Source organism: Parasteatoda tepidariorum, chromosome 5 (assembly GCF_043381705.1).
Source record: "Parasteatoda tepidariorum isolate YZ-2023 chromosome 5, CAS_Ptep_4.0, whole genome shotgun sequence".
Lineage (NCBI taxonomy): Eukaryota > Metazoa > Arthropoda > Arachnida > Araneae > Theridiidae > Parasteatoda > Parasteatoda tepidariorum.
Genome location: NC_092208.1, coordinates 12,322,745 through 12,383,692, shown reverse-complemented (window position 1 = coordinate 12,383,692; position 60,948 = coordinate 12,322,745). Strand labels below are relative to the sequence as shown.

General features: G+C 28.3%; 3 protein-coding genes across 3 annotated transcripts; all 3 read left to right on the top strand.

Annotated features, from left to right (window-relative positions):
• The first annotated feature begins 6,058 nt into the window (after positions 1–6,058).
• LOC122270076 (protein FAM200C-like) lies at positions 6,059–6,454 on the top strand. Its single transcript, XM_043046091.1, has one exon. It carries the CDS (start codon positions 6,059–6,061, stop codon positions 6,452–6,454), a length of 396 nt encoding a protein of 131 aa, XP_042902025.1.
• A 93-nt stretch (positions 6,455–6,547) lies between these two features.
• On the top strand, positions 6,548–6,931 carry LOC122270075 (protein FAM200C-like). The gene has a single exon (XM_043046090.1). The coding sequence runs from the start codon at positions 6,548–6,550 to the stop codon at positions 6,929–6,931; it is 384 nt and encodes a 127-aa protein (XP_042902024.1).
• A 6,879-nt stretch (positions 6,932–13,810) lies between these two features.
• LOC107436687 (CWF19-like protein 2) lies at positions 13,811–51,490 on the top strand. Its single transcript, XM_043046086.2, has 16 exons — positions 13,811–14,061; positions 22,670–22,726; positions 23,714–23,803; positions 26,018–26,140; positions 27,685–27,897; positions 30,600–31,278; positions 33,267–33,607; positions 35,595–35,651; positions 36,046–36,111; positions 38,918–39,026; positions 43,325–43,419; positions 45,276–45,392; positions 47,110–47,265; positions 47,752–47,832; positions 48,893–49,000; positions 51,244–51,490. The coding sequence occupies exons 1-16, from the start codon at positions 14,002–14,004 to the stop codon at positions 51,376–51,378; spliced, it is 2,487 nt and encodes an 828-aa protein (XP_042902020.1). The 5' UTR covers positions 13,811–14,001; the 3' UTR covers positions 51,379–51,490.
• The last annotated feature ends 9,458 nt before the right edge of the window (positions 51,491–60,948 follow it).

Below are 60,948 nucleotides of genomic sequence, written 5' to 3'. Positions count from 1 at the left end.
GGCAACACTATTTTTTATATTAGTCAGACCAGGCTCAAACATTTGCAATCGTTGAAGAGCATCTAATTGAACAGACGTCTCCAGGTGACAGAAATTATTTCTTTATTTACACAATTTTTCATCTTAGCCTTCTCAAGTAGCACAGGGATATTGTAACAGCTTTAGTCTACATCGACCGACATAGTCAATATTGGTGAAAATCGACATTGTGTGTACGATATTGTACGGTTCCCGTCGATTTCACATTAAAAGTCTGTTTGTAAAACTTTTCATTTTAAACTTTATTGTGTTCTTTAATCTAAATTAATCATTTAAAAGACAAAAAATGACGTCAAATTGTTATAATTCCAGAAAATAAATTTAAAATATTAATTTAGAGATATCCGAAATGCTGAGAGATATCGAGCGACATTCCCCAACGTTTTTACAATATCGAACAATATTGTTTCGCGATATTGAATATACGTTATAAAAGGGGTCCATTTTTATATAATACAATGTTTCGCTACGATATTGTGCAATGTTCAAAGCTAAGTTTTCACGATATCGTTTTTGTGAATTGTGCTACTTGGGTTCCTTAGACATGATTCAAATCTTTCAAGTGTTTTTAGTAATGTCCCAATTCATTGTGTGGAAATTCAATAATGCGTATTTGCAGTTTTTCTTTTCTGTTTAAGCACTTAAGAGCCTTTAAACAAATAATTTTCAAACAAAATTGAATTTAAAGAAGAAGAAGAAAAAAAACGATGCAGTCAACAAAATCTCGCTCTTTCAAAGTTCTAAATTTTAGATCTTCAATTGACTTTGCAGCAATTAGAGTGTTGAGTTCTGCAGAGCAGTCCGCGTTGTAAATCTTGGTTCAAGTTTAACAATTAATCCTTATCGAATGTTAAAAGTTTTAATTCCATCGTACTTAAAGTTCAATCTTTTGACCATCTTTTCAACTAGGGAAGCAAGCATGATTTGAGAAATCTGACGAAACTGAACCTGAACAAATGACTCGGTTTCTTGAGAGTTCCTTCTTCTTTTAGTTATAGAGGCAAAATTTATTTATTTATTTTTAAATTTTGACAGATGAACATTCTAAACAGAGGTAGAACATCAGTTCAACCTGCAAAATTGTCATATGTCTAAAAAAAAATTTTGCTCAAAAATCCAATCTGTTTAGACCCGACTCTTTTTAGGCGGTGCTAATTATGGATGGTTCCGATGTGTCCCTACGCTTATGTTATTCTTACGAGGCGATGTGTGAAGAGGCTTAATAATCTAAGAAATTTTATTATTGTGCTATGTGTTTAAATTTGCGCACAATTTTACCATTCATAAGAGTTCCCTGTCATGTACAAGTCTTAAATGGTTGTGGACATAAATAAAATGTAAGATAATTAATATCAAAACATAAATAAAGTGTTAAGATTTGCCATGTTATTCCTTATTTGGCTATAGTTGTGCAAAATATCACCATTTGTAATTTTTCTGATTGCATCATAGCATGCTTGCGGAGTTCATGCTCTTCCAAATTCATTTGTTTTGTCTCTTTGAGATTTAAATTGAAAGAAAGCGTTACATTGTAAACACTTCAAGTATAATACATAATATTGGATGCGTGCTTTTCAAGCTTAGGCTTAAACATCAATCGGAAGTAGTAACTTGGAAATCTTACGACGAATTTTAACCCCTAGCGTCCTCTGTGCTTATCTTTACACGGTCAACCACCCATATTTATTACTCTTTTTTTAATAAATGTTAGCCATACAATGTTTAAACCATCCGTATTTGGATTCCGAATTCATTTGTTGTTTGTCTCTTTGAGATTTAAATTGAAAGAAAGCGTTACATTGTAAACACTTCAAGTATAATACATAATATTGGATGCGTGCTTTTCAAGCTTAGGCTTAAACATCAATCGGAAGTAGTAACTTGGAAATCTTACGACGAATTTTAACCCCTAGCGTCCTCTGTGCTTATCTTTAGACGGTCAACCATCCATATTTATTACTCTTTTTTTTAATAAATGTTAGCCATACTATGTTTAAAAAGATTAATATATCCCAAATAAAGTTGAAATGTTCTAATAGTGAAAGATATATGTTTTCATACATGATATATCAGTGTGGATTATATAGTGCTGCGTTGAACTTTATTTGCCTATTTGGTGAAATATAATTGAATTAGCAACTGCAGCTGCAATCACTTGCAGCAAAAATCCGCGCTGGAAAGAAAATACACTATACGCTGATAACTCTGTTACTTTTCTCTTCATTAGAACCTTCACTAATTTCTGGCAGCGGTTGGAAAGAATGCAATCATACTTTGAAGCTGTGAGATCCAGGATCAAAGTTTTTATGTCCTTTATTTCCATGGGTATCTTTGCAGCATATTCAACCATCAAAAATATGAAATATGTCGGCTGAGCAAAATCCATAATGAGGCATACAATTCGTAAATATGGCAAGTTGGTCTCAACTACAACATCGAGTATGATTATAGCCATGGCAAAAAAATTGGTTATCACTAAAAACAAGGACGGGAGGGAAAAAACGTTTTGAAAAAAATCCACACATTTTTCAGAATGCAAAATTCCTTCAGCTAAATATTCCAATGCATTCGAAGAAAATTGCTTATCGAGTTCCAGTGCCGTATCTTTGAAAGATTTTAACGATCGCAAAATCTCCATGCAAATTATGCAGTAAGTGAGGCAAATTAAAGAGTGCAGTAAACCTTGCTGTATCAATTGCCAATTTTCCACTAACACGATCCTCAGTGTAATCCTTTCGGCACAAAATGAACGGATTGTTGCCAATATGGGGATATAAATAATGTACACGACCATGAATACTTTGTTAAAGAAAATTGGCGGTTTTATGGCATCTGCTTTCTGACAGTGTGATTGAAATATTTGTTGCAACAAATTACACAGTGATTCTTGGAGTCGAAACATAATCCACCATAAGACGATAGGAATGGTACTTAATATCGAATCAAAGATTATTACGTAATCGAACTTTTTGAATTGAATTAACCAGAAATGAATGATGATAAATATATGCAAGAGCGAAGCAAAGAAATATTTTCTTATGACATCGAGGAATCTCAATCCTTCTTTCTTCTCCTGTATAAATATTCGAATTCCAATAATATCCAAAAGAAACCAAAGTACTCTGAAATTCTTTTTAAGAATGTTAAAAGATTGAACATTCACCTTTTTTTCTGAATGCTTCATTGTGATAGTAAACATATCGAAGTTTGATTTTGAAATCTCGTATTTTTTGCAACGGCTATGCGATTGGTAGTTTGAGCTCATCAACAACTGAAAAATTATTACGTTTGAAAACAAAACGAGTACTCTATTTGCAGTATATCAGTCGTAATTTATTAATTACCTTAGAATTTCATGAACACTATATAAATTTCCGATTTTTTTAAAAAAAAACTTTGGTGCTTATTTTATGATGCAAATAGTATGTCTTTAATGAATAATAACTACACTAGTAAATTATTAAACAGGGAATAGATATCAGAAATATAGAGACATAAATTATAATTTTAGTTGATCTTCTCTATCACTTTATTGGTCGAAAATTTCTTCCCAATTGAATTCATTTTTGATGCTATCAATGAAATTAACTTGTTGATTATTTAATTGCAATCTTATAAATAAGATAGCAACCGTGTATTATATTTAATTATTATTTTAGTTTTCATCTATCTGAACAAGTCAAAAATGATGTGTACAAAATAATGAAAAGGGTATATTACACTAATTGTTGATTGTCTGTACTATAATTGAAATTTTGACAAATATTTTTTTTAAGAGTTTCGTTAATTTCAAGAATTTTTTTATAATATCAATCAACTTTTCTCTCAATTATTATAACTTTGCTTCTGGCTTTTTTTACGACAATAATTGCATTTCCCATTAACTATTGTAACTTAACACCAGTTGTGTTCATTTAATTGAATAAGTTCTTACGTTTCGAAAAACATGAGAAGCTAAACACTTCTTCAATTGNTCTCTCAATTATTATAACTTTGCTTCTGGCTTTTTTTACGACAATAATTGCATTTCCCATTAACTATTGTAACTTAACACCAGTTGTGTTCATTTAATTGAATAAGTTCTTACGTTTCGAGAAACATGAGGAGCTAAACACTTCTTCTATTGTCACAGATAAAAATTCATGATTAAAATTATAGTAGAAACTGTAGTAAAAAAATTTCACAAGTCTTTTTTTTATTTTTTATTTATTTTTTTTTTTTCCGAAAAAAAAATTTTTTTTTAACGAATTCACGAGGCACTATCGAGCGCTGCAATCTCCGACTTAAAGAGAATGCATGTAAAAGAAAAATAAGGAAACCCTATTCAGAATTTAATAAAATGTTCAGCACTGTTTAATATGTATAAAAAAATTCTATTTCATCGTATCGATTATATAACAAATAAATGTCCTTGTTATAACTACACACTGAAATCGAATTATAATATCGTTTGCATGCAATGGATGCTACCAACCACATAATAAACTTTTAAGTCTTTCAAATTAAGCTTCCATTAAAAAAAATTAGCTAATATTTTTTCTCATTAACGATCATAGATAATGTATAGGTTTTACATTTTCCTTTGTGTAAAAAAAAATCCTTTTATAAAGCATCGATTCTTAATATACACTCTTAAAGTATTGACGTGCAAAATAAGTCAAGTTTGTTTTCTTCCATCGATTGTTGCATTGGTTTAGTAATTTTGAAAATAGATTTCAGTCATTTGTTTGTATCGTTGTTAAATTTCCGAAATATTTTTCCAATAAACATTTTCTCAAATTTTGTATGTGTGCATAGAATAGCTATCATACTATTCAATCATTTAACTATGTAATCATTTCCTATCACTATATAATCATTTCCGAAGCATTTGCCAGTAGAGAAGTTACAAATATTTGAATTTAGCTAAATTATTTTTAAGCGAATTTTTAAAATATTTATTCTTTTCCCTTACAGTTCTTTTTCGGGACTTATTTGTGGTTATTTTTCGATTTTTCTTTTTAATATCCGAGATTATTAAAAAGAAAAATCGAACTTAAGCCTATTTTTTTGACATCTTATAATTTTAAAACTATTTTGCTTCTTTTTTTTTATTGTTTTTTCAAGAGAAAATCTCATTTTCTTCAACTAATTGTTGAACGTTAAAAATTTTCATTATTTTACCCTAAATACAAAATCTTTGAAATTCCCAAATAAGGTTACCTTTTAGATACACTAAATTTCCTTACAATATATGATAAAATTTATGCGATTTTGGAGACACGAATTCTTTCAGTTTGTGATTCCAGTGGTTATTAATTAATTTTGAAATTTTTTTTTAATTTCATTCCTATGTTTTCAAATACAAGAATAAATTAGTTCTCTGATTTACCGCCATTTATCAATTAAATCTACTAATTGTGTAAAACAGAATGCACAATAACCGCCGTCATCACTTGATGTAAAATTCCACGATGTATATAAAAAGCATCAAACTCAGAAAACTGAACAACTTCTCTCTTCAGAAACAACTCAACCAGTTTTTCACAACGACTGCTTATGTTGAAATCATATTTAGAAACTACAAGATCTAAAATGATAGTACATACAAGATCTAAAATAATTAACAGAATCAAACAAGCAGATAGGATCCATTCCATTGTGGTGTAACTACCACTATAAATATTGAATACCAAATCACTAGTATATAAGACATGTTAACTTGATTCCACCAAATGTACCTTTTGATAGATGTTGACATAGTCCAGTGGTTCCCAACCTGGGGGCGATAATCCGTAGGGGTACGACGAGTACTCAAAAGTAAAAAATTGCTAATATTAATAATAAAAGCTATTTGAGATTGAAATTGAAAATATATATGAAACCTATGGTTTTGGTGTAGACAAAGAATTATGATAGTTAAAAATTAAAAAAAATTCAAGTGCAGGATCGTTTTCGTCATACGTTTTGGTATCGCAGGCGGAAATCTGATAACTCTGTTCCTCTGAGCAATAATACTGTTTCCAGGCGTATTGATGAGATGGCCGCCGACGTTGAATCAAAACTCATCAAATTTCTGAAAGAAGGTAAATTTGCGTTGCAGATTGATGAATCAACTGTGATAGAAAACAGAGCTGTTTTAGCTTACGTGAAATTCATAAATGAGAGTAAGGAGATAAACGAGGAAATGCTGTTTACAAGAACTTTGTACACAGATGAAAAAGGTTCGTCGATTTTTAAATTGGTCAAAGATTATTTTGAGATAAAAGAAATTCCCCTCACAAATGAAAGTGCTTGTGCAACAGATGGTGCTCCAACCATGTCTGGTTGTCATACTGAGTTTCTGGATCACCTTAAAAAAGAAGTACCGGAAGTTATCTCATCATTCATCGTCAACTTTTGGCTGCGAAAAATTGGTTATTTCTGGAATCAATAAAATAAAAGCTAATTCTTCTAATAACAGTTTGTTCCAAAAACTTTGCCATGAAAATGATGAAGATATCGAATTCCTGCTCTGCTCCTACATAAGATGGCTTCCAAAAGGAAACTGAGCCGTTTCTTCGAATTGCTGGATTCGGTTACTGAGTTTCTCGACACCACTGATCCTGTTTTAAGTGAGAGTTTGAAGCAACGCAAGTTGGAAACTGCGTACCTCACTCATAGTTTTGAAAAAATGAAGGAAATCAACGTAAAACTTCAAGGAAATAAAATGAACATTATCAAGGCTAAGGGAATCATATCTTCATTCATCGCCAAGTTTGATATCTACAAGTCAAACATTGGTCGCAAAGAGCTAATGCAATTTCCAACTCTTAAAAAGTGTTCAATGGCAGATATCGAGATTCTCGAAAATAAAATCTTAATTTTTACTGATCACCTTGATCAGTTATGGAATCAAGATTTAAAGATTTGATGAAATTAGAAATTCCGGATTGGATTTTCGATCCTTTCTCTTTTGAAGTTGTGGATAAGCTCACTTCCTCTTTGTAGACTGAGATTTTAGATTTGAAGTATGACTGTGAGGCTAAAGTCGTCTTTAAAAAATACGGTTACGAGTTAGCTTGGGTAAAGCTTATGGACACTTATCCACAATTGTGGAAACAAACTGAGCCGCTTCTCATCTCGTTCCCGTCAACATATTTAGTGGAGAGAGGATTTAGTTCTGTCTTCCAGCTGCTCACAAAGCAAAGAGATAGGTTGGACATTTGCTTTAAAGGAGACCCGCGTTTAAATCTGACGAGCATAAAACCTGACATTCAAGCTTTAACTTGAAATACACCAAACACAGGGCAGTCATTGAAGTGGTAAAAATGTACTTTCCCCCTCTTCATTTTTTTCTCAAATTTTAGTTGTTAACGTTTTAACTTTTTCTTGATTACATTAAAATATGAATTTTAAGAAATGCACTTTTGTTTTGATTATTCCGTTTTAAATATCATTTCTTTTTGAAAAAAGAAGATGCAAATTTTTTTTTAATTAATAAAAATGACAGAATAAATGTGCCTCCTTATTTGCATTACAATTTAAATTAAAATCAAATAACATAGCATATTTTCAGTGTTTGGTTGCTCACAAGCAACAATGAATGTTTTTTTGAGCAAAAAGAGAAAGGGGCGATAGGTGTCAGCCAACCCCAAGAGGGGGGCGATGGTCCACAAAAGGTTGGGAACCACTGACATAGTCGATAATTAAACCCCCTTCACCATGACTATTGGCAAAATTTGTAGGAATTTGTCCAGTTGTTAGTAATTAATTTTGAAGAGTTTTTAATTTTATTCCTATGTTTTCAAATACATGAATAAATTAGAGAATTGATACACCATCATTACCAATTAAATCTACTAATTTATTGTATAAAACAGAATGCACAATTGCAGCCGTCATCACTCGAAGTAAAATTCCCCGGTGTATATAAAAGGCATCAAACGCAGAAAACTGAACAACTTCTCTCTTCAGAAACAACTCAACCAGTTTTTCACAACGAGTGCTCATGTTGAAATCATATTTAAAAACTACAAGATCTAAAATCATAGTTTTTAATCGCTTTATTTCTCGTGATATCTTCGTAGTTGGTTCACTAATTAACAGAATCAGACAGGCAGATAGGAGACATTCCTTGACGATTGGCAAAATATCTAGGAATTTGTAATATTGTAAGGAAAAAATATCGAGTGTGAAAAACGAAAATGTGCAAAAATTCGACATCACTGCAAGAAGTGCAGGAAAAGAAAATATGTTATGGATCAAATCTATGCATTTTTCAGTGTCTAGAATTCTTATAATTAATAATTCCAAAGTTTTGGGACAGAAGTTTTTTTCAAGTTCTGATATTGCATATTTGATTGAATGCAAGAGTTGTAAAACTTTTGTACATACTGCACAAATTGTTAGAGAAACTAATGTATGCATTAAACTCTGTTGTACTGTTTGGCAGACTTGTAGAAATAGTAGCAATGGTGACATTACATGAAAGTTATAAGAGCGCATAGTCCCTTCACAAAGAATGTAAATTATGCTTCCAAGCACCACAACATTTAAAATAAGGGAATTTTTCGTTAAATCCCGTTTATGGTGAAATAGATTGCACATTTGATGCATCAATTTTTTCAGCGATGATCTTTGTTGATATATAGTCCACCACAAAATGATAGGAATGACATTTAGTAAAAAACCGAGAAAAACTGAGTAATATTTCATGCGCTCACAAATTACCCATATAGTAAATAGAATAAGGTAAGCATGTAGAAATAATGCAAAAAAATAATTTCTTACGCATTCGAAAACCATACATTTTCTCTTTCTGTGCGCCATTTTAATGCCGGTAATGTTGACTAAAAAGCAAGGCACTCTTAATTTTTTTTTAAGTTCCTCAAATGCCTTATTCTTCAACGGCGTGGAATTTCTCATAATTTCGTTGGAATCACTACAGATTATCTGCAGTCAGGATTATTTTAATAGCTTTATATTTTTTTAGAAGATTTTACCAATATGGTTGTAATTTTTTTTTTATTTTTAATCCTTACTCATCTAAAAAATTGTATAATACAACATTCTAAAAAGTTATAGTATATAGTCGTAGGTGATATCATTAAATACTATTCTAGACTTCTCCTTGTGTTTAAAGTTACAGACAACGTTTAATACTTTTACCGTTGCTTTCTCATACTTATAGAGAATTTAATCTATTTTACTTAAGTAATCTCTTTCAGTAAAAGATTTTGTTACGGACGTTTGTTCATACAAAACAATGAAATTAGATTTCAAACCTTGTTGTGTTTTATCTTCTATTTGGTTATTTGAGTTTGCTATGAGTCACACACATTCTAGAATTAGTAGCCGTGGGAGTATACGAACTAGAAGGTGAAAAAGTTGTTACCTTTTTAAAAAGTTTTAAACTCTGTAGAAGATAGCTTTTTGATACAATTTTTAACAAAAAAAGACAATTCGTAATTTTACTTGGTAAAAATAAATTATATTTTATAACGTGACAAGATTGTTTTTGGTTAAAAATTTTAAAAGTAGATTAATGTACCCTTGTAATACAAATGTTCTTCATTAACTTTATTATTGGATCATATTCTAATTAAATTTGAAACCGAAAAAACGTGATCAGAAGAAGAAGAAAGCAAGGTCATATTAGAAGTTTAATCATAAACTCAATTTTATAGTTACTTGTAATGACACTTTTGCATTTCACTTGATCACGCCATTTAAATGCAATTTATTATTTTCTTTAAAATAGAAAGACATACACTGCAATAAATTTTTTATTAACAATCTCAATAAATCAGAAAATTTGTGTTTATTGAATGCAGACTGAAAGTTAACTTGTAGAGATACGAGAAAAATAAGCAAACAATCGTAGTAAATAGATAATGTACTTTTTGATTATCATGATTTATTAAAAAGTAATTTTATTGAATGATGCCATTTTTCATCTCAAAATATCGTTTTAAACATGCAAAAACTTATTCAGTCACGGAGTTTCTTCAGATACTTTATAAAGTTTGATTGAATGATAAATTTTTCATATCAAATCAACTTTTTAAACATGCAAAAACTAATTTGGTCACGAAGCTTCTTCAGATACTTTATGAAGTTCTATGTACTGCTTTTTAAGATTGTCTTAAATGTACTGTATTATCGTATCTTTAATTTTCATATATATAGATAAAACAAAGAAAAATTATAGACGTATGAAAAAAAAGGGGGGGGGGAAATAATAATTAAAAAAATAACAAACAGTTTAAAAAAAAAAAGGATGAATTTTTACTTAAAAAACCGAAAAAAAAAGATATAATCTTTTTATCAGCCCACACGATTATATCCGCAAAAAAGAGTGCTTTCTGATAACTAGTCTAACTGCTTTCTGATGACTAGTGTAAATTTTTTTTAAATTATCCAGCACCTTGCGCACATCTATTTCGGGCCCATCCTTGGTAACTAACAAATCAATGCACAGAATAACAAATCACTTCAGCAGTGCAGTAAGAACAGCACATTTGAAACCCTCTAGTTACACTCAGTTTGCGCTTTTGTTTTCATATTTTGTAATCTGGCAATCTTGTTGCGAAAACATTTTTAAATCATTCTTGAAAAATTTCCCGTCCATGTAAGTACATTTGGTTTAGCTCCTGGCTTTATAATCTATGTTTTATATTGTTTTTTATTTTATTTTCTGTTTTTACATGTTATTTTTACTTATTGTGTTCTATTTTATTTGCTGTAATTTTTAAAAAAATATTTTTTGAGTGCTTCTCACACTATTGTATTAATATATTTTGCTTGATACAGTATCCGAAAGCACTGTTTTTTGCGGATATAATCGTGTGGGCTGATGAAAAGATTATATCTTTTTTTCCCCGGTTTTTTTTAAATAAAATTTCATCCTTTTTTTTTAGACTGTTGTTTGTTATTTTTTTAAATTATTATTCCCCCCCCCCCTTTTTTTTCCATATGTCTATAATTTTTCGTTATACTGAATAATATTTCTTTATACGGAATATATTTATAAATACTTAAAAAAGAATCTTAAAACAGAGAAAAAATTTCTGCTTAAGTTTTTTTTTTTCTTCCTAAAATTCGTAATTCACCATTTTACTGACAATAAGTAGTTTAAGAATTCAAATGTCAAACAACAATTAAAGAAATAACTAAAAAGTTTTCTTTAGAAAAGCATTTTTTAATACAATTTCTAATTTTTTTTTTTTAAATGTGATTATAGAGATTTTTTAATGTTAATTTAAGAAAAATTTATTACTAAAATAATAAATAATTAAGAAAAATTCGAGTATATTTTGACATTATAGTTATAAGAATAAAAATATCTTTTTCTTTCTGAATATTTAGAAAAGAAAAATTAAGAAAATAAATAAGAAAAAGCATTGAATTATGCATTTAAATTTATCAGAAAATATATAATCATTCAAAAACGATTTTATTGAAAAAGCTTCTGTTCTTCATATTCCGGTCTTTTTATTACAATCTTATATTGAACCGTACTCAAAAGACAAGGGTTCAAGTAACTAGAACATTTGGGTGTTAAAACTTTTAGTTGTACTATTTCATTGCTGTCTCTCTAGGAATAAGTATTATTCGGGATTTTTTTATTACAAATTCGTATTAGTAATTTAACAAAAATTATTTTTAAAATATAAAAAATAATTTTCAATATAAATTGTCGTGTATATTTTGGTATTATAGATATAAAAGTAAAAATATCTTTTTTGTTTTAGAAAATCAAAAGAGGAAATTTTCGCACTTTCAAAAGATGAACAGAAAAATAAATTAAAAAAAAGATTTCTTAATTATGCATCTAAATTTATCAGCAACTTTATCATAATTCAAAAACGATTATATTGAAACAGTGTCAGTTCTTTTCATTACCTTCTTATATTAATCCCATCTCAGTAACCGCACTTTATTTTTTCTTTAAATATTTCATGTTAGAATTGTTAGTTATTCAATTTCACTGCTTTCGGTCTAGCCATAAGGGTTATTAGTAATTTGTTATGCCACAAATTCGTGTTAGTAGTTAAATATTTAGAAAATGTTTTAATTAAAGAAATTTTCAAGTACAAAATACTTTCAATTGTTTTTATTTATTTTTGTGTTTTGTTTTATAATCTTTCATTGTGCATGCAAATGAATTATGCGAAAGTCATTCGAAAGAATTTCCTTCTTTTTTTTTCATGTCGTATAAATTCGTCAAAAACTTTTTGAAGTAGAATTAATCGCATTCATTATGATAATCTGAAATATTATTTGAATAAAGCCAAATAACGATAGTTTAAACATAAGAAATGAATATAAATGAATATCTTTAGAATAACTCAGCTTATATTTAATAAAGAATCTCAAAACAGAGAAAAAAAAACTATGCTTAAGTTTTTTTCTCCCTAAAATTTGTAATTTAGCATTTTATTAATAAAAGGTATTTTTAAAAGGTTTAATGTCAAACAACAGATTAAGAAATAACTAAAAAGTTTTTCTTATTCAAGCATTTTTTGTTAATACAATTTATAATTGTTATATCATTACAATTCATTTTTATTATTATTATTAGAATTATATCATGTAGATTATAATTGTCAATAAATTTAGAATTGTGATTTTGGAAGAAAAAAAAAAGTTATCCAGTTGTTTCGGTTTTATAGATAAAAGTAAATGTATCTTTTTGTCTTGTTATTTCGCATTTGCAATTTTTGCAAATACAAAATTCGTAAGGTTAACAGAAAAATAAAGAAAATAAATGAGAATATGTTTCTTAATTCTGCATCTAAAGTTATTAACAACTTTATAATTATTTAAAAAACGATTACATTGTAAAAACTTCCGTTCTTTTAAAGCTGTTACAGAAAATTGTACAGTGGATGAAAAATACATATAAAAATTAGAGTATAATTCTTATTTATGTATATACGATAGAGTTATTATAGTANATTGGTTTTGTTGTAGTTCATTTACGTCGCACTAGAGCTGCACAATGGGCCATTGGCGACGGTCTGGGAAGCATCCCTAAGGATGATGCGAAGACATGCCATCACAATTTTGATCCTCTGCAGAGGGGATGACACCCCTGCTTCGGTAGCCCGACGACCTGCACGTGAAGTCGAGCACTTTACGGTAGAACAGTTTAACGAGGACCAATACCGCACACCCTCGGTGCCTATGCAGGTTGATCCAAGTGGTCACCCATCCACACACTGACCGCAGCCAGTGATGCTGGGAACCGTGTCTTAACAATCAGTCCACTGCGGGACTCGATTTCATTGTAAAAGCTTCCGTTCTTTCAAAGCTGTTACAGAAAATTGTACAGTGGATGAAAAATACGTATAAAAATTAGAGTATAATTCTTATTTATGTATATACGATAGAGTTATTACAGTAATCTTATTTATTTATCATGTACCAATCTCAGTTGTAATTCACCATTTTTTTAAAGAAAAAATTGCAAATTTGACAAAAAAGCAGGTTTTTTTTAATTTATTATTATTTTTTAAATTACGAAGCATTTTTTTCTCAAAATATTTTGAAAATATTACAAGATAGGTAAAATAAAATTTAATAAAAATATGGAATCACAAAAATTTTTAACAAAAAAAGAAATTGTTCACGTTTTATTTCGAAATAAGAAATATATTTACTAAATATCTAGGTAAATATATTTATAAATATTCAGGTAAAATATCTAGGAAAAAAAATCATAAAATATCTTGGTAAAAATTAACTTTCAAATCAGAAATCTAATTTAATCCCTGCGTCAAACGCACCCAATTCAAACGTTCGAATCGCTTTAACCTGCAAATTGTTAGGTGAGACGTTTTTGATCAGGTATTTTGAGAGTCTTCTAGTGGGCAGAGAACGACAACCGGAAACTGATATAGTTCACAAGCTAAATTGTAAATAAATAAAACAAAAGTACTTTTGGAGTCGTACGAATCTTAAAGTTATATATTTATTAAATTTTCCTTGCCGTTATTGATGGAAGAGCAGAAATTGAAAAAGAGCCACGAGTCTTCAACTTCCAAGCACAAGCATAAAGTTTGTTTTCAGCTCCTTTTTACAAAATCTCACGTTTTCTGATTTCACTATTTTCGTTTGATCACTTGCTCTCCAAACTTGTATACTTAAAATATTTTATGTTGAAAGAATTATTCTTAAAAAAAAATGTAGTTCGATAGAAAAATGTTTTTATTTTCATAATGAGCTCTGAGCGCTTATCACTTGTTTTAAGCTGCGCAAAACTAATACTATTGAATCATCCCATTTTTCTGCACAAATTTTTCAGGAAAAAATATTGTACGATTTGTTCTAGTGAAAAAAGAGGGAAAATTTATAGTTTATAGTGAGTGCAAGGGCAAAGTAAATCATTAAAAGACACAATTCTGTTGAACATGCCTACTATCTCCAAAGTGCCAAACAAAGTGCCTTGGCTATTACAGGGGAAAAATGTAAAAGCAAAACAAAAGCATGTATAAGTTTTCCTAGGGTTGTCTACGAGTTATACCCTGTGAGTTGGTTCTTTTCTGGGGGTTGTTTTCGTATTGTGATCTGTCGCACCAACTGTAATAGCCAAGATGCCAAACTTGCAAATCTTTAAACAAAAAACATGTAACTGTTTGCCCGGGGGTGGCTACGAGTTATACCTTTCAAGTTGGTCTCTTTCTGTGATGTTTTTATTAGTGTCTTGCGGACCACTGCCCGGAAGTTTCCAAGACTTGAGGATAATTCTGCCACTGATTACGATACGGAAATCTCCCCCTTTTTTGTGATATTTTTAGTTTCTCGTTGGTTGCTGCTCAGAAGTTCCAAAACTTGGCCATTACTCTGCCACAGATCACGATATGGAAATCTCCCCCTTTTCCTTTTTTATTTTGTTAAAAAAATAAATACTTGAGTGGAATTTGGTAGATCATATTTTTAACTATTTTTCTTTGTAAATCAAAGTTACTGTATAGAATTATTGTTTAATATTTTGGTACTTCTCTGTTAGCTGGGCGCAAGAAAATTCAACCATTTTTTTAATTTAATTTTAATTTTAATCTCTTTAAAATACAAAATAAAAATAAATAAATAAAATTTGGAGGATGTCTACGGGTCATTCCATGTCAGTTCATCCAGCCATGGCACCCACCGTCTCAGATTTTGATGAAAATTTGTACACTTACAGGGTTTTTTGTGTTGATTTCAAAAATATCAATTATATTTTAATCGGTTAAGGGGTTTAAAAGTTATAAGCATTTATATTTTTGCCAAAATGGCACATTTGCCGCCATTTTGATTCACACATCAAAGGCTATTATTGACTATAACTCACCTTATATATGTCATAGAATAATAATTTTTTTTTTATTTTGTTCAGAATTAAGTAATCTGTCATTTAAAAATTTTTTTTTTGCAAATAATTATCTTACATGTTAAGTAAATGTGTCTGTTTTGCAGTTTTTTGATCAGCGGAGTTGAGTAACTTCAGGAGATGATTTCTGGCAACTCGCCCCCTTCAATTTCAAAAATATTTTAGATAAAGATAGTTGAAAGTGCATACTAACATTTGATATAAAAATTTTGATGGGCCGTTCACACACTTTTTTTTAAAGAATTATTTTTTAATAGCAGATTTCATTCTGAATTGCAACAACATAATGATTATAATTTTTCAAAATAAACATACATTTTGAATGAGCTGGCTTTTAGTTTTAAGTAAATACATTAAAAGTAAAGAAATTCAAAATTTCTGATGAAAAATTTAAAAAAAATCAATATTAAACTTTCAATAAAAATCAGACGCCGTTAGTTCTTTAAATCTATTTTGCTGTTGCAGAAAAATATTTTTTCCATTGTTTACACACTGAAGTGTTTGATTCATCATTGAGCTTGTATGTTCTTCCTGTTGTGGTATTAATGTCAACTGTACAAAGAATATTTGTAAAAGGAACTATGCAACTATCACTTTTTGGCCAATAATATGAAAGGGATGGGCCATGTGGATGCATGAATTTAATTGTAGCATCTCCTTCTTCCACATGAACTTTCAAAACCATTCCAATATACCAATTTGCATCATAAACACATGCCACATAGCTATGTACAGATGGAACATCAAAATTGTTGTTAGTACTGGAATCTAAAGAGGCAGTGATTGAAAATTCTTCATCAGTACTTACCCTTTTCCCTTTGATTTGCATATTACCTTCTGGTTGAAAAAAATGCATACTTCTTGTACCTGAAACTGTTTTTGCATGCTGCAGTCGCTTAAATAATTCTTTACGCAGTTTAATCATTTCAATGTTGCTGATGAAAAAAAAGTGTATACCTTTTATATTACTCTTACAATATTCATGCATCTTATGTACATTAATTATTTGATCATGCAATGGTCTTTGCAAACTTGCTTTTGACACAAGCCTTTTAACTGTTCCACCTATTCCATCACAGGCAGACTTTCCGTGGCTGGTAGCAAAAAAATTCCATTTTGCGCTTATTCCATAAAAATCAAATTCGTGGTAACACAAATTTAAAAGAGTTTTGCAATTTTTGTATTGACCAGCGCAGCCATCAGTGAAATATTCAACATTTATCACATTCAGAAAATTTTCACTCAAATATTGCATCATTAGCTTTTGTGTTTGGTATACTAGTGGCACGTCATGATCCATATCATCTGAGAGGAAACAAAAGCTTTCACTAATTAAATTTTCATTTTGCTTTACATATAATACAACTGTGTGTAAAGTGCAACAACTGTGAGTCCAGTGATAACCTTGTGCTTCATCTTGAAGAACAAAAGAAAAATTTTCACTAAAATCCATAATAATAATTGCCTCATTGCTGTTGAGTTCTTCTTTCCTCTTTTTTAGGTATGAGCTTTGACATTTTGTTACATACATATGTGGAATCAATTTTTCAATCTTGTTAACAAAAAGATCAATAAAATCATTAAGGTTAGAAGTATGTATTGCCAAATCTATTCTATCTGTTGAAACCCACTGCTTGTATGTTATTGGATCTTCCGGGTCAAAATCTGGAAATTTAGACTGAAGATAATCTTTAAGAACAGTAATATTGGGACATCTATGACATAAGCGTAGCATACATTTTCTGTTATCTATACTACATACAAGTTTTTGCACAAGCTCTTGGTAGTGTTTTTCAATTTCAGCAGCTGCAATAAGTAGTTGCACATTTTGATGTGCACACACATACAGAGTGAGTTCCGGAACTACCAGCTAGGACACAATGTTTTGGACGTAGTTCTGCAAACTTCGAAAATCCAATTTTTTCATTGTGAGTTTGACACCAATGTACATATAGCTCTCGTAAATTACATAACATAAGCCTTTTTTGAACATGTATATTCCTTTTTATGCTTATTTTATCTTTTTGTCCTGGCATAAGGCGAGAATGTTCATCATCTTCATAGAAGTCTTGCACTGCCTGTATAGTCCCCTGAGGCAGCTTCTTTCCTGTTCTTATGCTTGGAATCGATAGTAGTCCTTTCTCTTTCAAAAGTTTTCTGGATTGTTGTACTTGATATTCTGTGACGTTAAAAAATTCTGCAACTCTCTTTCTTGGCCATGACAATGGAACAAGAGTCAACATTTGAATTTTTTCTCTATGTGAAACAAGGGAAATTTTCTCTTTTATCAACTCCATCAATCTATCAAATTCTGCAGCCTTCTTTTTAAATATCTCATCTTCATCATCAGAGTTGCTACTGTCGAGGATTTTCTCTTCTACACTTAGAGTATTAGCAACTTTTTTTCTCAGAGCAACTTTAGCTTGACTTAATTTCCGCTTACCAGCTGAAACTTTCCGGTGAACAGAAACTGAGTGTAATTTCAATGGAGAAACTCCTACTGCTGTTAAGCTCTCATTCAAACTTTCACGTTCTTCTTCTTTGTCAACTACGACTGCTGAAAATTCTGTATCTTTTATCGAACAGCTAGGGTGGAGGTTTAATTCGGTTGTTTCTTTTTCAGCATCCAAGAGTAGCTCTGCACCCTTTTTTCTGCAAGAAGAACACAATTTCTGGCCAGGAATTGCTGACATTCCCAATTTAGCTCGATATGTTTTGGCCTGATCTACACTTATGAGACGAAGGGAGACTTTCCTGGTTTCATTGGGATGCGAATTAAATAAGTCACAACATTTTTTTTGATATATTTCATACTTATACAAGAGATACTCCTTATGTTTGAGGCATATAGTTGAACTTTCATTAAAATCTAAGTGGCTTCTAAATGAAATAAGTTCTGTATTCTCAGAAGAAAGTTCTAAAATCTTCTGTGAGTTTAAACTACACTTAAAATCTTTCAAAGTTAATCCAATACTGCACAATACTTGGGTTTCCATAATAAAACTCTTTTTGAATACCAAATTGATAACATTTAAAATTTTAGAAAACTTATACTTAAAAGTTTCTGTTCTATTTTATTTCTATTCTGTTCTAAATGAATGGAAATACAATTCTAATTCTTGAAAGAAAATAAATTTTACATACACTCAATTCTGATTGGAACAAATGGAAATGTTCTGATGTTCTGGCAGAAGATACATTCTGATTAGTCAAATTTCTTTTTTGGGATGTAGGGGTAAAGTGTGACAATAGTTTTCAGTATTTTTTTTTTTCTATTCAGAAGTTGTTGTTTTTTTATAAAAAAAAATTGAATGTATATTATAATAAAAGTCTCACAGAATAAAAAAGGCTTGCAGATGTTAGTGATGAAATAAGAGCATACAAATTATCAGACAGTTGGTGATATANTGAGTAAAAGGGTTTTGGACAAAGGGGTTTTGGACAGGATGGTTTAAACCGTGAATTAATCCATTCTGTTCTAAACCTTGCCAACCCTGGTTGTGACAAATAAAAGGATAAAATTAACTATAAATATTCAGAATTTGGTCTTGAATTACATTTTAGAATCAAACAAAATGTTTGAATTAAAATAAGGGGTACAATGACTTTCTCTCTGATATTATTCAACATCATAAATTCTGATTTTCTCCTTCCATAAAGATCAAATTTAGGTCAATTTAAAAACAATTTAATGCCTCTTTATTATTTGATATTGCCCACTACTCTTTCAGAAAAACTTTTATTTATATTTTTTTTAGACTCTGATCCTTCTCATTTACTACAGCTATATGATTCTGAATAAATTTCTTTGTAAGAAAGGTGAAATTTTCAAATTTTTTCCTATCTTCTTTTTTCTTTTCTTTTTTGAGGGGGGGGAGGGTTCAAAAAAAGGAAAAAAAAATTTATTTAATAAATAATTACTTTATTTTATATATTTTTCTACCATTCACATTCTTTTTATATTATTTTATTGTATTCCATTTACAATTAAGGACTATAAATCATCAAACTACCAGAACTTTTAATGCATAGTAATTCATAAGAAAAATATTTTTTTTAAAAAAGTGTGTGAATGGCCCATCAAAATTTTTATATCAGATGTTAGTATGCACTTTCAACTATCTTTGTCTAAAATATTATTGAAATTGAAGGGGGCGAGTTGCCAGATATAATCTCCTGAAGTTACTCAACTCCGCTGATCAAAAAACTGCAAAACAGACACATTTACTTAACAAGTAAGATAATTATTTGTAATTAAAAATGTTTAAATGACAGATTACTTAATTCTGAACAAAATAAAAAAAAAATTGTTATTCTATGACAAATATAAGGTGAGTTATAGTCAATAATAGCCTTTGATGTGTGAATCAAAATGGCGGCTAATGTGCCATTTTGGCAAGAATATAAATGCTTATAACTTTTAAACCCCTTAACCGATTCAAATATAATTGATATTTTTGAAATCAGCATCAAAAATTCTATAATGGTACAAATTTTCATCAAAATCTGAGACGGTGGGTGCCATTTTTGAAAAATCCTGTATGATTTGACGTGGAATGACCCCTACATTTTTGGCAACTTTTTTTAGCTTGCAACCGTCTTACTGAAAAGTACCAATATTTTATGGGCCCTATCATGGAAAAAAAATCAAATTTAGAATAATAACTATATATTACCAATGTTTCATAAAGCACTGCAAAGTAATAAAATTTCTTTTTGAAGTGACTTATAAAATGTTGGAAACAATATATTAAGGTTTAATTAAAATTCAAAATTAGTTCTATTCTGTTTCTGTGGGCACTATAAAATCTCCAAACTATTATATGCTAGTGATTCTTAATTAATTGCAGAAAGTGTCATTGTGGTAATCCCCGTGGCAGAATCGCAGCGACACGGCGACATTGTCGCAGAATGTTACAGAGTTCATTCAGAAAGAATTTTCCTTCAGAAAGTAAAATTGTGGTTTTCTTTTCTGCAAAAATGTTCGAAATTTTTTTTCTCCAAAATTATATTTAAAAGATGCCTTTTTCGCGCATCGGAGGGGAAAGAAATGTTCAAAATTTTTCGATTCTTATTTGAGAAGAATGAAAAATAAAAAATATTGAATCAAAAAATTTCTTTTCTGCAGAAATGTTTGAAGGATTTTTTTCCTCCACAATTATATTCAATCGATATCTTTTTCACGCATCAGAAGGGAAGAAATACTCGTGATTTTTTTAATTCTTATTTGGAAACAAAAAATTGCTTTTCTTTTCTTTTATGGATTCTACGATTTTTAATTCTTTTTTTTATGTGATGATGGTTAACAAAATGCGAAAAAAGAAATAATTACTGTGTTTTCCTCTTATAAAATATAAGAATATCGCCCATTATATTAGAATAAAAAAATATTACATAATCATTTAAAAAAATACATGCAATTTTATTACATCCAAATAGGCTTTTTTTGTAAATACTGCGTTTCTGTTACTTTAAATTTAAAAATTTGATTAATAGCATGTGCATTAATTATTATTATTAGTTTCTTGCAGAAAAATATTAGTGCTAGAGTGGTTTGTCGCAGAAATCCTAAAAATTTTTTTCCTTAGGGGTGTTAATAGGTACTTTTATATATTGAGTATTAATATAAGTAATAGTACTTAATAATAATAACTAATATCAATGCTAACTGTAATATTTGTTTCATAGTCCCAAGAAGCAGAATAGTGGCTTAAATTTATTTAAAAAAATTTAGTGAATTGATTGGTCTTATAAAGACCACTTGGATTTGACTAATGCCAGTTTGAAATGATAATCAGGTGGATCATTCTGGTGGGCAAGTGACCTATCAAATCTAGAGTGATGTTTTGCTAATTCGGGTTTTCTTTTTATCAGAAGGGATAATTTTTCTTTCCTGTATTTTGCATGCATTTGTGAAGAGAAGCTTTCTATAGAATTGAAGTAAAGTTGAAAGGAAAAAAAAAAAGAGTGGAAAGCTAAGTTTGTGATTTCGTTATTAATCAAACATTATATTATTTCTTAATATACTGTTTCTCTTTCCATTTTCACTAGGGTTTGTTCTTTATTTTTTGAGAAATTTTTGTTGACTCTGTGTTTATTATCTCTACTGAAACTTTATTTTTGTTTATCTCTGATTTATTTTAATTTGAAGTTTCAAATGTACTTGAATGTATTTTTTATTAAATAATAATACAATTTCGATATATTTAAAAGGCTGAGTTTGTTTTTATTTTTTAATTTAGTTTATAAAAATTTAAATATCGTTATATTATGTTAATTTTATTAAATTACTTATAAAGTAATTTTTATAAATCTAGTTGCAAATATGCATAATATATCGAACAACATGTGAACGTTATTCACAGAAAATTTGTCACCATGGCGGAAATTTTTTGTTAATATGTATCATTATTTTAAAAAAAGAACTGTTTTATTCAACCCTGCCCTTTTTAGAAAATTCAGATACAACAACAGAACATTTGCTAATAACTAGTTTCATATCTTCAAAAAATTGCCAAATTTAATGAAATACATACTGGCATGTTTAATAACAATATAGAGTTTTAAAAAAAGTCTATAATACTTTAAAAAACATCCATTATTTTCAAAACTTTTTTGTCTAAATTAGGTGGCAAAAGGGTTGAAACTAGTTACAAGAGTAAATAAATTGCTTGTGCAGAAAATGTTTCAATTGAAATTTTGTGTTCGCAGACAGTTTTTTGAAATGAAATGACAAGGCTTTCCCTCTGTAAACTTTACTGGAAGTCAAAGCTCTAACTATTATCTTAAATATTAATCTAAATATATTCTAATAGTCATTTATTTTTTATGAAACATTTTATTTTCTCTGTGATAATTTTTTCTGTAGGTCCAGTCAATAATGTTCTCATTATGAAAATAACTTTTAATGCTAGTACTGTTAAATGCATTTTTTTATTAAATTCAAGTTGAAATTTAACTATAGACAATAATTTTTATGGATTTTTAAATTTTGATGCAATTTTAAGCCTCAAATTTTACAACAGCAAAATTGTTTTTGAATATATGGGAAAAAAATTCATCGAAATTTACCAGTCATAAATGATTTTTATTTATAGTGAAAATTTTTGAAAATATTTTCTGACTTTACCATATTTTTGTGTTGATTTTTGAATAGAATTTTTAATTTTCACAAAATAGGAACCTCTCAAAAAAACCTCTATACCCCTGATATATTCTGACTTTAAGGTTCGAATGATACATGTTTACGCTTTGTACATTTGTTTTAAAAGTTTTTTTTCTTTATTACTACAGAAAAAGAAACATCATAAGAAGAAAAAGCATGAAAACAGGTCTAATTCTAGTGAATCAGTAAGTTTCCTTTTATGCTTACCCTGTGGAATGTTCCAATTTTCATAAATTATTTTATGTTATTTTTCTTTCTAAGCATTTTAAAATTTATAACTGATTTTATCCCTTTTGGTTTCTTATAAGAATTATAACTAATTCCTCTATATTCTTCTCTCTTAAAGTAATATTAACATTTTTAAATTAGGCTATTTTTTATTTCATTGAAGTCTCTGTTGTCACATGAAATAGCAGTTTTTGGTAATTAATGTCATTTTTACGTATGCCATAAATTCCTGATAGTTATTCATGAGTGTTAAATTAGCTTTTGACTATCTTTAGAAAGCTTTCTTTTAGCTTAATGTGAAAATGTTAATATAAAGAAAATTTATTCTCTTGTAGAAGAAAAAAAGTTTGTGATCACATTTTTAATAAAAATTGGAATTTTTAAAAAAGTTTTTAAATATTTTAAATATTAAATTTGTTTGTTGTTTCTGAAGCTCAGATAATTTTTTACAGCAAGATGGTAATGCAATTAATTTCAAGCTTTTATAGCTTTGCATCAAGTTTGAGGCACTTAAAATGTTTTTTTTTTTTTTTTTACATTCTTTGGTAAAATATCTTTAAAAAACGCCCTAAAACGTAGAATAGAAGTGCATAATTTTTTTTTAAAATTTTGTATTAGTTTGTTTAAAAGTCATCTAATTTAATTTATTCTTTAAGAAAGGTTATAAAAATNGAGAAATTACAAGGCAGACGATGTACTTTAATACTATTAAAGCTGCAAGAACTTCTCAGTTAGGTTAGTGTTAGGGTTGAAATGCGACACATGCTATACACAATCTATCTATTAACACTGAACATACCAACACTTTTCAATACAATACAAAACAACATACAAAAACGGGTCTTTTGATCCGTTATGGTATGGTTAGTGTTAACTAACTCATTAAGGGGAATTTCCTTTGAAATTACTAATACGCTTGATATTTACATTATAAATTATTTTAGGAAAGCGATGAAATGGAATGGGTAGAAGCATCATCTGCTAAAACTGATATTAATTCAAAAGAATCTGAATCTTCAAAAATAGAATGTAAAGTATGTTTTCCCCCTTGAAATATTTAGTATTTGTTATCAAGTTTCTTGAAAATTATTACTTAATTTTATTTTGTTCAAAAATTAGTATACTATGACTTTTATATTTTTCTGACGGTTGTTGCTATTGAAAGTCGCTTTCTTTGTAACTATATGTGTATTAAATTGTTATAATAGAAATTGTATCTTATATCACATTATTTTTATAATATATTTATTAACGTTGCATAATTTTTTAGTTTGACTAAAAAAAAGTTCGAAATTTAAATCAATTTTTTTTAATTCTATTGCTTTTATCATAAAAAATTAAACTTGCAACATTGTATAGCAAAAAGCAAGTGCTTATGTTTCAATTACTTAAAGGTAACTATATATGTAATAATTTTAATTTTCAAAGTTATCCGTTAATTTCTTTGTTTCTGTTTTTAATTGTAAATACAGTTGTTGCTTTATGTAACCTAAATGCATACCAACTTACCAATGTTATAGTGCAGTGTCATTGCGTAAAACTACCATAAAAATATATTCATTACCAGGGTGCATAGCATTTTTGAAAAGTGCTTAAAGGTGTTTATTTTTTTATTTACGCTTTTTAAAAGCCCTAAAAGTTTTTTTTTAAAGGAGTTTGTAAAAAGTGCTTAATTTTTTATCTTTTAAGAAGAAATTTTTTTCTTTGCATTGTTGATTGTAGTTCTAAATTATAAAAAATGCATGATTTTCACAATTTTCTCTGCAATATTTATCAGAAACTGTTTATTTGATCATGATAGTAAAGTTTCTGAAAATGTTTTTAAATTTTATTGATTTTATGTTTATAAATTACGAATTTTAAACGATAGAAATTTTTTTTTTATTACTGCACAGATCCTAATTATGATTTTTTTTTTTGGAAAGTGATTAAAAATATTTTTGAGTGCTTAAAAAGTACTTAAAAGGTACTTATTTTTTGTTGAAAACTCTGGCTGTGCACCCTGATTACTAAAAAATACTAGACTTGAACACCTAAGAAAAAAATCTATTACTAAGAGGTAGAGAAGGACTTCCTTCTTTCAATATGTTTCTCATTTAATATGTAATATGAAAAGACATAGGGATTTAATTAACTTCCTTGAAACTTTTGCTAAATCCTATAGTCTAGGAAAGAATTTTGTTTTGAAAATGCAATAATGTTTGACACTGGTTTTTGAAGTAATTTTCATTAAAAAAAAGAAAGAAATTAAACTTAATTTTGGTTGTTTTATTGGAAAGAAGAGTGCCTTGCAAATGTTCTAATGGGTGCTAAACATTGCATCTGTGGATTAGAAAATGAGACTTAGTGTATAGGTTTCAGGGAAAGTTATCCTTTGAAAGTGACCTCACTGTTATTAGAGGTTGTACTATTGAGTATAGACTGTATGTGGGTAATACTCAAGAATTTTTTCATTGATACTTTTCCATGTATTCAAGATTTTTAGGTGTTGCAGCTTAGTGATTTAGTTTTTTACTTAATAACTTTAGTTTAAAAATAATAAAATTTTTTATTTTATCAGCAGATTTTGTATTTAATATTTTTTTTAAAAACAGTTCTATTTGATAAAGGTAATAATTTTGAATTTTATTGAGGTACAGCGAAATAATAGCTTATAGACACTTCTTCATTGGTGGACACCTCTCGTTATATAAAATTTTCAAAATCCCCAACAGTCTTCTATAAATTAACCATTTTATACAATCTTTTATTAGTGGACTCTCTATTAACTTGACATTAACATTAGTTTATTTTAAAAAGCACTGACACTTCTCCATAGTTTATTACTTTTTGCTTGTAGGTGCATATTGCTGACCACATTGCCTTATTGTGCTGTACATCATAATATTAAGCTGGCCCACAATTGGCTGTTGCTTTTTATTTTTCAACATGATAAATATGTTTTTGAATATCTCAAGTTAGAAGTAACTAAGTTCATGTACCAAGGCCATTGCTACAAATAAAAAGCATTATGATTTTAAAATAATTTATTATTATGTATTTATTTAACCATCACATTAATAACATAGCTTAATTAAAACAGTTTATAGTATTAGATATTTCAAATATTTTGTTCTACCTCTTAAGTAGAGGAGGCTTTAAGTAAATTTCATTAAGGTCTTTTCTTAGCAGAAATCGTTTTTGGTCTGGATGGTATCTGCTGTAGATATAATAAAATTTTAGCTTGCTATTTTCTTTTACTGATTTAGAGAGATGATTGGATGAATGAGGAAATGTTTGTTGCCACTTTGAGCAAAGAAGAAATGAAACACGGAAGGAGCTCTCGCCAAAGGAAACTGGATGCCTTAGCTAAAGAAAGAGAAAAAAATGATGTAATGTTCTTAATATTTTTTAAGTAGTTGAAATCTCTTAACAGATTTTTAAAATTATTAATTTATTATTTTTTTTTAGTTTGCATAACACTGAGTTTTTATGAACCGTCAGTTTTTTTTAAACAAGTTTTTTTTTAATTGCTACAACCTTTTTTAAAATTAAAAATTTAGTTTATTGGTATTTGTTATTTCTTCTTATTGAATATTTAGCTGATGTGCTTCAATGCAGTTTTATTTTATTTTTCTGTCACACTGTTACCTTACTAATTGAAGTTCTAAAAAAGGAAATTAAAAAAAAGAAATTATAGTAATTATAAATTAAAATTGACTTAATAGATTGATTATAAAAATATATGCTATGTACTTTCATCACTGATTCAATGTTAAATATTGATATTAAATATACATTTTTTGATCAATTTGCAAATTATGGGACTTCATAAATTAAGTGTAATTTTTTAAATCTTCGCTTAATTGTTTCAGATATATGCTTTTTCTAAAATGTTAATTTAGAACTGTGTTTATGATAATATATTTTTTAAGATAATGTATTATTTTAACTGCTCAAGCTGTAAATGAAGGCTATAACTAGCTCTTATTTAATTTATTGAATGCACATAGAATAGAGTACCTATAAACACTCACAGAGAAATGCAAACATAACATCTTAAAAGGAATAAAAAGTTATTTTTTAAGAATAAAATAAAACATTTACTATTCTTAGAGACATGACAACCTAACAGTTCAGTGGCTGGAGATAGACTGACATAAATGTCACCGAATGGCATTCTGGATGGCACCAGATGGTTAAGAGTTGTTGCCTTTGCAATCTGTGCTCTAAATAGATCTTTTCATCGTTAGATAATATAGATGCACATGGGCACAACATTGGTGGTGATTCTCCAATTTTGTAGATACTTTTTTTAATATTTACTATAGTATAAAAAAGGTATCCATGCAGGCGAAGAAAAAGAAGTTTGCTGTGGGGGGGGGGAGAAATTACAAGGCAGACGATGTAATCATGGTTTAGGCAAAGTAGAAGAAAGTCAGTGTTTAATTGTATGCACGCTGCTCCCAGAGAGAAAAGATATAAATGCCACTATAGCCCAAAGATTTTCAATCCCACAGTTAGTGGTCGAGCATACAAACGGCTAGTTTTTTACAATTCAACTTGACGCGACTATCGCTTTACAACGATAATAAATTATTGCGGTGACTTACTGTAGGAAATCTTTTAATGGTATTTTGTTTGGAGCTAAATTACTAATATTACTTGATATGATAATAATTTTATATGACTGCAGTTCTCTTATGTTCTTACAATTTATATGCATGTATATATATATGTTTTTTTGTCAAGAATAAATAAAAACTTTAAATAGTTAACTATTTTCGTATATTAACAAAATTATTCTATTATCAAAAAATATTATGAGCTTGCAAATACTTTTGGATTGTGTGCGCAGATACTTTATGTTTTTATCTTACTATAGATCTCTTATATTATTGATTAATTCAAAGTGGCTGATATATTTTTTTTAAAGGCAATACAGAATGAGCGTGAGTTGAACCCTTATTTGAGAAAGAATGGGAGTGGACTGCCAGATGATAGCTCCTCTGTCCAGAACTTGGCTTTACCTTCTACTTCTGTTGGTGATGGTGGTTATAGTTATTTGAAGAAAGCATACTATAGAATTCAAGAGCAATCACAACAAGAAGGTAGATCGATGGAGGAAATTGCTGTTGAACGTTGGGGTGTAAGTAAAATTGGTTTCATTTATTTATGAGCACTAAAATTACAAATTTATTTCATTCACCCTTTGTTATATCATTTGTCAGAATCAAAACTAGATAACCGAATCTGGCTATTAAAGTTCTGGGATTTTGTCTCAGCTTAAAGCCCATTTAATTTCAGATCCATGGGTACTAGTTTTTGTGGGAAGTAGAGGCAATAAGTGTGCAATGCTAACCACATGGTTACCATTATGCCATTGGTCATGAAATTGTGGATTCTTAATCATCACAATCCACTTAAGCACAACAGGTTGCAACATGAATACTAAAACTGGTTTAAGACAAGACTTGGACTGTATTAAACTGTCCAAAAGTGTATTTAGTATTAAAGTGCCCAAAATCAACGCACATAATTCTGAAAATGAGTTACAACTCTTATAACTTCAAGTATAAGCACTGTTCACTTAAATTCATTGCAATTTTTAGATAATATTAATAAACTTAAATTTATTGCATAAGCTCAAATAACATCTGTACAACTATTTATAAATTATGTATATGTATACCAAATAATTATAAATTTGAAGAGTTTTAACAGAAACAACTATTTATTTTTTAAAATACTTTTTAAAGACCAGATCCCCAATTAAAAATTACGGTTCAATTGATATATGCTTTATGTATATTTTTCCTGTTATACTTTTTTGCCATTTTCGTAACTGTTTAATATTGTTATTTGTTATATTAAACATTGTTTTGGACAGTTAAAGATTGACAGTACTGTACTATACCTTTTTTAAAAAATTCAATTGCTTTTTTATTAAATTTATTTAATGATTGGTTCTTAATTTGTTAATCTTTTTATAATAATTTATTACTGATTGTTCGATTTTTTTTGTTAATTAATGGTAAGTTATACAAAATCTAGCCATGGACCGTCGATATTATGTTTTTATAGTTTTAAAATGTTTTGAACATTATTGTAAAGTCCCTGATATTTACAGTAGATTTTATCCTGTCAAAAACCTTGCCAACACTTACCTTGCAAGCTTTTTTTTTCTTTCCTGATATGTGTTCGTAACGTTTGTTATTTTTCATTTCCCAATAAATAAAGTTACAAAGATTTGATATTATTCAACATTTTTTGACAATTTCTAAGAGTTTTGGATAAAATATGAATTTCTTTTGGGACGGGGAAGCAACACCTATTGTAATCTAAGCTGCTTGAAAACAACATGCACTTATTTATTTTTTGCAAAAGTTAGTGTTGTATTGTTAGTATTTGTGAAAATGCTTTTTTTAAATTGATTTTTCCTTTTCATTCTTATAACTCAATAATAAGTAGGAGCTTACAGATTCACAAATTATTAATTGATGAAACTTTTTCTTTGAACTGCTTTAAACAATTTAAATAATTTTAATACTAAAATGTTGTTTTCTTCTTTATTAACCACCTTTAATCACCATTCCAAAAAATAGTTATAAAGGAATGAAATATCATAATAGCTGTATAAAAATAGAAATGTGGATTGTATACACAGTTTGCAAAGTGAGCCTTCAACTAGTTAGTATGACGAGAGGATTATATTAATTTTTTTTATCAAATTACATTCAGATTATAAAGTAAAAATTGTAATATGTTCATTAAAGTTCCGGAACAATGTTCTACTTCATTAGAGGGTACTAAAACATAATTCACTTGCATTCCCACTCCACTATATATCCACCAACTTGTACTTGCTCCAAAAAAAAAAGAATTCTCTTAGTGGTAGTGAAAGGATATTGTTTTCAACTATTTAATTCCCCTATCTCCATCACTTAATGTAGTGTCTGCCATTAAAAAATACAATTCCAATTCACTAGTATATAAGACCTTTTTAACTCGATTCTATGTTGGGATACCTTTTCATAGATGAATATTGACATTGTCGATATGCCTCTCCCCACATTTGTGACCTTTGAGCGTGATGTGAACACACCTATCTTGACAGAAATGCCCACTTGCATTTTAACACGCCTATTTCAACGGATTCCCCATTGAACAGTTGACTTGCTACTTGTGACTGCGACATTATCCACCTCTCCACCTCCTGGTGCCGTTGCTACTCAGTCAAGATCACACACAATGTCGACCTGTATACACTTGGCTGCTAATGGCAACACAGGAGCGACTGTAAACTTAGTCACGATCAGCATTTAAAAAGTCCGGTGATCTTAATACAGCTCTCCCGGCTTCTCACAAAACAGCAATGAATCGACTGGTGGTATCCGTTCCTCGAATTCTATCACAGATATATTTCTGATTCGGGAGTACTGTAGTGTGTCTACCACTACAAAAATACAATTCCAATTCACTTGTATATAAGACATGTTAATTCGATTGTATGTCGGAATACCTTTTCATAGATGAATGTTGACATTGTCGATATGCCTCTCCCCACGCTTAAAATGCAACAAAATAACTAGCTATTCCTCATTATGCGTGTTTAAACTATTTGAATGTAGCGATAGTTAAAAGTATATTAAATCAAATATGTTAATATGAGAATGAAACTTGTAAAAAGTTTGCTGCCACATTGAATATAAAAATAAAATCTTCCTTAAAATCCGAAAGAGATGGTGGGTATGCCACTATGTTCCTGAATATAATCAATTAGTTTTTTTTAAAAGATAATGTTGTTAAAAAGTGCTCTATTGTATGCTTCTAATTCTTTTTATATTTCAGTCCTTAGACAAATTGAAATCTTTAATTGATGATGCTGAAAGTAGAATGAAGGACAACTCAAGGAATAAATATAGTTCAAATAAGGATAAATGGAGTGACCGACGAGACTCTAAATCTGTAGAGTTTCGTAGACCAAGAGAGAAAAGGTCGCCAAGTCATAGCCCTGAAAAATCATACCAGTTTCAAAAGCCAAGACATATCAGCAGTAAGGATAAGAGGTTAGGTCATTTCAAAAGTTCCGATCAGAAGCGTCATAGAAAATATGATAATGATTTTCAATATGAAAGTGATGATGATAATGATAGAAATAGATATACCAAAGCAAGTGATAGAATGAGGCATTCCAAGGAATATGATAGGAAAAAGCATGATAAAGATTATGATAGGGAAAGGGATGCTGTTGAGGATGATGGGAAAAAGCATCTTAAAGAGGATGATCAAAATGTTTTTGTGTGGGATCGAAAATCAACTTTTCACAGTGGAAAAGATAATCGTGTAGAAAGCAAATCTTATTCATCCCATGATAAAGTGTCAAAATCTGAATATGAAAAGTCCCCAGAGCAAAAGTTTAAATCCAGTGATACTAGAAGAGAAATACCGGCATGGAAAAAAATAAAACCTAGTGATGAGAGACAAAGTTCAAGAAAACAAGATGAATATGTTCCTAAGTGGAAAAAGGGTAAATAAACTTTCTGTTAACCCTAAACAGCACTTATTTCTTTAGCCATCTTAATTTTTTTAAATGGGTTCAGGCCCAATGAGCTTAAGGTTTTGAACTGGATTCTATACCAAGGGTAAAAAATTTTATTGGAAATTCTGTTTCACCGGAATTTAAAGTTAAAAGAAAAGTGAGTTTAGATAAACCTAAAGCAAAGGATGTCGTTTCAAATGCTGAAATTTTTTTTCTCAAAATATCAAACAAATTGTTGCACGATAAGTGATCCTGCCTTAATTTGTTTGCAATTGGATATTTTGAACATTTTTTTCAATACAGTAGGGAGCCGATTATCCGGAACCATCGCTATTCCGGATAACTGATTTTTTCGATTTTCTGAATCGCTACAAAAAGCCGTTTTTTTATTGTTAAACCCAACTGAAAAAACAAATATCTGGAAATAATCTTAAAAAGAAGATAAAACGATTAAGTAATACACTAATGATCATTTCCAAAATGATGGTAAGGTAAACATCTTTCAAAAACGAAAGAAAAATCTTATAATCTTATGAGGAAATTTTTTTTTTTTTTTTTAAATGACGGAAAAATTTATAGAATTTTGTTCCAGTTTTTTGGTTTTCCGGTTTTCTGATTTCCGGATAACAGGTTCTGTACTGTATTTGCAACTCTAGATTTACATGAACTCATTTTTTCAGTGCTTTAAATTTTAATAGCAAATGAGAATTTGCCATCCAAAATTTCTTCCATGGTATAGCTTCCTCAGGCCAGATAAAAAAATACTTTTAATAAAAAAGTTTACGTAAATAAAAACTCTTCTGATAATTTTCATGTTTCAAAAAAGTTTAATTGTAAAACAAAAAAAGCTTTTAATACTTATAATATTTTAACTGAATAATAATTTTTAGTTTGCAACACAATTATCAAAAATAAAATTTATTGCATAGCAATTATGGGAATCAATGAGCAAAATGAGGGTGTAGCCTTTTTTTAATTAATTGACTGAAGCATTTTTTTTTCTTTTTAAAATTTATAATGTAAATTTATAAGTTAATAAAATTTATAAATTTATTTTTGGAGTTAAAGAACAAAATAATGTAATTCAATTTCCGAAAGATTCTTACATTCAAAGGTACAGATGCATTTTGATATAATTTTTTATCTTTCTGAAAGGATCGGTTTTGCTAACTTGCTTTTAAAACTGTTCTTAGAATAATATTCTTTAACACTTATTTATTGCTATATGCATTAAGGCTTGGAAGCAGAGGGTAAAAAAAAAGGAAAAAACTGTTGCCACCAGTCACAGGGTAACTAAATATAACAAATTGATTGTGATTAAATGATAGATCACTACTTTTTTTCATTAAAAATGCATTCTATGTACTTTTTATTATTTTTTAAAAAATAAATATGTATTTATTATGTATATTATATAATACTCTGAAAATTATTTTGTTTCATGCTCGTTTCGTAAAATTTTTTCTTCATTTTAGAGATGAACCTTGTAATATTTACCATATTTTGAGAAATGCTTCAAAGAAAATACCTTTTATTATGATCAAAATTTTTTTTAATGTTTTAAAAATTTTAATTTTTGAATTAGTAACCACTTCTAAAAATGCTATAACTGGCGTCTAGTCTGTAGCAACATTTCCCAATTTTAATTTATTCTTGGAAGGAACTTAAAATGGATAAATTCAGTGTCTAATTTATCAGTTTTTATTTAAAATCTTCTTACTGTCAGTGTTTTAGAAATTTTTTTTTCCAATGCTTACCAGATTGACATTTGTCATTATGGTATTATTAGTAGGGTAGATTTGTGGGCCACTCTTTCAGGGGCACCATAGTAAGTGGGCTGATGGACAGTAAGGACAGATAGTACAGAGACTGAAAGAACATCCATGCCTTGTTCGAGATTCGAACCCAGGACCTTTCTGAATACAGTTTTTTTTCTTTAATTTCATTGCATAAAACTTTTTTTTTTTAAATTTCAGCATGTGAGTCTCCTCAAAATTCACTTGAAGTAGGAGAGGAGAGTCACTCTAATGAAAAAGCTTCTGAATCACATGACCTTCCTCCAACAGTCATGTCTGAAGATGATCTGAACAAGCTGGCAGCTAAATGTACGAAAGCAGAGTTGTTTGGTGACACAGCTCTAGCCTCTAAACTCAAGAAGCAACTTGAAGAGGCTAGAAAAGTTTTAAAAGCTGGTGGAAGTATGAATTCATCACAGAGAGAAAGAGAAAGTGTTATGCTGACCAAGATGGACAGCAGTGGACAGGAGCGACCTATTCATTATTCAAGGGATGTTTCTCAGTCCCAATCTAAACAAACAGTAAGTTAACTTGTTAGTTTTAGTGCTTTTAGTCTGTTATTTTTACTGTAGAAAGGTTTTCTTTATTATCATTTTGAACCTGATAATCATATGAATCAAAGCCTTCACCAGGTTATAAAATTATGATGAATTTCAAAACAAGAAAAACCTTTAAATAAAATTTAATTTCCTTGAAGCTAAAGACTTTTTCTATTAGCTTGATATTTAGCTTTCTATTTTTCTATTAGCTTTTTCTATTACCCACTAAACAGTATAAAAATTAAATAAAATAATTATATGATTTCTTGATCATGAAACTCAAAAATTGCGATAAAGTTTTAAATTAAAATTTTGAGAAAAGAAATAGGTTATTTTAATATCTTAGTGTGATTCAATCTAATAGAAATAGTCTTTAGCTTGAAATTTATTTCAATATTTTATTTTTACAACAATTGTGAGGTGTAATAAATTCTAGCAACTCTGAAATTCCATATGGATTTATGATGAAATTGTCGCAAATTAAGCAATTAATGAAATGATAACTCAAATTCAAAATTCATGTGTCATAATAAAATTGTACTAAAAGTATCAAAATTTAAAAATACACATGATTAAAAACACAGTGGGGAAACAACAGTTTTCTTATCATTTTTAAATATATTTGGTTCATAATTAGGATTGAGAAGCATGAAGCTAATGGGAAAGCAGGGCGATACCACTCACAAATGGTGCCTAGTATAAGCCATGTAATTTTTTTCTTCTTTAGATTCTTTTCTTGTTTTTTTTGTTGCAGTTTTAGATATGTCTTAAGCAAAATTGCTTCAATTCATTCCATTCCTGCATTAATTTATTCCGGCTGTGTTTCAACTTCATAAAATAAATATGTTACAAAAGATCTTGCCAAATCTGACTTCAACTTGCTTTAATACCAACAGTTTTTGTCTTTAGAAACTGCAAAATATCTGCATTTTTTTAGTTGCATAAGTGAGAAATTAGTAATTTGAATGTAGTTTGTAACATTGATAAATTAGTTTTTCCTGTTTTAATATAAACTTGATTTCTAATCACAATTCTGGATAGAATTAAATTATTGTTCCAAAGGTCACCCTAAATATAAATCTAATATTCCAAATTGTTCCAAAAGTGCAAAGTTGCTTTAGCAACTGTTCAAAGTAAAGTGCTGTTACAGACTGCTTCGAAACATCTAATGCTTTTTAAGTTGGGCAAATTTCGCCTTTTCCTTCAAGCATAGTTAAGCATTATGACACTCTTCAATCTAAACAATGAAAGCAATTTGTTTATCTTTCCCCTTTTAAGATTTTTCACCATGGTAATCATTATCACATAAAGTAAGATACTAGATATAAGAAGTTAAAACATCTTATAAGTTTACCAGGTGTATCTTCCTTGGTTGGAGAGGTCAAGATTTAATATGAAAAGTCATCATTCCTTTCTTCAAGCTTTCTTTTTAGTTTATTGAATATTTTTGTTCTGTAACTTTTCTGTATCAACTCTCAACAGACTATCCAAGTTTTCCAAGTTTTGATATTTGGAAGATCCCAAAAGATTACTAAGATTATATTTTATCTCTTATCTTTACAAAAAATATTTAAACATATTTCTCTTCAAGCATGTTGTTTTTTTAACATCAAAGAAATATAGAAATAAGTATTTTTGTAATTTGCACTCAGTGAGTTGAATGTATAGTTATAGAATATAATCTTGATTGAATTTAAGTTATCTAGAGTTAAGTTTTAAATTAGTTTATGTTTATCTATTAGGATTAAGTTATAAGATAGGTTATATTTAGTTATCAAAGGTAAAGGTTTAATTAAAAGGTAAAAAGGTTAAGGTAAAGGTTAATCTATTTATGGTTATAAGTTAGGTTATTTTTTGTATTCTAGGCTTGGGTTACTTATTTCATTGCATTGTTATCAGTATTTTTATAGTTTTATGAACTGGACTATGTACTTTTTTAAATTGATTTGTTTTGTCCTTTTTTTCTTAGAAAAAACAATCACAGAAGTTCTTTGATGATGGAAGCAGATATTCATTAAAACAAATGGTAAACTTTTTTAATGGTTTTACTTATTTTAGAAGTTTTAAGTATAAAATAATTCTCATTGATATAAGAGTTATGGAAAACTGTAATTAAATTTTTTTGGGTAACATTTGGTATATTGAACTGAAAACTGTAACTTATTAATACTTAAGTCATAATAAGTTAATACCTTACTTAGTGGTTTGCTTAAAACAGTTTATTGCTTATGTTAAATCTTATACTATTTGAAATATAATTGAGACCATATAAATATTTAGCCACTGGTCGATTTTTGTTGTGTTGCTTTTTTTTTTAAAAAACATATTATGATTTTTTTTTAAATAATTTATTTTGTCTCTTGTTTACAGTTTACTTATTATGATTTTTTTAAATAATTTATTTTGTCTCTTGTTTACAGTTTGAAAGAGAAAAATTGACAACGGCTGATGATAATCTTGAAATGTTCATGGAAGTAGCAGGAAAGGTTGAATATTTACTTTACCCCCTTATTTACTTACATAGATGTTTTTAAAAAAATGATCATCATTTACTTTTAGTAAATGATGAGCATTTACTGAATTTAGTAAATGTTTCTTTTTTTATAATTTAAAATTAGTAATTTAAAACAATTTAGCAAATGTTTTTTTTAAAAATATTTTCTCCTTTTTCTAATTTCTTAAAATCATTTATTTATTGTTTGTAATATTTATGAGGATGCTAAAAAATGACCACATAACTGAAAACATTTGAAAATGCAAAAAAATTAATCAACTGAAACTTTAAATCCATGGGTTGATCAAGATTGAGGTTAGGTGTTGGTATATTACATTTTTTGATGTAATTGATTAAGAAATCACTGACTAATTCATAAAGTTATTTTTATCATTTTAACAAAAGTCTATTTTGCTATCTGAGTCATTCTTATTAAAATCAATTGTTTTATTATTATGTGGCGATATTATTTGAAGGAATTCAAAAATTTTACAAATGCTACATTTTCTGACTTGTTCTGAAATTCTGTTGTTAAACTAACTGTTGTTAATTTTAACTAACTTGTCGTAAATCATTAACTAATGCTGCACTGAAAATTGTCCCTTAAAAGTTTTTTCAAACACATTCTTTTAATTATTTTATTGTACATGTTTTTCTACTTTTTCATTCTTATTGCAATCTTAAAGAAATTCTGCATTATTAACAATTTTATTTTTTAAAATCTTTTTTTTATTTTAAATTTTGTTATTCTAAATTTTGTATTGTTAGCAATTTTATAATTATCGCAAAATTTCTTAAACTTTTTGATAGAGGGATCTCATAATATATTTGAAAATTTTCTGGGACCTCATAAACATTGTGCAAATCCAATATGTGTGCGAGTGAAACAGTCAATTTCGTATTATTTAGTTTCTTATTATTATGTACTATTTTAAGTCATTAACTTTACTTTTTAATTTTAAAATGTAGAACAATGTAAAAATTTTAAACAAATAACAAATTTAATGTATAATACAATAATATTAGTATTTAAAGAAATATCAAAGCTGCTATAATTTTTGGTGATCCCTGTTGCTGGTCCCGTAATCCTGATTGGGATTACAACTCACAGTTTAAGAAATTCTGGTCTATAGCAAATGCAAAAATTAAGTTGATTATTTCTGTATAATTTTTTTTAATCACTTTTAAAATAATTAAATAAGATGTAAAAAATTTTAAAAGGTATCATTACCTATACAGTTAAAAAGTCTTTAATTTCTGTTCTATTAAAAATGTTTTGCTTACTGTTTTTTTAAAAATACTTTCAAAACTAAAACATATATATATATTTTTTTAACAAAATTGAAAGTAATATTTTTTTTTTTTTTTTTAACATTTCATGTCTTATTTATTGGACAAGAGTTGGTTAATGCATTTTTCAAATTTTCATTGCTTTAGAGGGAAATTTTTTATTTCTTTGCTAACTCCTTAATTTGTTATTCCTTGAGTATTTTTAAGTCTCTTAAGTCTATAAAGGACAATTCCCAAATCACAGATGTAACTATTTATTTATGTTTAGAAAAGTCATCAATATTTTATTCAAATTTTAGTTCAATTCAATAAATAATCCAAATTTGTTTAATTCAACAAATAAATGTTTTAAAAAGCAATGTCAAAAATGCAAATTTTTCACATTAACCCCTTAACAGTGACATATATTTCAGAAAAATGGAAAATTTTTTTGACTGTTTAATTTTGTATGCTATAATATTATTAGAAAAGTTAGAAAATGGTTTTTTATTACGAAAATAAAATTTTAAATGCAATAACTACAGTATTAATAATTTTTACATACACATAAAAAAGTAATGGATTACACACACATCTTATTCAATTAGAGCAAATTAAACAAAATTTTAAAGATAAACATAACTAGTATAATATAATATAAAAACACAACAATATGATTTTCAATACATAAATGTTACAAATCTTTCACAGTAAGGTATATCCCCAAACTCCCACCCACATTTCCCTCCCTTAACTGAAGTCATAATCGGTGAAAAACTGGGACCATTGTTGCCATCTATTAGGAAAATAGTGAATTAGGTATCCTAAAGTAGAAACGAACTCAGCTCGGGATTCACAAAATAGAAACATTAATTTTTCTCCTGTCTGAAGTCAGTTCGGGCATCACAAATACTGCACTTAGTAGTTGTCCGAACTGGATTCTGGCGACACTGGCAATGGGTTAATGATTATATTGGCCTCAGTGCTTAATTTTCCCTTTCAGAAAATGAGATTCTTTTCTTTATCATGTCGATTCTTGCCATAATTTATGCAAAAGCGTGCTTTTCACATTGTTCTATTTAACGTCTTCACAATTCAGTGAACAATCTATTTCAGCATACCGTCTGTCCATAGTGTATGAAAGTGTCAATCATTTTACATGTTTGATGAAATACTTGCGAGTCTGCACGTGCGTCTATTGAGCTGGGTTCGGTGAGATTATTGCACTCTCATGTGCAACTCTGCTTCATTTTGCAAGATATTCTCAATTTCAGGTTTCATTTTGCTCCCTCTGAAATCCAATCGAAAAATCTCTCAAGCTATGGTTAATATGATCAAGAAAAAAGTTCTTTGTCTGAAACTAGTTATTTCATGATGATCACGTAAAGTCTTTGAAAATTATGTTGCATTTTATTAATGTATATAGTGCTAAAAAATATTTGAGTGTTTAAAAAGTACTTAAAAGGTGGTTATTTTTTGTTGAAAGGTTTGGCTACGCACCGTGTTTTTAATTTAAAATTTTCAATTAGTGCCAAGATATGGATGAGGACAATGAAACTAGCGGCATATCCAAGAAGGCTACAAATAAGATGTCACATCATCTTCAAGAAGAGAAAGATGTCGGTAAAGCTATTCAGCGTAAGTAATGTTATAATATTACTACTCGAAGACAATATGCAGTCCTGCTAAAAAAAAATTTAAATTCCATTTCATTTAAAAGAAAACTCTTAAAATTCTGATCTTTAATAATTTATTGCTGTCTAATGCTGTACAGTGTGCACAACACAGAATGATACATAAGCATAGTAAGATAAAAACATAAAGTTTCTGCTTTCGCAATTCAAAAGTAGTTGCAAGCTCATAATGTTTTTCAGAATAGAATAATTTTATAATTTTAATAGCAACTTTTTAATAATACGAAAACAGTTAATTATCTAATATTTTTTATTTATTCTTGACAAAAATATATATATATATATATATATATGCATGCACATTAACATTAAGAACATTAGAGAAAGATTAATATTAATGCAAAGCTGCCAACTCTCATTAGCCCGAAGATTTTCGGTTTTTTATCGAAATTTCCGACTTCCGGTTTTTTATTTTAATCTTCCGATTTTCCTCGATTTAAAAAAAAAATTTTTTTTTCTCCATTTTATTTCATATTTTTTACAACAGAGCCGCAATCCGAATTTGTACCCGAACACATTTTTTAGAGCAGGAATCGAATTCTTGCATCTTCTCGGCATGTGCTCGAACGAGGGAAAAAATCAAAGTTACGACGCAGAAGTTGAAACAAACTNCACATTAACATTAAGAACATTAGAGAAAGATTAATATTAATGCAAAGCTGCCAACTCTCACTAGCCCGAAGATTTTCGGTTTTTTATCGAAATTTCCGCCTTCCGGTTTTTTATTTTAATCTTCCGATTTTCCTCGATTTAAAAAAAAAATTATTTTTTTCTCCATTTTATTTTATATTTTTTACAACAGAGCCGCGATCCGAATTTGTACCCGAACACATTTTTTAGAGCAGGAATCAAATTCTTGCATCTTCTCGGCATGTGCTCGAACGAGGGAAAAAAATCAAAGTTACGACGCAGAAGTTGAAACAAACTCGGTAGCGCAGCTGCGTTTCCGAATCTGATTGGCGGTGAGAACGCTCCCTAAAAATAGATCCGGGAGAAAATGTTTCGCTCGGCTACCGAACGTGGATGAATTTTTTTAAGCAAATTCAGTTGATGGCATCTGGCAACAGAGCGAATGTTTACTATCGTGAAAAATCGCGTGCGTATTTTTCATGGATCCTACACTTCATGGTATTTTTGCTTCTTTTGAATCTTTTTAGTTTGCTATTATTTTTGAATTTATGATGTGTAAAAAAACTTATTATTATCAGCATGCTAAATTTATGTTATCTTTCTCACATTCAAATGCAGAATGTGAACGTGTGTTCAGTCAAGTTAAAAAACAAGAACACAGTTTAGTTCATCTCTTAGTGATGAGATGCTAGAGAAAGTATTACAAGCTGATTATTTTTGCAAAAATCAAAATTGCTACAATGTAACATTTGATGAAAATTTTTTAAAGAAAACAAAATCGTGCACATATCAAACTTTGAAATATAATTAAAATTGATGTCTCTAAGTGTTCTTAATTTTCCTAAAATCTTTAAATTTAATTGAGTTCAGGAGAAAAAATACGTTGAAGTTTTACAGCTTTTAATATCTTCCTTTTTTTTGAAAACTCAATGTTGGCAGCTATTAAATAGTTATACATATAACTACATTCATTTAAAGTAATTTCGCACCAAGCGAAATTGCATTAAAAGATTTTCTTCTGTCACCGCAATCGCCCTCCTATTTTCGTTGTATAGCTATAGTCACGTTGGGTTCAGTTATAAAAAATCGGTTGAGTGTAGGCTTTACCGCTAATGTTGGGATCGTTAATCTTTGGGCTAAAGTGGCAGTTACAGTAGAGCGCTGATTATCCGAACCCTTATTATCTGAAAGTCCAATTATCCGAACAGTGTCTGAATTCGAGTTTCGAATACTTATTAACCTATCAACAATTTTTCTTAATTGAGAAGAATAAATAATACCATAACAATAAACAACCATAATACAATAAACATCTGATGACCATATTTAATTTGCAACCTTTTTAGCAGTTTTCTTATAGTAGCCAGACATACATGTATTGTGATACAGTTAAACCCCCTACATACCCCTTTACAACAGAAAATTATCTTCCAAGAATGCGAGCTTCATTTTGATAGTCCACAATGGTTGGAATGCAAAAGGAGTTTATGAATTGATAAGTTCTGAAGTTCTATAATTGGGGAATGGGTAGTTGTAACTTATGGTTAATAATTAGTGATTACAGTGCTTGGAATCTTAAATCTTGGAATAACATTCTTAACAGAGAAACAAACAAAACTGAAGTTTCTGAACCAGTAGATCTTTCGCATGAAATTGTTGCTGAAATTTTGAATGAAAATCGGAACTCTACAGACGAAGTGAAAGAAGTAGGTGATCAAGTTCAAGATAGTGGACCTTCTCATATAGAATCCATTAGATTTCGCAATGAATTGGCTGGAACGTCACAATGATGTTGATTTATTTAAAAAGAATAAGTGATAAATGGCTGCTAAAAAAAAAACGCGTCTTCTTTGAAACGAGATCTTTGCTGGATTTCTTTTGCAATGGAAAATAATGGAATGCTTCTATATTATCCAACTATGTACATAAGATCTAATAGTGTTTTTTTCTAAAGATAACAAATGATTATTTAATTTGCTTAATTTTTTTCTCTGGAAACTGTAATGCAAATACATTACTTTTGATGGACATTTTAAAGTAACCATAGTATTTTTTTAAGACTTTTCTTTATTTAGGAAAACTTTATGTAATTAAAATGTTTGAAGAATAATCCATCNGAAGGGAAGTTAGTGCATAAATAATAATCATTTAAACTAGATTTTAAGCAACTTTCCAACTATCCGAACTTTTCATTATCCGAACCATGTTCGGTCCCGAGCAGTTCGGATAATCGGCGCTCTACTGTATATCTTTTCTCATTGGGAGCAGGATGCATACAACTAAAAACAGACTTTCTTCTACCTTGCCATGATAACGCTGTCTGCTTCTTCGTTTCTTTTTTTTCCACTGCAAAATTTTTTTTGCTCACTTAGATACTTTTTTTTTATGTTACAATAAATATTAAAGAAGTATTTGCAAAATTGTAGAATCACCACCAATATTTCCGCTCATGGCGTGCTTCTATATTATCCAACTATGTACATAAGATCTAATAGTGTTTTTTTCTAAAGATAACAAATGATTATTTAATTTGCATTACTACATTACGTTTGATTTAGCATTACTACATTACTTTAATTAATACATTACTTTTGATGGACATTTTAAAGTAACCATAGTATTTTTTTAAGACTTTTCTTTATTTAGAAAAACTTTACGTAATTAAAATGTTTGAAGAAGAATCAATCAGTGATTAAAAAATTCTTAAAAATCTTTAGGGAAATAAAGTTAGTCAATTGGACAACCCTTTTTTAAGATTCTGTGGAATCAACTCTGAAAATGCAGTTTTGAGAAAATATGTTTTGACATCTAAGAATATATCAAGAGAATTAAACTTACCGAATATTAATAAAATTGATTTTCGAAAATGTTATGATTTTTAGGAAGAAATGTTTTGACATCTAAGAATATATAAAGGGAATTAAACTCACCGAATATTAATAAAATTAATTTCAAAAATTGTATGATTTTTAAGAAAACGAAATTGTTTGATATCTTCAAATTTGGGAGAATCAAATTTCAATATATTTAATTTTGTTTGTGTTTTTGAAACATTTTTCAAAGTTCATAGCTTTTAAATTAATTAGTATGCCTTTTTCTGGTTTGTCTAAAAATAATATGTTTAACTATGTCTCATATTTAAATTTGAAAAAAAAAATTTACTTTCTTAAAATTCATCATTTATAAAAATTAAAATAAACTTTTCAATTCTAAAAGATTAATATTAGTTTTTCATTTCCAGCTTACAATATTATACAGCTTACAATATATTATCTTTTAGAGAAAGTTTGTCTTTTAAGTATTTTTTTTAAAAAAAATATCAATTATTGAAAAAATTATTTCAATGATTATTAAGTATACATATATTTTTTTTTATTTCCAGAAATGCTTTGCAAAGTAGGCTTATTTTTGTGTGGAGAAAACACTTTTTAAGAATTAAATATCTGTCTTAATTCTAAAATATTTCATCCTCTCACAGTTTATTTTTATTTAAATGTTTTTTTGTCTTGTTTTCCTTATTTCTCTAAATTTAATGATCAAATGCTTTTTTGTTTCAGTTAAGAACTGCATATTGTTTTTGGGTCTTTTAATTAGAATAATTTTTGTTTTTAGAGCATCAGAAGCATATGTCAGCTCTTGAAAAATGCTGTTATTGTATGGATCAGCCAAATATGAAGAGACATTTAATTATTCAAAAACTTGAAAAGGTATTATTTGCAATTTTATTTATTCTTATTTTAATTTTTAAATTTCATTCACACTAGCATGGCAACATTGTGACAAATTATCGCCAAAATCGTACTAGTGCATGACAAATTTTTCTTTAGAATTGCATATTTTGCCATTTATATTATATTGAAAAAAAAATTGTGATTTTAGAAATCTATAATTAAAAGCATGCCCCCTAAGTTTGAAGTCATATTAGAAGGGGTGTGCAAAAACAAAAATTGTCCCCCGGATCTGTTAACCTTAGCTATGCCTCTGTTTCAATGTTGCTGTACTTTACCAGGTTGCTTGTGGGGGTTATAATTCTTGGATTCTTCCCCAATGTGAGATAAAATAGTTTCCGATTTTTAATGTTAATGATATTTACAAGATATATTTTTTAAAATTTTTTTTACTTTTAAAAGCCAAAGAGTGTGTAACTAATTAAGAAAATAATTTTCACTAAGTGATTTTCCAATGGAACTATATTTTGACTTTTCTGAAAATCATTTTCAGTCTCTAGTAGTAATCATAATATTTATCATAATATTGAGGGTAATTAATATTTATGGCATATTGTATTAATCATAATATTGAGGGTAAGCTAATGGAAAGTTGATGCTAATTATAGAGAAATATTTTCTCTCTTAAAAAGGCCATTTTTTTTTTGAAGTTTTGAAAACTGTTTTTATCCAGACTTTTTAAAGATATTGCATTGAAGTGTTTTTCAGTAGCAAATAAATAAGATTTTCTCACAAAAAAATTACTATTAGGTTTAAGAATCGAGTGAACTCGATTATGTTTTCTCAAACTAATTTTTATCTCTTTTGTTTCCTTGTGGTTTTCAAAGAATAACATAATTGTTTAAACATAATTGTTAGAATAGTAATTTTCAAATTTATGAAATATTTAGCTATTTATAATGATTTATTTTAATTGGTTCAGTTGTAAACATTATAAATTTTACTTTAATGTTTTATTTATTTCTTTTTCTTATCATTAATGTTGAAAAACAAAGTCAGCAAAAAATTCATGATAGAAAATGTAATTAAAATTTAATAACTTTTTTTGAATCAGAGACAGTAAGGACATAAATCTGAAAGTCTTAAGTCATATTTTGAACTATAACATTTTATGATATTTTAAAAAAAAAAATATCAGGCAATGATTTTGAAGTTTTGAATAACCATACATACATCGAGTTCTTCTCTTTTTTTATTTTAACTCCTTAATCTGTATATTTATTGCTAAAAATAAATTTTGTATCAACTTAATTTTGATATTCTGTACTGGATAAAGATTTGTTTCAACAGGAATGATTTAATCTTCGCATTTACGTTATATTTTTTCTAACACAAGTATCATAGAATCATTCCTTAGAATTTTTTGTTTTTCTAAAAATGTAGAGAAATATTTAATAGAGAAACATATAAGTTAAATAACTCAAATAATTAAATTAAGTAAATTCTGTGTTGTTAGATTAATGAAATTGAATATATTACACAATTGCTTTTATGCACAAAAATATAAAAAAAAAGCTAAAATTATAAATAAATAAAAAAGTAAATCAGTTAAATAAATTATGTAAAATAATTATATAAGTTAATTAAAAAAATTCTGTGTTAGAATAATTAACTTTTTAACTCTTCAGTTAAAAAAAAAATTGTCTTATAAAATATTGCATTCTAACAATTCATAAAAATTTCATTAGTTTCATTAAAATTAAAAAAAAAAAAGTAACAAATTACTATTTATTTTCAATAACTCATTTTTGTTTTTACTATGGTATATTTTAAACATATTTATGGCATATTTCAAAGAAGCAGAAACAATTATTCTTATTTTCTTTCTTTTAAAGGTTTATTTATCCATTGGGGATTTTAAATCTCTTGTTGAAGGTCATTGTTTAATAGTGCCTAGAAGACACGTCCAGTCTTTTCTTGCTCTCGACGAAGAAGAATGGAGGGAAGTAGAGGCAAGTTTTATGCAATTTATTTATTTCAACTTTTCCCTCTTTTATTATATGTGAAGAAATTTATTATTGTGAAGAAAAAAAAATAATTGTATTTTTCTACCTACCATGTTTGTGCCATTTTAAAGTGTTAAGCCACCCAATAATAGAATAAATATATTTTTGAAATTGTTCTCGTTCATTGATAAAATAGATAATTTATTTTATATTATGATTATTTATTATTATTTTATTGTTATTTTGTTCTTGATTAAGCATTGAATGTTGAAGATTCTAGGGGATCCGATAACATTGTGTTTACTTTACTAATTTTTTAAAAAAAAATGTTTTTGTCTTATTTTTTAGTTAAATTATGTCACACTTTTTTCCAACATTTTGACAACTCTCCTCTCTTTTGTAGCAATTTACCATACCACCTGCCTTCCCCATGTGATACTATATTAATATATACTTGTTTAAAATAACAAAGCAATAAATTATAGATCTTACATTTAATTTCCTATTTTAACTATGCATTTTAATAACAGTTGTGAGCTTAATTACAAAATTTAAAAGTGTATATGTTTTCTATGAATTAAAATTAAGTTTTTTAACAAGAAACATAATTATTTATGTGTCATAATATTTTTTTATACTCCAATAGACCTCACCCTTTATGTGCACCTAATTACAATGCCAAAAATTGTTATCAGGCACAATGCCAACAATAATTTACAATGGCAACCTTACTTTCTCTCTTAAAATTGTTCAAATTTTGTGAAAATGACATATACTATTTTTTCCTATAAAGTGCAAATGCCCAAAAAGATTTCCCTTTAATTTAAAATTCTTGCTAGGATTCAATCAGCATCAATGTACTAAACAAAATAAAATGAAATTATTTTATGTTATGATTTTGAAAGTTTCTATTTTAATCAAATTGTGTGATGTCACGATTGTGATACCCTCCCCCGCTGTTGTCTCAAATTATCACAATTTCACAGTCAGATGACCATTTATTTGAGTAATATTCTTATTTCCATTTGTAGATTTCGTCCACTTATACTAAAGCTTTTGAATACTTGGTAGAATAAAACAAATCAGATTTGTTTAATTTATGTTTGACTTGAACGATCAGACTCTAGCTATAACGAGAACTCCTCCCGACTGAAAGTCTGACATTTTCTGCTAATATGAAAATTAGAGTAAAACAATTTTTAATGGGGGAGACTTTCCTCTCTCAACTTACACTAAAGTGAAACCGTTTACCCGATGCTTATTTAAAGTGACTTATTTTCATTACCACAGTAACTGCACGTACAAGAATCTGGTGCCTGGAGGTTTTCTTGTATTAGCCGGACAGTAACTTTAATATGTGAAGAATGTTTCTCTCTTTGATTTATTGCAATTAAAAGAGTTCCTATGATTCATAAGAAAGAAAGTGGTTGCAAGGAATGTAGCTCACTACAAAACTGTATATTAGGGAGATTCTTTGTGAACACTTAACAGAACTTTTCAATCAGAATTTTTTTTTTGTATCTTTAAAACTAGTGAAAAATGCCATTAAAGCTTTAAGTAAAATATTTCATATGATTTCCTCAAGTCTCATTAGTTGTTTTGAAATTAAGGTCTCTTATGTTTATTCTTCTATGTCCAGGCCTGCATACTGACAGGCAATGCTATAAGTTGTTAGTTATGCCTTTGAGTTTTGAAATTATTTGTTGTATTTCTATTCTTTCAGGAATTAAAAGCAAAGCTGCGGAATTTTTTTCTGCTAGAAAATAAAAAAATTGTAACTTTGGAAACAAGTCTGAACTTTAGGTATTATCCACACGCATATCTTGAAGTCATACCTGTTCCGGAAGATATAAGTGATTCTGCTCCTATGTCCTTTAAGGCAAGCACTTACATTTCATTTCATACTTAAAAATTAATATTGTACTGTACATTTATCTGTTGATTAGATTACCTTATTGAATTTCTACAGCTTGGTTCTTATATATACATTGCACTTATTTGCATTTTATGCATGGTTTTATTATTTAAAATACAATTTATTCATGGTTTTATTATTTAAAATACAATTTAAAATACAATTTATTTATTTTATTCCTTGATTAAAAAACTTCATTTGCTTCAAAAATATAAAGATTAGATATATCTGTATTTTATATTTTAATGTAATTGAAATAGAAATTTTTTATATCTTAATATATACCACTTTCATTTTTTGAAGGAAATTAAGTTTTTTAATCAAGTAATTTCTTACCGCTTCAGTTTCTTGAGATTATTTACATTTGCTTAGTGGATCATAATGTGCTCTCCATTTAGATTAAAAAAAAATTTCTGATAAAAATGACTAATTTTATTTTTTAAATTTCAGATAGAAATTTTAGAATGTGAATCAGAGTGGGCTAATAATGTGAAATTGATAGATTTAAACAAGAAAAATTTAAGACATTCAGTAAGTATTTATTGTAATGTTTGCATACTTTATTTCCTTGAAGCAGAAGTTTTCTCTAACATCTTAAGTGCCTGTGCCTCGTTTTTCACATTTTTTTTCAAAAAAAAAAAAAAAAATTAATACCTACCAAAAGTGGTAGGTATACATTATATAATACATTAGATAATATTTGATTTAAAAAAAAAATCAAATATTATCTTCTAAGAGAAAAAAATTTTAAATTTCACCTATCCCAAATTTTCATCAATTTCAACTGGATAAAAACTATTATATAATTGGGTTAGGATAAGCCCCCTGAGTTAAAAACTTGTTCTTAATCCTTAAAATTTGAGTTAAATATCTTTAAAGGGACAGATATGCCTCTTCTGGAAGTTTAAATTCGGTTTTGATGCCATACTTAGCTCCCTTGGCCAGTTGTGCCCGGTTCACTTCATTGGAAGGGGAACACTGTATCCCCTGAACCACCACGGCTCAAAGTGAACATTTGTAATATGTTCTAGATATTAGGGCAGTGTGTGTATTTCTAAATATATCACCCATCTTTGTACTTCGTACACTTGCAAATAAACAGCCCTTTAATGCTGTACGAATCATTCAGGCTAACCCTGTATTTATGATTCAAACAAAGCTTTCATGCACACATTTATGTAAATATTTTTGGAAGGCCACCATAACCATATGTTTTTTAAAATTATTTTACTGTTCAAAAATTTTTTATAAAACTGCTGCTGTTCAGAAGTGAACTAAGCCTTTAATTATTTTTGTATGTTATATGCACGAAGTTTGCACAGGACTCGTTTGACATGAAAATATTTTATGAACTGTTGCGGCAAGAGAAAGAATAAAGTTTAGTTTCATTCAGTTATCGTGGTCAATATCCTTAAGTAGTAAGTGTCTGTATCATAGTTATATTCTAAATTAAAATTTTGTAAAATTACAGTTTAATTACATTGTTCATTAATCAAATACATTGTTCATTAATCAAATAATTGTTCAAAATTACATTGTTCATTATTAATAATATTTTAAAAACTAATATCCACTCTTTTTTTTGTTACAGGTACCAAAAAATTTGCCTTACTTTTGGGTTGAATTTGATCCTCAGGTCCATTCTGGGTTTGCTCATGTCATTGAAGATGAAAGAAATTTCGAGAAGAATTTTGGAAAAGTACAATTTTATTTAGTTCTAGTTTTCTGAGATAAAAGAAGCAAACTAGAAAAAATGCTTATTGCTATATTCTATGCTATATATGGTTTTAAAAATTGGTATATGTATTTATTTTGAAGTAGAAATTTCAAAATTGTTATAAAAAAATTAGTCGAACTTTTTGTTTATTATATCCGGGAGTTCACTATAAACCGTGTTCGCTATAGCAGGGTTTAACTGTATAATCATTATAATATATTATTTTGAATAAAATATATTATATAATCAGGATTATAATAAAAATAAAAGCCTACTTTAAAATTCTTAAATCAATGTATTCCAGTTATTCACTATACATCTATTGCACAATATTGTTGGTTAGAAAAGGCAATTTCAGTTTAATTCAACTACTATTATTCAGAGGTGAGCTTATATAGATTTTTAGAAAAGTTTTTTTTTTCTTTAAAAACAAAACATTAGATGTAGACACTACTTGCTTTAAGAGTTTTAATTCTTAATTTTTGTTTTTTACCTTTCTTTCATTTGTTACATGCTATTTTTGATCTATTTCATTTGATTTGATTCCTGCTTTCATATCGACTTAATCAGTTTTAAACTTAATTTACTTCAGACTACTTATTTGTAATGTTTTTCATTGACAACATTCTGTATTTCGCACTGAAAACAATACTTAAACGTAGCATTAAAACTTGTATGCAATTTTAACTTCTAAAATATATTAATTTGTGAATTTCAGTGTTTGCTTTCATCTTTAAAAGATATGACTAAATACCATATAATTATTAATTTTGAAGATATGAAGTTTTTGGGACATTACTTCCATTGTTATTTAAAAATAAAATATTTAATTTTGAAAAATATCCATCTAAAATAGCTTAAAAATTTTTGTAGCCTGATGACAATCAAAACATGTCAATGTCAAAAGAGTATTTATTAGATAAAAAAACATTTATTTTTTCTAAAATAAATGAAATATCACAGTTCTATTTTCTAGGCTACAAAAGTAAACGACTGCAAATTAAAATATGATTTGTATTCCCCTTAAGATTAAGTTAATACCAAAATAAATGCATTTCATAGCGGTGAAGTTAAACAGATTTTTAATTTAACAGAGTTAACAGTAATTTAGTTAAACAGAGATAATTTAAGAAGGTAATTTTGTTTCATGATTTTTGATTTTGTTTTGTAATCATAAGAGAAATATCAAAATTTACAACAATATGAAACATACACAAAATTAATGGTTTGCAGTTTAGGAATTGAAAATTTCATTTTAATGAATATACTGCATTTATTATTAAGTTCATATTCTTAATATAAAATTTTAGTGAACTTGATCTTGGGCAAAAAGTTATTTCACTTTGTTCCAAATGGATATTAATAAAATTTTATTTTCATTAATTGACCAGAAAAAATTAATTTTCTTTCTTTTTTCGCAAAAATAAAATTTGCAGACATTGAAAAACAATGTTTTATTTTGTTCATTTAAATTTTTTGCTAAAAGATGTAAGTACATTATAAATCATGTATTAAACCATATAAGAATTTAAAAAATAATTTTTTTCTGAAATTTGTTTTTGTATCTACCAGCTATTGGAAAACAAATTTAAAATAAAATATTCCAGTTTTTTTAATTTACTATAAATAAATCTTTGTGGCCACTTTTAGTTATTATCCAACTGTTGTGCAATTTAGAAAAAATCAATAGTCACGTGCCTTGTATAAATTGAAATCTAACTGCTTTTGCCATTAAGTTTCAAGAGCTTGCAATGCAAATATTTTTCAGATTCATCAAATTTAAATAATTACATGCATTTAAAAAATTTTTTTTCTTCAAAAATCTAATAGCCTTTTCCGAAACAGTACAAAAAATCAAAAATAGGCCCTCATGTTGTTTTTGTGACAAATGCATGTTAATTGTTTTAATTCTGCAAATTAAATTTCTCGAGTTCCTGAAATTATGAAGCTGATATTTTGTTTAATGCAAGCATAATTTACAAATCACAGAATGCTACTCATATCAGTGTGATTTATGAATTAAATATTTCAATTCTTAGTTGAAGTGTTTTACAAATGCTGAATCATGATGCAGATTGATGTAATTTATGAATCACCTATTATCATTTATATTTTTATGATTTAAAAATCGTCATTTATACACATTTATGAACAGGAGAAATGAGATTCTTGTTAGTTTATTTTAAAATCAGTCTTTTCATTTATTTACTTTCTGCTTATTACAGGGAGTGATTGGTGGAATGCTTGAAATCGACAATAATCATTTGCATAAAAATATGAAAGAAGATCCTTCCAAGAAATCGAAGGAAACTATGAAGTTTATTAAAAAATGGGAAAGTTTCTGTGAAAAGTATACATGATAATTAGCCTGTTTAAATAATGTTAATATAAAACAGGTTGAATTTGTAAATAATGTCACAAGAATCATTGTATTTTTGTCATGATTGTACATTAAATCATATTTGTCTTTGATTATTTTTCTATGTGATTATTTTACTTTAATGGCATGAGTAAAAATGGAAAATTAAATGTCAAATCTTTTGAATTGTTACAATATTATTCACAATTCCTTTCTATGATTTCAGTAGGTTAATAAAAACTGTGGCAAATACTGCAGAATTGAATATGAATCTACATTTAGAAACATTTATTTGACATGATTATGTTAATCTTCAGTTGTATCGCAGACATTATTTTTAAAACTAAAGTTTTGTTTAACAGTAGAAGTTAACTTTAGATAGCAGCACACAATTTTGTGAAGGGAGCCGATAACCTTGACCTAACGTTGTAGAGTAGGGCTTTTATGTTTAAAAATTAGATTTCAAACTGTGATGCAAAATATAGACTGTCAAGACTATTGCATGTGTCATAAATAGCAAAACAATCCAAAGCCACTTAAGAAACAGGAAACAAACTAGTGCATCTGTCCAAAGCTTGGGCCTGAACTAGAAAGTAATAAAAAATTTTATAAAAGAATAAAAATTGTCGCAGAAATTAAGTAGGACTTATAATTTTTTTTATTATTTACATTGATTAGATTAAATGATGTTTTTTTTTTTAAGATTAAATCTTTCATGTAAATATTTACCACACATGACACAAAATGCACTAATGTCTGTTTATTTTTTTTCTCTATGACTAGGAGGCTTTGCGACCTGTTCACTTCACCCACTGTTATTGCTTCCCATTTGTCATTAATTTTTCCCTTAAAAATCAACATTTTCAACAGAAAGGAACACTTTGTTAATTATTATAGCTTTATATAACAACATTTTGTAACAAAATAAACAATTACCTAGATTTCAAAAACATTCAAATTTAAAAAAAAAATCAACTTAGGAATGCAGAATGTTGAATAATTGCATAATACAAAATTAATGAGAAGTAATTTTACTTGTTAACTAAGTTCATATGCTTGTGAAAGTTCAAATAGGACATTTTATTTCCCCCCTAAGTTTTTTATATTTTTAAAAATATCAATATGCTAAAAAACTTCACTCATCCCTGATAGCATCATTTTTTTAGTAGATATTTTTTTTAAAAAAAAGCAAAGATCATTTTGTTAATCAAATATATTATAATTTTAAGTAAACACATTTCGTTTATATATTAGTCATTCATTTTACTATTCTATAAAAAAATTAACTTACTAAAACAGAATGTGTGACACAATAAGAAATACAAGAAGTATTTTTGCGCATTTAGGATACATAGTGATAACTTTGTCTCTATATCATTTCAAATAGGAAACTGTTTTTATCTCTTGCAAGCCCTTGAATCTTTTTATTATTTTAAAAATATCGATATAAATGTCAAAATCGTATATTTGGAGACATCTAATCTCTTACTCTAATATCAATTTTTTTGTTGTTGTTACTTTTGATATAAACTGAAGTGCGTGCATTGAAAATAAAGATGTCTAATGAGATAAGTAAAATTTTTTACTACAATGATACATAGTCCTTATTTACACTAAAAAAGTGAAAAATTCATGAAAAAGCATTTAAAATTGCAATAACTATTACACAAATCAGACTTTTTTTATATATATATATAAATAAAAAGAAAATAAATTAAAAAAATAAAATAAAAATAATATATTATATTAATAAATATGGCCTTTTTAGCAGGTCAAAAGTTCAACTTTAAGTTGCAATTCTGCATATTGCAGAGCTTTCTTGAATATTTTTTAAATACATGAATAATAAATAAATCTAACAGTTAACAATTCTCGAACTAAATATCTAGTATTAAAATTTTTTTTACATCATACTTTCTCTGTATTTTTCTACACATTATAATTTCAAGTTACTCTTGTTTCAAGTTATTTATCTTGTAGCTTTTGTGCCGCAAAACAAAATTAATNTCGTTATCTTATATCCTTGCGTGTCTTATATCGCTATATCGTTTTGCGCTCGTTGTCTTTACTCGACGGCTTAAATCAGATTTCTGATGCATCGCCTTGAATGAAAGTCGCTGTATCGTCTTGCCGATATATGTGTTAAATCGATATGTCTCGATACATCAATTTATAGCCCAGTCCTATTTATGTCTCTATATCAATTCAAATAGGAAACTGTTTTCCTCTCTTGCAAGCCCTTGAATCTTTTTATTATTTTAAAAATATCAATATAAATGTCAAAATCTTGTATTTGGTAACATCTAATCTCTTACTCTAATTTACATTTTTTTTGTTGTTACTTTTAATATAAACTGAAGTGTGTGCATTGAAAATAAAGATGTCTAGTGAGATAAGTAATATTTTTTACAACAATGATATATAGTCCTTATTTACACTAAAAAAGTGAAAAATTCATGAAAAAGCATTTAAAATAGCAATAACTATTAAACAAATCAGACTTTTTTTTATAAATATAAATAAAAAAATTAATAAATAAATAAAAATATTATATTATGCTAATAAATATGGCTTTTTTTTAGTAGGTCGAAAGTTCAACTTCAAGTTGCAATTCTGCATATTGCAGAGCTTTCTTGTATATTTTTTAAATACATGAATAATAAATAAGTCTAACAGTTAACAATTCTCGAACTAAATATCTAGTATTAAAATTTTTTTTACATCATACTTTCTCTGTATTTTTCTACACATTATAATTTCAAGTTACTCTTGTTTCAAGTTATTTATCTTGTAGCTTTTGTGCCGCAAAACAAAATTAATCACTAATCAAATTTGTTAAAATTTTGTACTTTCTGAACATATTACTTTTCTGAACATTATTTTCTGTTCTTAATTTAATGTAATAAAAGGTAATGAATGAATTTAAAAAATGCAACATATGAACATTCAAAATGTAATAAATAATGATTTTTTTTTTAATATTTTGCACTCTCTTAAACATATAAATTTATATATTGAAGCGTAAATGAATTTAGTTTATAATTTAGGGAGTTGCTAATTTAAATCTTTTTTGATATATATATTTTTAATATATATATATATTTTAAATAAGTTTAGTACAATTATTAATAAGTTAACTATAAAAAAAAATGTTTTTTCCTTAAATATATTTACATATTAAATTATGTATTAATGTATTGAATTATTAGATTTTTTTAATATTTTGCACTCTCTTAATCATATAAATTTATATATTGAAACATAAATGAATTTAGTTTATAATTTAGGGAGTTGCTAATTATAATTTTTTTTAATATTATATATTTTTTTAAATATATATATTTTTTAAATATATTAATTTATATAATTGAAATAAGTTTAGTACATTTATTAATAAGTTGTTAACTATAATTTTTTTTTGTTTTTTTTTCTTAAATGTATTCTTATATTAAATTATGTATTAATGTATTGAATTATTTATATATTTAATTATACATATTTCCTAAATACATTAACTTTATTAGTTCTTAAACAATATTTGATGTGGGAATGGGATTTTTCAAACTATGCAAGTAAGAATTAACTAAATCACTATCATGTCAATGATTTAATTAGTGCTATTTCTTAAGGGTGTTATTCTTAGGTCTTTTGTAGTTTTTTTTTTTTAACAGAAAGAAAGGAAAAAATTATTATTAAGTGTCAATTTTTTTGTATAAATTTATCATTGGGAAAATGTGTTTTACAACATGAAATAATCTTCAACTCACGCATTTAATTCCAGAGATAGAAATATGAAGATATTACAAAAGTGTAAAAAATAGCTTAAAGGCTATTTTAACTTAACTTCATGCGTAGGAAACTCTATTGTTTGATATTTTGTTGAAAAAAACCAACGTGGCAACAAAATTTAGCAGAACTAACTTGAGAAAATTTTTAAAGACTAATATTTAAATAGGAATTTAAAGATGAATATTTAAATGGGAAATTTGAAAATATTTCCTTTGAGAAAAAGAGTACCTTCACGAATTTCTTTTTTTCTTTTTTTTTCCTTCTTAAAGAAAAGGCTGTAGACCAGTAAACATACAAATCGTTTTTATAATCACAAGGAAAGGAAGTTCAATAGAGTTGAAAAGCTACTACTTGAACTAGTTTAAAAGAAAAATTGAGAAACGTCATTCTTGTAAATTGATAGTCTAAATCAGTGATTGCAAATTTTTTTTGGCTAAGAACTCAATGATCGACCTCTTTTTCTTGGAAACCGAGTTTAGTTTATAAATATATTAGCCAAAGAAGTTAGCCATGATTCTGATTCCACTCACAAGCATCTGAATGACCCCTGACCTAAGGGTCAGAGACACTAAAAGTGTTTTTCCCCTATAGTGGGGAAAGACACGAGTACACGAGTAGAAGCGAAGGACACGAGTGAGAAAGGATTTTTCAGTATAGACTGGATGTGCACAGAGTATAGATGAAGAAGTGAGCATTGGGGCTCCAGAAATAAAAGCTGTATTTTATTTAGCATATGAATATTTTGTAATTAATTTCGAGCATCAATAATCCAGAATCTAAATTAAATATGTATATACGATAAGTCCTCGTCATCATTCTGAGTGTTCTAAAAGACGAACCGAAAATTAAACCTCACAAAGAAGGAATGTCACAAAGTTGATATCACCAGCTCCCATCATGCAAAATTGTTCAACACTATTCATGGATCTAGAAATTGGTTGTTCAACACTCTAGGAACAACTTTCTGAGCCGCATTTTTCCTAATAACACAGCCGATGAACCAATCAGATTTTCTGCTATGATGTGTGGTTTTCCAGCTCCATCAGTCCTGTAATTTAATTTAACAGGAATGGTGTTCCTGTGGAGTTTTCATTATAGGTTTTTGCACATCAAACAAATTCAGTTGTCAGAACCCTTATGTTCCTTCCATGGAACCCTAAGCTTCTGTGGAACACCTTCTGGGAACCACTGTTCTAAGTAATTTGTAGTTGCAAAATGAGGAGATTATATGTGATAATGACACCAACTGTTGTAAAAAGCAAACTTTTGGTGAATGTAAATGCACCCCCAGCTGTTAGGGTAATATTTGGCTTTGAATTTAAAAATTCTGATAGAAAATTGCCGTTATGACAAGTCTCTTTTGATGAGAGTAAGAAAAATACTAAATCTTTAACTTTTTTTCTGACTAAACGGTCTTCTTCTCCAACTTTCGCAGCTTTGTAAATTATGACAAATAAGAGGACTCCCTGAACCAATAAAATTGTAAAATTTTCAGTTTTCTGAGGCATATCGAAAATTGAAGTAAAGCCAACAAGTTGAGTGAATGACAGAAAGAAGACAAAGAAGTTCGCTCCAATCAGGCAAAAAACATGCGAAGAAAAAATGTTTTCTATTTCTGCTATCAAGTTATAAGTGTAAGTATATTCTTGGATAAATGGTAGATAATCTAAAGTTTTATTCGCAGTTGGAATACGAATCATATCTTTGCACCTTTTCACTGCTTCGCATAAGGCATTACACCATGTGATATAGATAATGCTTAATAAAGAAGGAATCACTGTCCTGGTTAATCTAGTCACAAGAAAGTACAGAGCAGTCAGAATGGATATTGTGAAATCATCTAAAGATATATTAGCGTTGAAAGTTGCAGCTGCAAAGTAACGTTTACTATCTTCAATGTTCGTCAAAAAATGTTCGACTATGAAAATGTAGACCACTGTAGAAAACAGTAGGATAATAACAGTTGCCGAATTTATGATTAAGTTACATCTTCTGAAAATTGATCCTCGTAATCTTTTTAACGTCTTGAAACGTTGCAATAAACTAGCGATTTCTTTTTCTTTGACTTTTAGAATTATCCAATCTGCTACAACAAAGGCTCTGATTAACAATTGACATAAACATTTCTTAGTGCACTTAATGTTCGAGCAGTAATATAGCATTGAGTAACCCTTCAGCAGAACTATCCAGGCTTGCGTCAAAGGTATTAATACAATTGGTACTGCAAGTAGTAATACTTCCCATTTCGTAATTGTGCTCTTTCCATTACTGCGTACACCGATGAGGAATAATAATGTAGGAAAAAAGTCGTACATTTCAATAAAATCTAGAAGTAATTTGAAAATATTAAGAAAACTCATGTTTCCCCAATGCATACAAGAATGAAAGTGGAATGTTAAACAAATATTTTGTACTATCTTAACTTAATTATTTTACCAAAACATTCGGAAGCAGACAAACTCGTTTCACTGCAAACTGTCTTCATAGAAGAATAAATAGATGTTTTATGTTTGCAACAGACTATGAAAGAAAAAAATTTTTGTTTAAGGATGTCTTATATGCAAACAAATAACGTACAAATGAAGGACGTAATAGTAGTTTTCATATCGTTTTAACACTTTCAGGTTGAGTTGAGTGAAAAGATATTCTATGTTTGCAACATATTATGCAATTTCCTAGAACTTCGAAAATTTCGTATATTTAAGAACGAATACAAATGAAAGAAGTAATAGTTTTCATATCATTTTTACAGTTTCAGGTTGAACTGAGTGAATAGATATTCTATGTTTGCATCAGACCATCCAATTTTCTAGAATTTCGTTTATTTAAGAACGTCCTTTAGCATACAAATGAAAGAAGTAATAGTTTTCATATCGTTTTTACACTTTCAGGTTGAACTGAGTGAAGATATCTTATGTTTGAAACATACTAGGCAATTTTCTAGAACTTCAAAGAATTTATTTTTACGAATGTCGTTTAATACTGTTGAAAAATAAAAAGCAATTTACATTTTGTTTTTTTCACTTTTTCCAGTACTCGGTACACCTATAATGAATAGTTAAGTTAAAAAAAGTCATATTTTTAAAATGCTGACTTAAAATAGTGAAAGCATCTAACTGCGGATTAGCACATTTTTTTCACTGCAAACCACCTTATCAGAGGATTGAGCTGAATCAATAGATATTTTGTGCTTGTACCAGGCCATAAAAATTTCCTAGAATTCCGAAAATTTTAATTTTTACTAACGACATTTAGTATGCAAATAATGAAAGAAATTATGTATCCATGCAATTACGTAACCAAAACCAATATACAAACAGACTTTAACGACTGTTTAATATAAATGAATCAATAAATCTAGAGACATGTCCCTGTCGTTGGATATACTTAGTAAATGATTTGTTTTTGTACTTTCAATTTATCACATAACTGTTTATGTTTTAATAAAGCAGTTAGTCATAATGTTCTGAGTGTTTACGTTGCATAGATTTCAATTAGCGTGACTGGAACGTTTAAAATCACTAAAAGTAAGTAAGAAAATCGTTCATTTAATTACTGAGGCAATTTAGTGAGGGCAATATTTAATATCTTTTAAATGTAAATTTCCTCTCTTTGATGCAATAAATCGATTGGATTTTTTTTGTTTTATACGAATAACTTTACTAAGATCTATAAAGATACATAATTTAAAAGTTTTTTTTTTGAAGTTATACTTCTCATGCGACTTCCAACAAGGAAGCGTTAAACGTTTAACGCTACATTTTTATTGGCTGTTAAATCACGTGGTAGGATCCAGTTTTCCCTCATTCATTTCCACATTGTTTTGGTTCTCACTAGCATTAAAATAATAAAAGTCATAAAACTTTTGTTTTTCTATAAATATTTTTTTAGTTTGTTTTGATATACATATAATTTATTAGGGAGCAGGAAAAAGCGTCGTTGAATAGAACTAGTGATCCTTCTACGACTGCTGATTCTTCTACAATTAACGTCGCAGGTTACGAAGTTTAACTTCTTCCGAGCGGAGGGACTCTAAGCATTTTTTTTTAAGAAACTCTTTTTAAGCAAAGTTATTGTGCTTGTTGTTTCTATGCCTTTGAAATGCAGGATGTCATTTTAAACTAATTATTCTGATTCGTTTTATTGAATTCACTATAGGTTCTCCGAAGATAGTGAGATTTTTCATTAATATGTTTTTGAAATGAACTACCTTGATTATTGAGAAAAACTAAGGCAGTTTCTCTAATTGTTGGTGAGAACAAAATGAAATTTGAAAAGTCAATAAGTTAACAATTTACTCTATTGGAGGGGACTGATTTCATGTTACAGACTGCTTTTGAAATACAGGATGCGATTTTGAACCGCATAATTATTTCGGAACTAGAGAGGACTGATTTCATGTTCGTTCCCGGTTCTTGATCAAAGAAGCAGCATATTATCCACTGTCTAATATATGAAAAATTGAGAAAAAGATTGAGAGCAGTAACAAAATAGAGTTAGTGATAAACTTAAAAGTTCATTTACACAAATTGACTAAAATGTCATGTACCAGCTTCAGCTTCTCTTGGATTAAGATTCTTTTATTATTATTATTTTATTTCAATATAGGTAGGTACTTTACATCGCACTAAAGTTGCACAATGGGCTATTGGCGACGGTGTGGGGAACATCCCTGAGGACGATCCTCTGCAGTTGGGATGGCTCCTCTGCTTTGGTAGCCCGACGACCTACGTGTGAAGTCGAGCACTTTGGGGTAGAACAGTTTAACGAGGATCGCGCACCCTCGGTACCTACTCAGGCTGATCAAAGTGGTCACCCACCCGCTTACTGACCGCAGCCAGTGATGATTGACTTCGGTGTTCTACTGGGAACCGTGTCTTTACGATCAGTCCACTGTGGGACTTTTATTTCAATATAAATGTTAAGATTTATATATTTGGCATTCTCTCTTTCTCCCTCTCTTTGTCACTCTTGACATGGCTCAAGCATGAACTTATAAATTAAGGGAAACGATGGATAAATAGTTAATATCAAAGCAAAGAATTTAAGAGAAAGTTCATTCAAAAATCCAATAATTTTCGAACAAATTGGAATTTTGATTTAAAAAAAAACTACAAAAATTGTTAACAAATAAAAATAGTTCTATCAGCATGCCATGTTTCAACTCCGCAGTTGCATTTCAACGGGAAGCAGCTTTGTATGGTATTTACTACAAGTTAATAATCTTCGAAGTAATTATCGAATGTTAATCTTTTTTTAATCTTTGATATACTTTCTGCATAATATATCTTCTAATATACTTTCTGCACATTTTTCTATAACCTCATAATTTCAAGTTCTTAAATCTTGTAGATTTTGCACATCAAAACGAAATGTCACATAGAGAAAAAACAAAGTCAGGAAAAATCGAGGAAAAAAAACCACTTAAAATTGCAAGAACTTTCAACAATTTGGAATTTTGAAAGAAAAAAAAATTAATTTCATAAACAAATATGTCCTTTCCAGCGCGTCAAACCTCAGCTCCAGTTGCATTTCAGAGGTCCACAGAGCGGCCTGTATGATATATTTTACTACAAATTTAACAGCTAATAAGGCTTGAATGTTAAATCGTTGTTGTCTCCCTGTAGATTTTTTTTCACACCTACTTAATTTTATTTTCCTTTGACTGCGCAGCAAAACAAAAAGTAACGCAAAGTTGAACACATAGAACCAGGGCCGGATTAACTTATAGGCTCACTAGGCACGTGCCTAGGGCCTACGAAATTCAGGGGCCCACGAAAAA

What these genes read in the sequence shown, in the direction of transcription:
- LOC107436687 (XM_043046086.2), top strand. Translation starts at nt 14,002, where the DNA reads ATGGAAGAGCAGAAATTGAAAAAGAGCCACGAGTCTTCAACTTCCAAG. An exon ending in CTTCAAAAATAGAATGTAAA is followed by an intron (nt 23,804 to 26,017) that starts GTATGTTTTCCC and finishes TTACTGATTTAG; the next exon opens with AGAGATGATTGGATGAATGA. An exon ending in AAGAAAGAGAAAAAAATGAT is followed by an intron (nt 26,141 to 27,684) that starts GTAATGTTCTTA and finishes TTTTTTTTAAAG; the next exon opens with GCAATACAGAATGAGCGTGA.
- LOC122270076 (XM_043046091.1), top strand. Translation starts at nt 6,059, where the DNA reads ATGGCCGCCGACGTTGAATCAAAACTCATCAAATTTCTGAAAGAAGGT.
- LOC122270075 (XM_043046090.1), top strand. Translation starts at nt 6,548, where the DNA reads ATGGCTTCCAAAAGGAAACTGAGCCGTTTCTTCGAATTGCTGGATTCG.